At 38.9% G+C, this 71,298-nt stretch overlaps 9 protein-coding genes and 1 pseudogene across 9 annotated transcripts; all 10 read right to left on the bottom strand.

Annotated features, from left to right (window-relative positions):
* Positions 1-1,394: 1,394 nt before the first annotated feature.
* Positions 1,395-15,095, bottom strand: LOC143595346 (pectinesterase-like). Its single transcript, XM_077074380.1, has 2 exons — positions 14,875-15,095; positions 1,395-2,086 (listed from the first exon to the last, which is right to left on the bottom strand). The coding sequence occupies exons 1-2, from the start codon at positions 14,963-14,965 to the stop codon at positions 1,395-1,397; spliced, it is 783 nt and encodes a 260-aa protein (XP_076930495.1). The 5' UTR covers positions 14,966-15,095.
* Positions 15,096-15,257: 162 nt separating this feature from the next.
* Positions 15,258-18,082, bottom strand: LOC143595359 (pectinesterase-like). The gene is made up of 2 exons (XM_077074392.1): positions 17,683-18,082; positions 15,258-15,949 (listed from the first exon to the last, which is right to left on the bottom strand). Exons 1-2 carry the CDS (start codon positions 18,071-18,073, stop codon positions 15,258-15,260), a joined length of 1,083 nt encoding a protein of 360 aa, XP_076930507.1. The 5' UTR covers positions 18,074-18,082.
* A 322-nt stretch (positions 18,083-18,404) lies between these two features.
* On the bottom strand, positions 18,405-21,815 carry LOC143595358 (pectinesterase-like). The gene is made up of 3 exons (XM_077074390.1): positions 21,270-21,815; positions 20,221-20,722; positions 18,405-19,096 (listed from the first exon to the last, which is right to left on the bottom strand). Exons 1-3 carry the CDS (start codon positions 21,813-21,815, stop codon positions 18,405-18,407), a joined length of 1,740 nt encoding a protein of 579 aa, XP_076930505.1.
* A 1,578-nt stretch (positions 21,816-23,393) lies between these two features.
* LOC143595347 (pectinesterase-like) lies at positions 23,394-26,041 on the bottom strand. Its single transcript, XM_077074381.1, has 2 exons — positions 25,821-26,041; positions 23,394-24,085 (listed from the first exon to the last, which is right to left on the bottom strand). Exons 1-2 carry the CDS (start codon positions 25,909-25,911, stop codon positions 23,394-23,396), a joined length of 783 nt encoding a protein of 260 aa, XP_076930496.1. The 5' UTR covers positions 25,912-26,041.
* A 597-nt stretch (positions 26,042-26,638) lies between these two features.
* Positions 26,639-27,224, bottom strand: LOC143595348 (pectinesterase/pectinesterase inhibitor U1 pseudogene; annotated as a pseudogene).
* A 1,898-nt stretch (positions 27,225-29,122) lies between these two features.
* On the bottom strand, positions 29,123-32,534 carry LOC143595349 (pectinesterase-like). Its single transcript, XM_077074383.1, has 3 exons — positions 31,989-32,534; positions 30,939-31,440; positions 29,123-29,814 (listed from the first exon to the last, which is right to left on the bottom strand). Exons 1-3 carry the CDS (start codon positions 32,532-32,534, stop codon positions 29,123-29,125), a joined length of 1,740 nt encoding a protein of 579 aa, XP_076930498.1.
* A 1,578-nt stretch (positions 32,535-34,112) lies between these two features.
* Positions 34,113-36,759, bottom strand: LOC143595350 (pectinesterase-like). The gene is made up of 2 exons (XM_077074384.1): positions 36,539-36,759; positions 34,113-34,804 (listed from the first exon to the last, which is right to left on the bottom strand). The coding sequence occupies exons 1-2, from the start codon at positions 36,627-36,629 to the stop codon at positions 34,113-34,115; spliced, it is 783 nt and encodes a 260-aa protein (XP_076930499.1). The 5' UTR covers positions 36,630-36,759.
* Positions 36,760-39,287: 2,528 nt separating this feature from the next.
* On the bottom strand, positions 39,288-40,148 carry LOC143595357 (F-box protein CPR1-like). Its single transcript, XM_077074389.1, has one exon. It carries the CDS (start codon positions 40,146-40,148, stop codon positions 39,288-39,290), a length of 861 nt encoding a protein of 286 aa, XP_076930504.1.
* A 10,166-nt stretch (positions 40,149-50,314) lies between these two features.
* On the bottom strand, positions 50,315-50,628 carry LOC143595339 (BAG family molecular chaperone regulator 5, mitochondrial-like). Its single transcript, XM_077074377.1, has 2 exons — positions 50,482-50,628; positions 50,315-50,416 (listed from the first exon to the last, which is right to left on the bottom strand). Exons 1-2 carry the CDS (start codon positions 50,626-50,628, stop codon positions 50,315-50,317), a joined length of 249 nt encoding a protein of 82 aa, XP_076930492.1.
* A 6,413-nt stretch (positions 50,629-57,041) lies between these two features.
* LOC143595341 (RING-H2 finger protein ATL2-like) lies at positions 57,042-57,560 on the bottom strand. The gene has a single exon (XM_077074378.1). It carries the CDS (start codon positions 57,558-57,560, stop codon positions 57,042-57,044), a length of 519 nt encoding a protein of 172 aa, XP_076930493.1.
* Between the last annotated feature and the right edge of the window lie 13,738 nt (positions 57,561-71,298).

Here is a 71,298-nt window from a genome sequence, read left to right on the forward strand (position 1 = left end):
CGTGTTCCTGACACTATGTGAGGGGACATGAAAGGCAACTGTAGCACCTCGAGCACACGAAAGGTCTGACACGTCTCCATCACTGACGCATGTCAGCAACAACCAACCACGTACAGGGACGATTCGTTTTCAGCCAAAAGGATAGAATTTCGCGCAACGATGAGTAATAAGAAGAAAAGACAAACCCTATTAAAAAGAGCAACCTATTAAGTCTAATATCTATCTTACCTCGCTCGCGCGAGACAAGACACACATTAGACTGGGGGGGCTTGAAGAGGTATGTACCCGCCTCAACACCGAGCGAGGCGGGTCAACCCACAAGATATAATCAAGAAGGCACAAAGCCAAAACCTATGCGCATGGCGCATATCGCACATGCTCACGCATATCACATATGCTCAGGCATCACACATGCTCAGGCATCACATGCTCACGCATCACATATGCTCACGCATCACATATGCTCACGCATATCACATATGCGCGTGGCGCATCCGCGCGTGGCGCATATCACATGCTTGTGCATATCACATCTGCGCATGAAATATCTGCGCGTGAGAATAAAGAGAAGACCTCGCGCATCCTCAGGATAGGCGCATATCACACATGCACATAATCAACCTCGTCCTTATCCAAATCAGGATTAGGGCAACCTTGATTGTGCACGTCAGACAACCTTCCAGAAGGTATCTTTTTAAGGAATAAGAATATGCTGATGTTGACAGCTGCCAATGAAAGGTGGACAACTCAACATAACCCATGTGCTACCACGTGATTACAACCAATGAAAAAGCACCAGGTGTCCCCAAGGACACGTGGCGCAAAGCAATTGGAGGAGGCCAACAAGGCTGAGCCCAATCAGTGGAAACCCTAGCACTATAAATACCACATCAACTCCACAAGGAAGACAGACAATCACATCCAATTACAGAGTATTCAGCTATATTAAGCAATACACTCCTATTTCCTTACTCTCATATTATTATCTTCTCCTACAAACACTTATTCTCACACCGGAGGGTTACCCCAAAGAGGACCCCTCTGTCCCTTTCTGAGGGGTAAGTTGACGGTGTTGTTCATTTTGTAGGTGGAAGAACCCAGATTCCAGAGAACCATCGGTGGAATAGCATAATCACACCCGATGAAAGTAGATCGTCTACCAGTGAGTCGATCCACGTTTCTTCAGAGTGAAACTTATTATTCTATGAATGAAGTTTATATATCTTATTACAAACATATTGTTATATACTTATTGCACATTTGATAACACAAGATGGGGGCAAAAAACATTTTCCTACACACACAACACACTTTAAATACTTAACAATAATCCATGAATTAATGTCAAATGTTTATTATCACAATGTAACAACAATTATTTGACATACACAACATCACAACCCAAGAGTGAAAGGAAAACCTGTACTCCCTAACCAATCACCACCGAAAATAAAATTCCCAACGGTAAATCCTTGAGCTTCTGAAACATTCGTAATCACCCGGTACCCGGGCCACGTCACTCTGCTAGTCGTATTCGCCCCCACCCCAGTATTTTGATACTCACCATAATACAATGTAGCAAGCGCAAAATCCCCATCCCATGGGAACCATCCCGCGGGGTTTATTACATCACTTATATCCGTTTGCATCACAACAGTTCTCGAAAAGTTACGCCAAGGACGCCCTAGGTACGACGAAAAGTTTGCTTGCACCGCTTGTAAATCGGAAGTGGCTCCAATTGTTGATCTTTGAATCACAATCCCCGTGTTTTGGTTTGGGTCGCTTCGGCCTTGGGCCGTGACCATGTTCCTTTGCCTTGGGTTTGGTCTACGGGCACGGATGTCACAATTTTGCAAAACGGCTGCAGCATTGCCGAAAATGAAGTCAACTGTGCCAGCTATGTAACAGTTGACATAAAACTGACGGTTTGAGTGGACATAAAGAGTGTCTTGGTATGCTATCATACCACATCGGTAGAATGCTGAGAGATCTGATCCGACTCGTAGGGCCACTACTTGTTGCCCGTTCGGTCCTGCTGTGTTTTGAAAGGTTATATCGCGGGCTAGGAATCCAGAGCCCACCGCGGCTACATATAGACATGATTAGGTGTGAGATTAGTGTCAATAACGATGTTTTAACAATATGAGTAAAATATTTATAGAGAAAATGAAATCTTTGTCAAGGTTTAAATGCATAATGAAAAAAAACATTTTTATATAATAGATTTGCTTCATTCAAATTGACTACTTTGGAATTTTGGATTTTCATAGGTGGTTTAGAGTTATGCTAACTTACTATGTAACTAGTTAGTTTGCGACTAATAGGAGTGAAGTCGAAGAATATGTTTGTGTGGCTAGTATAAGCTGGCTACGTATTACGGGAGGTGTGGAATGACCACGTAAACGCTACGTATACATCACATAAGCAATCGTGGGCTTAGCATTTCACATCAAAACATGTGATGTAGTGAGATAAAATGTGAAATGTAATGGAAAAATTGTTAGTCATGTTATTAATTAATAATAAATAAAAATTAAATAACAACCACCGACACCCACTACCAGCCTCACATCTGCTCCTTTCATGTCATGTTTTGTGTCCCAGCTGTTGGAGTGACAGGGCTTTGCTAAAACACATGTCCTAGTAAGCAAACTTATTTGATGACGTGTCAAACAACTTGGATAAAGAAATGAAATCTTGCAAAATCACATCAACTTAAACATAACATATGCAATTTATTCATTTAACTATCAATAAATAATATATCTAAGTTACTTTATATTACGAATTATTTAATGTTTATATTAAGGGGAAATCTTTAAAATAAACATTTTAACAACCGTCTTTCAACTTTACTCATGATTTTAACATAATACCTAAAATAGTCATTCTAATCCGTCGGATTTGATGGAAGCACCATAACTGCTGACAAATATCTACTTTGCAATATTAATCGAGAACGATTTATTATGCAAAACTTGATGTGATTTGTTAGTCAAAGTAGCAAACATTTTCAAAGATTCGATGTATCCATCCAACTGTCCAAGTTCACTAGCGTAGCAAACCAATCCAAAAAAAATTCCAAATTACTTTTAATCATTGATATAAAAAATATCAACCGGCTGAATTGGTAATACTGGATTTCACATATCAAGCTGATATTTTTAACCAGGTATGGTATTTTTGGACTGTTTGTTAGAATATCGAACTAACGGTTTTTTTTTCCACCCTAAAATATCGGTGTTAAGCCCAAAAGATTTTTTATATTTTGCGACCCATAATTTTCAAAAATTACCTTTAACCCATAACTTTCAAAAATTACCGGTTCACCTGCTGAACCATTTTTTAGCCCAATCCAATATAATAAGTTAATTAAACCCTGGTTCTTAAAACATTGCTATTAATTATATTTTGTAAACATAACTAGAGGCGGGCAAATAAATCGGTTAACCGAATTGACCCGGAATTCGAACCGAAACGATTAGCAGAAACCAGTTTGGAACCGAGTAAAACCGTAGGTTCGGAACCGGTTTGTAATTTTCTCCCCCAAAACCTGTTCCAACCCGGTTAACCGAACCGATACCAGCAAAAACCGGTCAAATCCCGAACCGAAACTGATCAAAACCCGAACCAAAACCGATCGTACATAGTCAAGAAACCAGTTTCAAGTTTCAACCCGAACCGAAACCGGCCATAAACCGGTTTTGACTTTTATTAACCAAATAGAACCGGTTTCAACCTGAACCGAATTTGAGTTTTAAACCGATTTGTACCCCTCTAAACATAACTATTTAACCATAATTAGTTAAATACCACTCACCGACAGTGGCAGAATTAAACGTAGTACTGTTGGCGGCAACACTTCTATTAGCAGTAATAAACGTTGTACTTCTTCCAGCACCCAAAAACATCAAGTTCTGTTTATTACTTGCAACATCCACATTTTCCCTATACACTCCTGCCGCTATTCCAATCACATATCTACTAGAACTTCGATTCGGAGCGGCCGCAACGGCTGCAGACACCGTTGTAAAGTCCCCACTGCCGCTATTCCAATCACATAGCTACACTACCCCCATCTGATTTCACGTCGTCAAATGACACTATTCCACAAAACACTCAATCGGCCATTTTGGGAAAAAAAATTGAAAATTATTTGCCAGAATAATTCAAATGACAATATTCTACAAAACACTCAAACGGCCATTTTGACAAAAAAAAAATAAATTAAAAATTGAAAATCATTGGCCATGTCATTTGAACAATATTCGAACGACTGCTTTGATTATAGAGGTCAATTTTTAAAAATTATTGGTCAGAACGACCGTTAGGCCAGAATCTGGACCTGACTGTAGACGATCAAACTTGAGAATTGAAAACCTTTGGTCAATACGACCGTTTGACCTCTACCCAGACGGTCAAATTTTAAAAATTATTGGTCAGAACGACCGATTGGTCAGATTCTGGACCTGACTGTAGACGGTCAAGCTTGAAAAATGAAAACCTTTGGTCAAAACGACCGTTTTGACCTCTATCCAGACGGTCAAATTTTAAAAATTATTGGTCAGAACAACCGTTTGGTTAGAATCTGGATCTGACTATAGACGGTCAAGCTTGAAAACTGAAAACCTTTGGTCAAAACGACCGTTTGACCTCTATCCAGACGGCCATTTGAACGATGTGGGATTAGATGTCTGACGGTATGTTAGTAGCTAACCCTTTGGGTATTTACCTGGTTGGTTATAGTAGTGCTCATAAGAGTAATTATGTCATCAACAAGCCGATGATTTCCATTTTTCCTATGATATGTTTTCAGGTGACCTATGACTTCGTCGAGCTCTTCCAATGTATCAGCTACCATCTCCAAACAATCCTGCAGAGCGATTTTCCCACGTGTCGTGAGATTCGTCCTAGCCGTAAGATTCTTTATGATCAAATGATTCTTTTGGATCCTATCTTTCGTTTGATTAATAGCCAGTTCGACCACATCTTTAGACGTTTTAAGTTTTCCAGTAATATCAGGGACGCTGGAAAGCGTGGAGTAGCATAATTCCGGATGGAGGGTGACACTACACGATGATTTCACGATGTCGTGAGTCGCTGATTCTCTTATGTTATCGGATGTAGCAGCCGCAATAAGCAGGATTGAAGCCAAAACTATGAAGAATATATATTTTTTCGTGACGGAATCCGGCATTACTCCAAGGAAGAGTTGCTTGATCATTGCTTGAATGGATTTGTAGGAGATATTGTGATCAATAGTTGGTGTTTGGCTGTTTGCATTTTTTATGTATATATGTAGTTGTACATGTTTTATTATATGTGGATCATCTTGTACCTACTATAGTTAGAATCATTGAAAAATATCCATAACAACAATAATGCTTTTAACTTATTATCATAAGCTTACAACTTTTCATTGTCACAATAATTCCTACAGATTTTTGTATTAAGCCTGCAAATAATTTTCAAATTATGAATATTATTTGAGGAGTAAAACATTAATTATATGTATGTCCTTGTAATAAATACTTTGAATTTTTATTCTACAAGGATATCGGATTTTAATAATTCAAACTTTGTCTTATTGACAGTGTTAAGCCAAACTTTAAAAATGTACCACAATAGTTCTACGTTTCAACCTATTGGCCGCCAACGAGCTTTTCATTAACTGGGTTGGGTCTCGTTAGTTTTTTTATGGCGTGGATGATGATGTGTACGATGATGTGACAAAAATAGTGATATGAACTGCTTATGTGGTAAAAAAATAATTTTAAATTAAAATTAAAATATTCTAACCAAAATAAATGAACGGAACTACTTTTCTAACAAAAATAAACGAGCAGAACAACTTTTTTTTAACAGAAATCAACAAACCGAACCACTCTTCTTTTGATCTCATAGATATGATACCTTACTTACCTTAACTATCTAAGTTATTGCATGAATCAAGGAAGATTATAAAAATATACTTGCATTTTTGTGCTGGTGTGCTTAATATTATATGTTTTTGTTTTACTTTTCCGACAATATTTGATTTCAATTTTAAAATCCTATAGCGTTCTCTTTGTTCATCTATTTTGTTTGCTCAGTTTTACCTCGGATATACATATACTCTTTTGTTGCGAAGCTTCTTGCATTACACGGATATTGAAATTACGAGTCTTTGATCGCATCATCGATAGATCTGACGTTATTCGTATACGTATTGCTGTCTTCCATAACATTCGTTATAGTACTGAAACTAAAAAAACAAAATTGACATTCGGTCAATTTACGTCGTATTCCTTGCTGTACAATAGCTAAACAAAGAAACCAAAAAAAAAATGTCTGCAACCACTAAAGTGCTGTCAAGTGACCCAATATAAGGCCCTGTGACTTCAAAGTTATCTTTTATACTATACAATATATATAATAAAATGAACCGAACTGGTCCGATATTTATTGTGGGAGTGAATGACATAAAAAACAAATGTGTGTTAGGTCGCATTTACTAATATTTATTCGGGGCTGATGTGATACAAAGTTACGGGCTTCAATAAATTGGCAGGAGCCCACAAGAAAGGAGCATGGCCATCCGAGAATTGTTAAAATATTTCGAATCAAAGGCCAGTAAAAATATAAACCTTAAGTATAAAATATAAATTCGATAACTTAAATTAAAATATAAACGGCCGTGAACGACACAATGGCCCTGTACCTCGCACAAGCAAAATCCCTTATGCGCGATTTCAACGACTGCAAAGTCATACACGTCAAGCGAAGTGAAAACAAATCTGCGGATGCGTTAAGCAAGCTTGCATCATTAGCCTTCACCCACTTAGGAAAAGATATCCGCATTGAACTCCTCGAGGCACCTTCGGTCCCGCACAAGGAAATTTGTGTCATCCAAACCGGCACAGAAACGTGGATGACACCAATAATAAAATACCTTGCGGCAGGCACACTACCAGAGTCAAAAGCACAGGCAAGAAAACTACGCTGTAAAGCGCCGAATTATCAACTCATTGATGACATCCTTTACAGACGTAACTTTCTTGGCCCACTCTTGAGATGCGTGGACAACCAAGATGCTGACTACCTCCTAAGGGAAGTACACGAAGGCATCTGTGGAGTACACGCAGGTCCCCGCGCTGTTGTAGCTAAGCTAAACAACGCGGGATACTTTTGGCCGGGGATGCATACGGACGCGCTGGCATACATCAGAAAATGCAGGTCTTGCCAGCTCTACGCACCCAACACGCACCGCCCGAAGAATGAACTTGTTCCAGTCACCTCTTCATGGCCATTTCAGAATTGGGCCATCGATGTGACAGGCCCATTTCCTACAGCAGCAGGAAATGTTCAGTTCTTAGTGGTAGCCATCGACTACTTCACCAAGTGGATAGAAGCAAAACCCTTAGCCCAAACAACCGTAAAACATATCAAAAAATTTATTTGGGAATTTATTATTTGTCGTTTTGGACTTCCACAGAATTTGGTGAGCGATAACGGCACCAACTTTGCTGACAAGAAGCTACAACAGTGGCTGAAAGAACTTCAAATCACCCACACCTTTACCTCAGTGGCACACCCGCAAGGTAATGGTGAGGTGGAAAGAGTAAATAAGAGCATCGTCGAAGGCATAAAGAAAAGACTATTGGAACACAGATTCGGCTGGGTGGACGAGCTTCCGCACGTCCTTTGGGCAAACAGAACGTTGAAGAAGGCCAGTACGGGAGAAACCCCGTTCAGTCTCACTTATGGCACTGAAGCCATGGTCCCGGTCGAAATTGGTTTACCCTCACCAAGGGTCTTGATTCAGCCAGAAGACAATGATACGGAAAGACGGTTGGACCTTATGCTAACCGAGGAACGCAGAGACTTAGCCGCAGTGCGTGAAGAGAACTACAAGCGACAAATGCAAAAGTACTACAACACGCGGGTAAAACTCTACAACTTCAATGTAGGAGACTACATACTGCGTAACAACGAGGCTTCGAACCAAGAAATCCCAGGAAAGCTGGCCCCGGTCTGGGAAGGGCCATACATTATCAAAGAAGTCCTGGGAAAGGGCGCATACCGGCTCGAAAGGCTCGATGGCACTCCCATCCCAAGAACATGGAATGGAGCTCAATTACGCAAATGTTATATGTAGATCAATTCCAAACTTGTAAAGAAAATGCCTAGAGCCACTTCTAATGGAAATGATTCTCCTTTCACAATGTGTTGATAGCCTTACCTTTATACTTATGAACTTCCCACACTGATGTGCCGGTATTCACCGCATAAATGGGGGAAGAAGTAAATCGTTACGTGTGGAAGGCGGCAAAACCCGCATAAACACAACGCTAAAAATAAGGAAAACCTACACGCAGGTTAGATGTAAGTAAAGTTTAGCCATCCTTGTAAGTGCAAGTGACGGTCTTACCCGCACAATCACGAACAAGGAAGCAAAATTTCAACCTATCATCTACCACGTTCAAAGGTTAACTTATTCTGAACACTTGGAAAATTTCAAAGGAAAAGATGAGGAAAACTTCCACGCAGGTCAGATATAAGTAAAGTTAAGCCATCCTACTAAGTTTAAGTGACGGTCATACCCGCACAATCATGAAAGAGGAAGCTAAACAAACTTATAATTTACCACGTTAAAAAGTTAACTTATCTAAGTACTAAAGAAATTGCTAAGTTAGATCAAAACATGCGTAAAATAAACAAGGCAAAGAACTAACACAATCTTTATTTCATCAAATTCAAATATTACAAAGATAGCTATACAAAAGCAAAAATCTACGCTAATGGTGGAAAGGGATCTTCAGAATCAAGCTTCAGGACCACTTCCACTTGGACCCGCTCCATCAGTAGAGCGTGGTGGTTCAAGGAAAGCTTTAAGAATAGCTAGCCCATCATCAGTAGCAGCGACTTCGTTCACCTTCTCCACCATCGGATGCGGGAAGGCGGCATACTGGTTCACTGCTTGGTCGTAAATAGCTTCAGTATCCACATCATACAAAGGGAAGTTGGAAGGCGGGATGCCTTTCTCAACGAACCCTAGACCAAGCAGGAAGCCGGCCTTTTCCCCATCCTCATGAGAAGCGTTGAGGGCTGCGCTCATAGCATCGTCGTAAGACGTCTCTGAGAAGACCCGATGCACAACCTACAAAGAAAAAATACAAGTATCAGAACCTTTTCTATTTACAAAGAAAAGCGTAAAGACATGAAAAGCTTACCTGAGACAACGCTTCTCGAAGAAGCCATTCCTTGGCAACCAGAGCTTCTTGGAGGGCGGCTTGAGCTTGGGTACAGGCGCGTTCGGCTTCACTTTTATTAAGGTTGGCAAGCAACACTTCCTTTGCAGCAGCCTCTTCGACGCCCTTTAGCTTCCGCTCAGTGTGGTCAAGCACGCCCCTCTGGTCCAGGATTTCTTGGAGCTTCTTCGCGTCCTCCATCGCCAAGGCATCATGAGCCTGCTGGAGAGCCTCTAATTTGGCTTTAAGCTCTTTATTCTCCAGGCGTAAAGGCTCAGCAACAGCTTCAGCCTTGGTGGCCCTTTCAGTTGCGTTCCTAGCAGTTTCCTTAGCTAGCCGAAGCTGTTCATTAACAGCTTGGGCAGCCTTGGAACGGGCCTCGAGACGGGCCTGAACCTCAACTTCAAGGGCCTTGAACGCCTTCTCCTTCTCCGCCGCCGCGGCGGAGAGCCTCCTATTCTCCTCCCGGACAGCCCGCGCCTGAGCTACTTCCTGAAGGCGAGCTGCTTTTAACTTGTCGTTTTCACGACAAAGCTGCTCGACGCGCGGCTGCATCCGGGCCAGGAGAACCCGAAGCTCATTGCTTAGCCTACCCTCTTGGTAGCTAGCCATGGCTTCCCCCAACGCACCACTAGGAGCAGCGTGACGAGCCCACTCCACGCACTCCATAGGGGTGCGAAGGGTTGTTCCTCGGCGAATGTTCCATCGTGGAACATACACTTCATTGGAATCCGACACTGCAAAAAACAAAGAGCAGTTAGGAAAAGATGATTGAAAAATATAAAATAGGCCAAAAGAACCCTACGCACCTGTAGGGTCAATAACAGGCCGATAGCCGCCGAACCCATCACCTGAACCCAAGGGAAATCCATCCAAGAGGTCAGGCAGATGGGAAGGTGGCAGAGTTTGGCGATACGCCCCATGCATACCTGAAGGATCGGCCGTCGTTGCCGATGACGGAGGAGGCATGGTAGCGGCCGCCGCGGCGGAATCCGCAGCAATAGTAACCGCCGGCTCGGTGAAAGATGCTGTAAAAATAGCACTCACAGCCGGCGGTGACGTCATCACAGCTGGAACAGTCGGCTCAAAGGAGTGAGCAACTGAACCAGCGGAAGCAGGCGCAGGCGCCTGGGTCGTCGCCTCAGGTAGGCTGACCAAGCCTACCGTCATTGGCGGAGAGGTACTCCTCTGCGCTCCACCCTGGAATGCGTCAACATCCACGCCTGCGTAAAGAAGACAAGTGTTAATGATATTAAGCTATGAAGTTAAAGATAAAGGAAGTTTGTACTTACGGGTTTTCTTGAGCCTAAAGGTACGGAGAGGCGGGGACGAACCCGATGGAGCCGGCCTCTTTGCGCCGCTCACCGTCGTCTTCTTGGGCTCTCCGGAGGTGACAGTCGCAGCCTCCGGAGCGGTGGTCTTATCACCACCGGGATTCCCCGCCACCTCTTCGCTCTCGGTCTACGAATCAGACCGAGGCACCGGATCGGCAGTGGAGGCCACCTTCTCCTTCCCCTTCCCGCCGGCAGCCTTCTTCTTCCGCACCAACGGAGGACCATCTGCGGATTCCTCATCAGAACATACGATTAGAGGAATTCCAGCAGAGGTTTCAACATTGAGGGGTCGAGGGTTGAATAGCGCCTTACCTGGCCGCCTGGCGCTCAGGATCTCATGGCCTAGCGGGTAGACCTCCACGAACCGATCCGCCGTTTGTTCTAGGATGGGCAACTCGTTCTCGTCTAGAGCGCGAGTACCCATCCGAGCGGGACCGTCAGCCTCCCGCGGGTTCAGGAGCGACTGCAAGTCGTTCCCCTCTGAAATAAACAGGAAAAAAGTTAGAAGAAATTCAGAATCAACAAAAAGAAACAAAGCATACCGTAAGGAACAGAGTTCGAACTTTATTCGAGGACGATCGGAATCTTTCGCGCATCCGCCTCCTTCCACACTCGGCTCATCCCCAGCATCACCATCCCGGACTCCGCAAACCGGTAAACCGGAGATTGGACTCGGGATATCTTCGAAAACCATTCCGCCTCCTCGTAGTTGGAGGCGTGAAGGCTGGGAAGTGCTTGCCCGTTCTTGAATTTCATGGCAAGGGGGATGGCGCGAGCGGATATGTAGAAGAACTCCCGCTTCCACGAGCGAAGACTGCGCTCGGTTGCGCAGATTTTCAAACCCTTAATCCGGGTTATCAATGTATACCACCCCTGGATGCACCTCCAAGTGTAGAAGGTCATCAGGCGGTCAACATAGGGCTCAATGCCCAGAATCCGGCACACCCACTCGAAGTGCCGAATCTTGGCAATCGCCATCGGGTGCACCTCGGTCAGGTGCACACCGTGCCTCTCCAGGACACGGTAAACAAACTTTGTCAATGGGAACCTAAGATTCCCATAAACAAAGAATGCAGCATATACCCCGATCTTGCCTCTGGGGGCATCGTACACCGTTTGATTGGGTTCAGGAAACTCAGGCTCGAGAGACTCGAGCATGAACTTCCTGACGACGTACTGGTACAGATCGACAGGCAGAGCACACTGGCACTCACCAGCAGTACTCTTGTCATCGGTTGTAGATTCGAGATCACGAGACGACATCTTGCAAAAGAAAGAAGAAAACGATTTCAAGAGAATGCTCGGCTGAAAGATGAGTATTCGCCGGAAATCGTTCTGAAGATGAAGAGAAGAGTGAAAGTATGAATTACAAAGAACCTTCTCCCCCTTTATATACTAATCGCAATTAATGCGATGAATTTAATGCGGAGGAGAGAGAAATCAAAGGTGCAATGAAACTATGACACGTGGCAAAAAGCAAGCTGGCAACAGCTGTTGAAAGGACGCATACCATTAATTTCGCGGCCACGCGCCCGAAAAATCGGGCCCACGCGCCTGAAAAAGCATCTGGAATGACCAAGTACTGTCACGTCACCATAACTTCCTGCACGTCCTGACACGGTCAGAAGAAACCGTCGCACGACGTTTCAGAGGTTTAGACTGTTCTTATCCTTTCACCAACTCTTCGAATTTCAAAAAAAAAAAAAAAAAAAAAAAAAATTCAAAAAGATTCAAAAGTAAGCGGGAAAATACCCCTTACCTTGGCAAACAAGTAACCATAAGACGGGTGCGGGTACAGTGTCAAGGCAAAACCCTTCACATACTTAGCACCCGCAGGGAATTGACGCCAGGAATACCTTGGAAGTAAAGTAACCGTAAGACGAGTGCGGGTACAGTGTCAAGGCAAAACCCTTCACATACTTAGCACTCTGCAGGGAATTCAAACCAAGAAGGATCTTCTGGGCCATGCTTGCGGAAACAGGAGTAACATCCCCGCATGACGGGAACGTCGAGAACTATATTGTTTGAAACTCCATGATGGGATTGGTGGTTTTAGCATAATTGATCAATATGTTGAAAACTACCAGAACTCCATGGAAAATCCACAAGTGGGACTCAACGCTCCTGACGTGCGAGGAGGTTACAAACCTACCCGCTTCACACCCAAAGATCAAGCAGAAAAGTCGGGAATTTCTGCGTGACATCAGGAAAACCGCGGGAAGAATCACCACGGAAAACCTAAAAACTAAACCCTTTTCAAAACCCCTTGCTAAGTCCAAAAGTTCACCTCACTTATTAATAATTCATGAGAAGAACATTGGACTGGGGGGACTTGAAGAGGTAAGTCCCAGCAGAGCCCAGTTGGACCCGCAAGACTCACCTTGAACAGGGACGTCTGCGCAATGACCAACTGCTCCAGCAGGACCCACCATGCTCAGAGAACCTTACGCGCAGTACGCCAGCTGTACCCGCAGGGAAAGCCTCCCAATGGTGAAGTACCCCGCCTGTTCCCGCAGCTGCGGATACAAGCCATTAGGGAAGGCTACCCGCACTAACAGCAAGGCTACACGCACAAGGCATTAGCTACTTCAGTAGTCACATGAAGGAATGAGCAAGGCGGGAATACTCCCGCCTAAATGAGCCAGTCCGTATGCTTCTGGAAGGTCTTTCGTACTATACCTACTAAGGTATGGGCAGAATAGACGATTTGACCAGAACAGCCCGTGAACCAATCACAGGGTGACAGCTCACCGACAACAGTACGAGGAGGAGCACCCTCTAGTACTGTTTGTCACTATTAGCCGCTGCCTACTCACCAACCCTTACAATAGGACGTGCGCAGCCTACAGTTGGTGGAACAGTGCATAGCCGGCAGTAAAGGAACAGTATACAGCCGACCTTGTTACTGTTGGCCGTAGCCTATCCACCAACCAGCATGGCCTGTGCGTAGTCCACTGTTGGTAGAACAGGAATACTATTCAGCCGGCTGTACCTTCTAGGAAACCTACCTTCGGCTATAAATACTCCAACACCTTGGAATGGTAAGGACATCATCTGATATCTCAATCTTATCTAGCAAACTCTTAATATACACTTATATTCAGAGCAATCTAGTCTGATTCTCATGCCGGAGGGTGGTCACAAGGAGGAACCCCCCCTTCTCAGTGACGAGCTCACGGTGTCTGTTTTGCAGGTCCCCTGAAGAACAACCTTCTCTGCCAGACCTCATCCTCGTGGGAAACATTACTTAACCCCCAGATTATCTATAATCTGCCCCGGGTCAATTAGTGTTTCTTCAAGGGGAAATCTTTAAAATAAACATTTTAACAACCGTCTTTCAACTTTACTCATGATTTTAACATAATACCTAAAATAGTCATTCTAATCCGTCGGATTTGATGGAAGCACCATAACTGCTGACAAATATCTACTTTGCAATATTAATCGAGAACGATTTATTATGCAAAACTTGATGTGATTTGTTAGTCAAAGTAGCAAACATTTTCAAAGATTCGATGTATCCATCCAACTGTCCAAGTTCACTAGCGTAGCAAACCAATCCAAAAAAAATTCCAAATTACTCTTAATCATTGATATAAAAAATATCAACCGGCTGAATTGGTAATACTGGATTTCACATATCAAGCTGATATTTTAACCAGGTATGGTATTTTTGGACTGTTTGTTACAATATCGAACTAACGGTTTTTTTTCCACCTTAAAATATCAGTGTTAAGCCCAAAAGATTTTTTATATTTTGCGACCCATAATTTTCAAAAATTACCTTTAACCCATAACTTTCAAAAATTACCGGTTCACCTGCTGAACCATTTTTTAGCCCAATCCAATATAATAAGTTAATTAAACCCTGGTTCTTAAAACATTGCTATTAATTATATTTTGTAAACATAACTAGAGGCGGGCAAATAAATCGGTTAACCGAATCGACCCGGAATTCGAACCGAAACCGATTAGCAGAAACCAGTTTGGAACCGAGTAAAACCGTAGGTTCGGAACCGGTTTGTAATTTTCTCCCCCAAAACCTGTTCCAACCCGGTTAACCGAACCGATACCAGCAAAAACCGGTCAAATCCCGAACCGAAACTGATCAAAACCCGAACCAAAACCGATCGTACATAGTCAAGAAACCAGTTTCAAGTTTCAACCCGAACTGAAACCGGCCATAAACCGGTTTTGACTTTTATTAACCAAATAGAACCGGTTTCAACCTGAACCGAATTTGAGTTTTAAACCGATTTGTACCCCTCTAAACATAACTATTTAACCATAATTAGTTAAATACCACTCACCGACAGTAGCAGAATTAAACGTAGTACTGTTGGCGGCAACACTTCTATTAGCAGTAATAAACGTTGTACTTCTTCCAGCACCCAAAAACATCAAGTTCTGTTTATTACTTGCAACATCCACATTTTCCCTATACACTCCTGCCGCTATTCCAATCACATATCTACTAGAACTTCGATTCGGAGCGGCCGCAACGGCTGCAGACACCGTTGTAAAGTCCCCACTGCCGCTATTCCAATCACATAGCTACACTACCCCCATCTGATGGGGGCAAAAAACATTTTCCTACACACACAACACACTTTAAATACTTAACAATAATCCATGAATTAATGTCAAATGTTTATTATCACAATGTAACAACAATTATTTGACGTACACAACATCACAACCCAAGAGTGAAAGGAAAACCTGTACTCCCTAACCAATCACCACCGAAAATAAAATTCCCAACGGTAAATCCTTGAGCTTCTGAAACATTCGTAATCACCCGGTACCCGGGCCACGTCACTCTGCTAGTCGTATTCGCCCCCACCCCAGTATTTTGATACTCACCATAATACAATGTAGCAAGCGCAAAATCCCCATCCCATGGGAACCATCCCGCGGGGTTTATTACATCACTTATATCCGTTTGCATCACAACAGTTCTCGAAAAGTTACGCCAAGGACGCCCTAGGTACGACGAAAAGTTTGCTTGCACCGCTTGTAAATCGGAAGTGGCTCCAATTGTTGATCTTTGAATCACAATCCCCGTGTTTTGGTTTGGGTCGCTTCGGCCTTGGGCCGTGACCATGTTCCTTTGCCTTGGGTTTGGTCTACGGGCACGGATGTCACAATTTTGCAAAACGGCTGCAGCATTGCCGAAAATGAAGTCAACTGTGCCAGCTATGTAACAGTTGACATAAAACTGACGGTTTGAGTGGACATAAAGAGTGTCTTGGTATGCTATCATACCACATCGGTAGAATGCTGAGAGATCTGATCCGACTCGTAGGGCCACTGCTTGTTGCCCGTTCGGTCCTGCTGTGTTTTGAAAGGTTATATCGCGGGCTAGGAATCCAGAGCCCACCGCGGCTACATATAGACATGATTAGGTGTGAGATTAGTGTCAATAACGATGTTTTAACAATATGAGTAAAATATTTATAGAGAAAATGAAATCTTTGTCAAGGTTTAAATGCATAATGAAAAAAAACATTTTTATATAATAGATTTGCTTCATTCAAATTGACTACTTTGGAATTTTGGATTTTCATAGGTGGTTTAGAGTTATGCTAACTTACTATGTAACTAGTTAGTTTGCGACTAATAGGAGTGAAGTCGAAGAATATGTTTGTGTGGCTAGTATAAGCTGGCTACGTATTACGGGAGGTGTGGAATGACCACGTAAACGCTACGTATACATCACATAAGCAATCGTGGGCTTAGCATTTCACATCAAAACATGTGATGTAGTGAGATAAAATGTGAAATGTAATGGAAAAATTGTTAGTCATGTTATTAATTAATAATAAATAAAAATTAAATAACAACCACCGACACCCACTACCAGCCTCACATCTGCTCCTTTCATGTCATGTTTTGTGTCCCAGCTGTTGGAGTGACAGGGCTTTGCTAAAACACATGTCCTAGTAAGCAAACTTATTTGATGACGTGTCAAACAACTTGGATAAAGAAATGAAATCTTGCAAAATCACATCAACTTAAACATAACATATGCAATTTATTCATTTAACTATCAATAAATAATATATCTAAGTTACTTTATATTACGAATTATTTAATGTTTATATTAAGGGGAAATCTTTAAAATAAACATTTTAACAACCGTCTTTCAACTTTACTCATGATTTTAACATAATACCTAAAATAGTCATTCTAATCCGTCGGATTTGATGGAAGCACCATAACTGCTGACAAATATCTACTTTGCAATATTAATCGAGAACGATTTATTATGCAAAACTTGATGTGATTTGTTAGTCAAAGTAGCAAACATTTTCAAAGATTCGATGTATCCATCCAACTGTCCAAGTTCACTAGCGTAGCAAACCAATCCAAAAAAAATTCCAAATTACTCTTATCATTGATATAAAAAATATCAACCGGCTGAATTGGTAATACTGGATTTCACATATCAAGCTGATATTTTTAACCAGGTATGGTATTTTTGGACTGTTTGTTAGAATATCGAACTAACGGTTTTTTTTCCACCCTAAAATATCGGTGTTAAGCCCAAAAGATTTTTTATATTTTGCGACCCATAATTTTCAAAAATTACCTTTAACCCATAACTTTCAAAAATTACCGGTTCACCTGCTGAACCATTTTTTGGCCCAATCCAATATAATAAGTTAATTAAACCCTGGTTCTTAAAACATTGCTATTAATTATATTTTGTAAACATAACTAGAGGCGGGCAAATAAATCGGTTAACCGAATCGACCCGGAATTCGAACCGAAACCGATTAGCAGAAACCAGTTTGGAACCGAGTAAAACCGTAGGTTCGGAACCGGTTTGTAATTTTCTCCCCCAAAACCTGTTCCAACCCGGTTAACCGAACCGATACCAGCAAAAACCGGTCAAATCCCGAACCGAAACTGATCAAAACCCGAACCAAAACCGATCGTACATAGTCAAGAAACCAGTTTCAAGTTTCAACCCGAACCGAAACCGGCCATAAACCGGTTTTGACTTTTATTAACCAAATAGAACCGGTTTCAACCTGAACCGAATTTGAGTTTTAAACCGATTTGTACCCCTCTAAACATAACTATTTAACCATAATTAGTTAAATACCACTCACCGACAGTAGCAGAATTAAACGTAGTACTGTTGGCGGCAACACTTCTATTAGCAGTAATAAACGTTGTACTTCTTCCAGCACCCAAAAACATCAAGTTCTGTTTATTACTTGCAACATCCACATTTTCCCTATACACTCCTGCCGCTATTCCAATCACATATCTACTAGAACTTCGATTCGGAGCGGCCGCAACGGCTGCAGACACCGTTGTAAAGTCCCCACTCCCGTCCGCAGCCACTACCACGTCAGGTGTCACGGTTCCTGACTGTAGGAGCCTTCGGTCTCCAGCCGACAACCACTCGGGCCAGTTTTCGTCGTTGTTGTTGTTTTCGCTCATTAGTTTTCTTGTGTTTGTGTTTTTTGATTCGTTTGTTGTGTTTGTGCTGGTCATGTTCTTGATCAAGGCTAATAGTAATTTTGATTTCTTTTATTAAAAATGGGTTGGTGTTGTTTCTTTTATTAAAAATACAGTTTTTTTTAAATATACATATATATATAAATATATAGTTTTTCTTTTTTACGATTTTCGGGCCTATCTAGGAGATCGGACCTGGGACCATCAACCCCCCACCCCCACCCCACCCAAATCAGAAACGCCCCTGGAAAAGAGTCTATATACATACTGCACTCAACAATAAACCATGAATTAACGTCAAATGCTTATTAGCAGAATGTCACAATAATTCAAACAATTTATTCGACACCAACGAAAACGTTACACGCTACAACCCGAGAGAGTAAGGAAAACCCGTGTTCTTTAACCAACTACCACCGTCAATAAAGCTTCCGGGGGTAAAACCTCGAGCTTCCGAAGCACTAGTAATCACCTTGAACCCCTTCCACTTCACTCTTTTTGACGTATCTGCCCCAGCCCCGTTGTTCTGATACTCGCCATAATACAATGTATTAATCGCAAAGTTCCCGTCCCAAGGAAACCATCCTTCCGGATGTATCACATCACTTATTGTCGTTTGCATTACAACCGTTCTCGAATATTCCTTCCACGGCCGCCCTAGGTACGTTGGAAAGTCTTTTTGTACCGGTTTTAAATCCGACGTGGCTCCAATTCTTGATTTTTGAATCACAATCCCAGTGTTTTGGTTTGGGTCGGTTCGGCCTTGGGCTGTGACCATGTTCTTTTGTTTTGGCCCGGGTTTGCGGGCATGGATGTCGCAATCTTGCAAAACGGCTGCAGCATTGCCGAAAATGAAGTCAACTGTGCCGGCTATGTAACAGTTGACATAAAACTGACGGTTGGTGTGGACATAAAGGGTGTCTTGGTATGCTATCATGCCACATCGGTAGAATGATGACTTGTCTGACCCGACCCGTAGGGCCACCGCTTGTTGGCCCGATGGTCCTGCTTTGTTTTCAAAGGTTATGTCACGTGCTAGGAATCCCTCACCCACAACAGCTGCTTGTACATATAAATAAGTGTGACATTAGTATGACAATGATGCTTCATCAATCAAGATATAAATGTAGAATAGAAAAATCATTGCTAACTAAATTAGAAATCATTTTATTTGGTTTCAATGTTTCATTTCTTATTATGGTTGATAAAAAATATAAAATGTTCAAGCATAAGGTTGCTTTAAAAATTAAAAAAATCAAACTTAAACGATCATTATAACAAAAAAAATGCTGGACATTCCACAAAACACTCAAACGAGCGTTTTGACACAAAACAAAAAAAAAAAATTTGAAACTTATCTAATTTCATATAAAAAAATTCAGACCATCGTTTTGACAAAAAAAAAAAAAAGAAAGAAAAGAAAAGAAAAGAAAAAGTCAAACTTTGAAAATTATTGGTTAGAATAACCATCTAAAAAATGTCCGGATGACCTTTCTGACCATAATCGATCATTTTAACAAAAAAATGTTGGACGTTCCACAAAACACCCAGACGAGCGTTTTGACAAAACAACATCATACTTTGAAAATTATCTAATTTCATGTAAAAAATGCAGACGATCGTTTTGACCAAAAAAACTAGAAAAGAAAAAAGAAGTCAAACATTGAAAATTATTGGTTAGAGTAACCGTCTGAAAAATGTCTGGATGACGTTTCTGGCCATATGGGAGTTAGACTTTGAAAATTATGATTAATAAATAACGTTTAAGCATATGGGTTGTGTTATAGCTGCATGTCTACATCATCCACAGACGGTTGTTTTGACCATAAAAGTCAGGCAATCTACAAAACAATCAGATAGTCATTTCGAAAGAAAAAAAAAGTCAAACTTTGAAAATTATTTGATTTCACATCGTAAAGTTAGACGGTTGTGTTGCCAAAAAATAATAAAAAAAAAATCAAACTTTGAAAATTATTGGTCAGAACAACCATCTAAACAATATCCGGACTGCCGTTCTGACATAAAAGGAGTCAAACTTTGAATATTATAGTTTAAAACGGCATTTGGCCAGAATCTGAAGTTCTGAATCACCATTCTAACCTAGACAGTCAAACTTGATAAACTTTTGTTTTAAACAGTGTAGGATTAAATGCCAGATGGCTATACGCTAAGCAACTACTGACCAACAGTAGCCGAATTGAAGGTGGTACTACCGCCCGCAACGCTTCTGCTTGCCGTGACAATCGTTCTACTTTGTCCAGCACCCAAAAACATCAAGTTCCACTTATTACTCGGGACCTCAACGTTTTCTCGGTACACCCCTGCCGCTATTCCAATAACATGTCGTTTTGAGCTTCTAGTTGGAGCAGCCGCAACGGCTGCAGAAATCGTTCTAAAGTTGCCACTACCGTCCGCAGCCACAGTCACATCAGGTTTCACAGTCCCAGACTGCAACAATCTTCTATCGCCTGCGGACAACCACTCGGGCCAGTTTTCAGCATTGTTTTCATTCATTAATTTTCTTGTTTTTGTCTTGAATTGGTCTGCATTGTCTGTATCAGTCAAGTTTTTTATCAAGGCCAAAGAATTGCTGCACATCTTCCCGGCATTGGTCTCACCGTCAATTATTGATTCGCGCAGGGTCCTTTCGTGTTTGTCATGGGAGAATCCATCAATGCATGTTTCCTGATAATAGAATTGGTTAGCAAAGAATGGAAAAAAAATAATTATGATATTATTTATTTTTTTTGTTTTTTTTACTAACAGCAAATTTTTCGCCCCGAAATCCCATAACCTTGCTAGGATTGGAACCGCCGTTTAAGGGTGTGCACAGTTCAGTTTGGGTCAGTTTTCGATTAATACAAAACCAAAATTTTAAAACCGTTCGGTTTTGGTTTGAGTTCAGTTCAGTTTTGATTTTTCTGGTTTTGTCATTTGAGCTTGAAAATTTTGCACTGGAAATAAAGAATTTGTGTCTAAATCATTTTGTTATTAGTTTAATAACTAATTTATTATTTTACATGTGGAATAAAATATTTGACTTGCACGTTTATTAAATTCTTATAAATTATTTAAAAAAAGTAAAAATGAAAATTTATAAATCAGGTTCGGTTCCGTTTTTTGGTTTTTTATTACACGCAAAACTAAAACCGAACCATAAGTTTAGTTTTTTACAAAAAAATAAAACCAAATTGCTAGACCAATAGGTCATGGGTATTATTTTTGTACTTACCTGGTTGGTTATAGTGGTGCTCATAAGAGTAATTATGTCCTCAACATGTCGGCGAGTTCCTTTTTTCGTAGGATATGCCTTAAGGTAACCTATGACTTCGTCGAGCTCTTCCAATGTTTCGGACACCATCTCCAGACAATCATGAAGAGCGATTTTCCCACGTTTCGTGAGATTCGTCCTAGCTGTAAGACCCTTTATTATCAAGTGGTTTGTTTGGATTCTCTCTTTTGTTTTATTAATAGCCAGTTCAATGAAATCTTTCGACGTTTTGACCTTTTCAGTAATATCAGGGTCGCTAGAAAGCGTGGTGTAGCATAATTCGGGGTGGAGAGTGACACTACATGATGATTTCACAATGGTGTGAGCAGTTGATGCTCTTAAGTTGTCGTACGTAGAGCTAGAGGACTTGGAGTTATTAACTCCAGCCACAATGCTGATAACAGCCGCGATAAGTGCGATAAGTAGGAATGTAGCAAAAACTGTTAAGAAGATCTTTTTCTTCTTGCTGGAATCCGGCATTACTCCGGAGAAGAGTTGCTTGAACATTGCTAATTTTGTGTGTGGTGGAGCCTAAGGAGTGAATGAATTTGTGTGGGTACTCGTGAATAGTAATAGGAGCTAATGGTTTTTGGTTGTTTGCATTGATGGATATTTGCATTTGGGCATGTTTTTTGTGTGGCTTCTCATTGCCACAATAATTTGAGTCATTGAAAAATATGAAAATGTTATGAACACCGACACTTTTGTGTGTATGACACATTTTCATTATTGTCACCAACACCGACACTTTTTTGTGTATGACACATTTTCATTATTGTCATCAATTATTAACTCTTGTCCCCTCCTCCCAATAGTATATAGAACAGTTCTTTTGATATTATAAATACCATGTATCTTGATAGATTTAATGCATTAGTAAAAGTTTATATTCTTATATTTTCCTTATTCCATTGTTTCTTGTTAACTCCAAGTCTCATATATTACTCTTATAAGCTTGTTATAGTTAGGGCTAATATTATAACAGAAAACCCTTTTTTATCGTATTATCAAAAGCTTACAAGTTTTCATTTTCGCTATAATTGCTACAAATTTTGTATTGTATTTATTTGAGGTGAGAAACTGTTACACCTAATTCATAAGGTTCCATATGAGTCGTATAGGAGCATCTGCCACATTTTAAACACGGGCTGTATGAGTAACCTTGGTTTTTACCACCTTTAATGTTATGCAAGTTGTACAAAGGAACCTATTTCGTGATTTTGTCCAACTTGTAACTACGATATATGCTAGTCAACCTAGAAAATCGTGGTTTACTTGTGCATACAACTACAGTGAGAATTTGTTATGCGTGCACTTATTGCTTGAATGCTGTTTAGTTAAACTACTATATGCATCAAGTTTTTTCACGTCAAAAAGAGTTTTAAGTGGCATGTATCTCGGTTTTGAAAATAGTTCATTTGTGTTCGCATGTTTCGAGTCTCAAAGCCTCGTTTTAGGGTCTTTTTCCTTGGTAACGCCTACCAAAAATCTAAGTCTATCATTTTATAACAAGTTCGTGTCTACAATCAGTTCGTAAACCTTAAGAAGTTTAATTATTTACTTTTATTTTAACGAGCCGTTTACCTCGAGCTTCGAATGTACCAAGCTTATCAATATGGGTTTTACCGCCAAAACCAATCTTTTCCAATTTCTTCAATCAGTAGCTTTGTTTAAAGAGAGGTTCGGTCATGCGCTTTTGAAGACAACTAAAAATCAATGTCTAATTTGTAGCAGGTGTCGCTCTCTGGTTGTTTGGATGGTGGGCACACCATAATGTTCATGATTTTTTGAGCCAAAAGGCGGCGTCTAAGCCTTAGCCATCTCAATTGACGGAGCTAATGTGGCGTCTTAAAGTTGGCTGAAATTAAAAGAACTAGTATTTGGTAGGCTCATGGGTTGTTTCGAACCCACCATCTAAGCCATTAAGAGGCTGGCTGATTAAGAGGCTCCATTCAACACACAAGATGGGGGCAAAAAACATTTTCCTACACACACAACACACTTTAAATACTTAACAATAATCCATGAATTAATGTCAAATGTTTATTATCACAATGTAACAACAATTATTTGACATACACAACATCACAACCCAAGAGTGAAAGGAAAACCTGTACTCCCTAACCAATCACCACCGAAAATAAAATTCCCAACGGTAAATCCTTGAGCTTCTGAAACATTCGTAATCACCCGGTACCCGGGCCACGTCACTCTGCTAGTCGTATTCGCCCCCACCCCAGTATTTTGATACTCACCATAATACAATGTAGCAAGCGCAAAATCCCCATCCCATGGGAACCATCCCGCGGGGTTTATTACATCACTTATATCCGTTTGCATCACAACAGTTCTCGAAAAGTTACGCCAAGGACGCCCTAGGTACGACGAAAAGTTTGCTTGCACCGCTTGTAAATCGGAAGTGGCTCCAATTGTTGATCTTTGAATCACAATCCCCGTGTTTTGGTTTGGGTCGCTTCGGCCTTGGGCCGTGACCATGTTCCTTTGCCTTGGGTTTGGTCTACGGGCACGGATGTCACAATTTTGCAAAACGGCTGCAGCATTGCCGAAAATGAAGTCAACTGTGCCAGCTATGTAACAGTTGACATAAAACTGACGGTTTGAGTGGACATAAAGAGTGTCTTGGTATGCTATCATACCACATCGGTAGAATGCTGAGAGATCTGATCCGACTCGTAGGGCCACTGCTTGTTGCCCGTTCGGTCCTGCTGTGTTTTGAAAGGTTATATCGCGGGCTAGGAATCCAGAGCCCACCGCGGCTACATATAGACATGATTAGGTGTGAGATTAGTGTCAATAACGATGTTTTAACAATATGAGTAAAATATTTATAGAGAAAATGAAATCTTTGTCAAGGTTTAAATGCATAATGAAAAAAAAACATTTTTATATAATAGATTTGCTTCATTCAAATTGACTACTTTGGAATTTTGGATTTTCATAGGTGGTTTAGAGTTATGCTAACTTACTATGTAACTAGTTAGTTTGCGACTAATAGGAGTGAAGTCGAAGAATATGTTTGTGTGGCTAGTATAAGCTGGCTACGTATTACGGGAGGTGTGGAATGACCACGTAAACGCTACGTATACATCACATAAGCAATCGTGGGCTTAGCATTTCACATCAAAACATGTGATGTAGTGAGATAAAATGTGAAATGTAATGGAAAAATTGTTAGTCATGTTATTAATTAATAATAAATAAAAATTAAATAACAACCACCGACACCCACTACCAGCCTCACATCTGCTCCTTTCATGTCATGTTTTGTGTCCCAGCTGTTGGAGTGACAGGGCTTTGCTAAAACACATGTCCTAGTAAGCAAACTTATTTGATGACGTGTCAAACAACTTGGATAAAGAAATGAAATCTTGCAAAATCACATCAACTTAAACATAACATATGCAATTTATTCATTTAACTATCAATAAATAATATATCTAAGTTACTTTATATTACGAATTATTTAATGTTTATATTAAGGGGAAATCTTTAAAATAAACATTTTAACAACCGTCTTTCAACTTTACTCATGATTTTAACATAATACCTAAAATAGTCATTCTAATCCGTCGGATTTGATGGAAGCACCATAACTGCTGACAAATATCTACTTTGCAATATTAATCGAGAACGATTTATTATGCAAAACTTGATGTGATTTGTTAGTCAAAGTAGCAAACATTTTCAAAGATTCGATGTATCCATCCAACTGTCCAAGTTCACTAGCGTAGCAAACCAATCCAAAAAAAATTCCAAATTACTCTTAATCATTGATATAAAAAATATCAACCGGCTGAATTGGTAATACTGGATTTCACATATCAAGCTGATATTTTTAACCAGGTATGGTATTTTTGGACTGTTTGTTAGAATATCGAACTAACGGTTTTTTTTCCACCCTAAAATATCGGTGTTAAGCCCAAAAGATTTTTTATATTTTGCGACCCATAATTTTCAAAAATTACCTTTAACCCATAACTTTCAAAAATTACCGGTTCACCTGCTGAACCATTTTTTGGCCCAATCCAATATAATAAGTTAATTAAACCCTGGTTCTTAAAACATTGCTATTAATTATATTTTGTAAACATAACTAGAGGCGGGCAAATAAATCGGTTAACCGAATCGACCCGGAATTCGAACCGAAACCGATTAGCAGAAACCAGTTTGGAACCGAGTAAAACCGTAGGTTCGGAACCGGTTTGTAATTTTCTCCCCCAAAACCTGTTCCAACCCGGTTAACCGAACCGATACCAGCAAAAACCGGTCAAATCCCGAACCGAAACTGATCAAAACCCGAACCAAAACCGATCGTACATAGTCAAGAAACCAGTTTCAAGTTTCAACCTGAACCGAAACCGGCCATAAACCGGTTTTGACTTTTATTAACCAAATAGAACCGGTTTCAACCTGAACCGAATTTGAGTTTTAAACCGATTTGTACCCCTCTAAACATAACTATTTAACCATAATTAGTTAAATACCACTCACCGACAGTAGCAGAATTAAACGTAGTACTGTTGGCGGCAACACTTCTATTAGCAGTAATAAACGTTGTACTTCTTCCAGCACCCAAAAACATCAAGTTCTGTTTATTACTTGCAACATCCACATTTTCCCTATACACTCCTGCCGCTATTCCAATCACATATCTACTAGAACTTCGATTCGGAGCGGCCGCAACGGCTGCAGACACCGTTGTAAAGTCCCCACTGCCGCTATTCCAATCACATAGCTACACTACCCCATCTGATTTCACGTCGTCAAATGACACTATTCCACAAAACACTCAATCGGCCATTTTGGGAAAAAAAATTGAAAATTATTTGCCAGAATAATTCAAATGACAATATTCTACAAAACACTCAAACGGCCATTTTGACAAAAAAAAAAATAAATTAAAAATTGAAAATCATTGGCCATGTCATTTGAACAATATTCGAACGACTGCTTTGATTATAGAGGTCAATTTTTAAAAATTATTGGTCAGAACGACCGTTAGGCCAGAATCTGGACCTGACTGTAGACGATCAAACTTGAGAATTGAAAACCTTTGGTCAATACGACCGTTTGACCTCTACCCAGACGGTCAAATTTTAAAAATTATTGGTCAGAACGACCGATTGGTCAGATTCTGGACCTGACTGTAGACGGTCAAGCTTGAAAAATGAAAACCTTTGGTCAAAACGACCGTTTTGACCTCTATCCAGACGGTCAAATTTTAAAAATTATTGGTCAGAACAACCGTTTGGTTAGAATCTGGATCTGACTATAGACGGTCAAGCTTGAAAACTGAAAACCTTTGGTCAAAACGACCGTTTGACCTCTATCCAGACGGCCATTTGAACGATGTGGGATTAGATGTCTGACGGTATGTTAGTAGCTAACCCTTTGGGTATTTACCTGGTTGGTTATAGTAGTGCTCATAAGAGTAATTATGTCATCAACAAGCCGACGATTTCCATTTTTCCTATGATATGTTTTCAGGTGACCTATGACTTCGTCGAGCTCTTCCAATGTATCAGCTACCATCTCCAAACAATCCTGCAGAGCGATTTTCCCACGTGTCGTGAGATTCGTCCTAGCCGTAAGATTCTTTATGATCAAATGATTCTTTTGGATCCTATCTTTCGTTTGATTAATAGCCAGTTCGACCACATCTTTAGACGTTTTAAGTTTTCCAGTAATATCAGGGACGCTGGAAAGCGTGGAGTAGCATAATTCCGGATGGAGGGTGACACTACACGATGATTTCACGATGTCGTGAGTCGCTGATTCTCTTATGTTATCGGATGTAGCAGCCGCAATAAGCAGGATTGAAGCCAAAACTATGAAGAATATATATTTTTTCGTGACGGAATCCGGCATTACTCCAAGGAAGAGTTGCTTGATCATTGCTTGAATGGATTTGTAGGAGATATTGTGATCAATAGTTGGTGTTTGGCTGTTTGCATTTTTTATGTATATATGTAGTTGTACATGTTTTATTATATGTGGATCATCTTGTACCTACTATAGTTAGAATCATTGAAAAATATCCATAACAACAATAATGCTTTTAACTTATTATCATAAGCTTACAACTTTTCATTGTCACAATAATTCCTACAGATTTTTGTATTAAGCCTGCAAATAATTTTCAAATTATGAATATTATTTGAGGAGTAAAACATTAATTATATGTATGTCCTTGTAATAAATACTTTGAATTTTTATTCTACAAGGATATCGGATTTTAATAATTCAAACTTTGTCTTATTGACAGTGTTAAGCCAAACTTTAAAAATGTACCACAATAGTTCTACGTTTCAACCTATTGGCCGCCAACGAGCTTTTCATTAACTGGGTTGGGTCTCGTTAGTTTTTTTATGGCGTGGATGATGATGTGTACGATGATGTGACAAAAATAGTGATATGAACTGCTTATGTGGTAAAAAAATAATTTTAAATTAAAATTAAAATATTCTAACCAAAATAAATGAACGGAACTACTTTTCTAACAAAAATAAACGAATCGAACCACTTTTTTTTAACAAAAAGAAAGCGAATTGAACCAATTTTTTTAACAAAAATTAACGAACCAAGCAAATTTTTTTAACAAAACTAAACGAACTGAACAACTTTTTTAACAAAAATAAACGAGCAGAACAACTTTTTTTTAACAGAAATCAACAAACCGAACCACTCTTCTTTTGATCTCATAGATATGATACCTTACTTACCTTAACTATCTAAGTCATTGCATGAATCGAGGAAGATTATAAAAATATACTTGCATTTTTGTGCTGGTGTGCTTAATATTATATGTTTTTGTTTTACTTTTCCGACAATATTTGATTTCAATTTTAAAATCCTATAGCGTTCTCTTTGTTCATCTATTTTGTTTGCTCAGTTTTACCTCGGATATACATATACTCTTTTGTTGCGAAGCTTCTTGCATTACACGGATATTGAAATTACGAGTCTTTGATCGCATCATCGATAGATCTGACGTTATTCGTATACGTATTGCTGTCTTCCATAACATTCGTTATAGTACTGAAACTAAAAAAACAAAATTGACATTCGGTCAATTTACGTCGTATTCCTTGCTGTACAATAGCTAAACAAAGAAACCAAAAAAAAAAATGTCTGCAACCACTAAAGTGCTGTCAAGTGACCCAATATAAGGCCCTGAGACTTCAAAGTTATCTTTTATACTATACAATATATATAATAAAATGAACCGAACTGGTCCGATATTTATTGTGGGAGTGGATGACATAAAAAACAAATGTGTGTTAGGTCGCATTTACTAATATTTATTCGGGGCTGATGTGATACAAAGTTACGGGCTTCAATAAATTGGCAGGAGCCCACAAGAAAGGAGCATGGCCATCCGAGAATTGTTAAAATATTTCGAATCAAAGGCCAGTAAAAATATAAACCTTAAGTATAAAATATAAATTCGATAACCTAAATTAAAAAAAAAATAATATAATAGTAATTTTGATTTCTTTTATTAAAAATGGGTTGGTGTTGTTTCTTTTATTAAAAATACAGTTTTTTTTAAATATACATATATATATAAATATATAGTTTTTCTTTTTTACGATTTTCGGGCCTATCTAGGAGATCGGACCTGGGACCATCAACCCCCCACCCCCACCCCACCCAAATCAGAAACGCCCCTGGAAAAGAGTCTATATACATACTGCACTCAACAATAAACCATCAATTAATGTCAAATGCTTATTAGCAGAATGTCACAATAATTCAAACAATTTATTCGACACCAACGAAAATGTTACACGCTACAACCCGAGAGAGTAAGGAAAACCCGTGTTCTTTAACCAACTACCACCGTCAATAAAGCTTCCGGGGGTAAAACCTCGAGCTTCCGAAGCACTAGTAATCACCTTGAACCCCTTCCACTTCACTCTTTTTGACGTATCTGCCCCAGCCCCGTTGTTCTGATACTCGCCATAATACAATGTATTAATCGCAAAGTTCCCGTCCCAAGGAAACCATCCTTCCGGATGTATCACATCACTTATTGTCGTTTGCATTACAACCGTTCTCGAATATTCCTTCCACGGCCGCCCTAGGTACGTTGGAAAGTCTTTTTGTACCGGTTTTAAATCCGACGTGGCTCCAATTCTTGATTTTTGAATCACAATCCCAGTGTTTTGGTTTGGGTCGGTTCGGCCTTGGGCTGTGACCATGTTCTTTTGTTTTGGCCCGGGTTTGCGGGCATGGATGTCGCAATCTTGCAAAACGGCTGCAGCATTGCCGAAAATGAAGTCAACTGTGCCGGCTATGTAACAGTTGACATAAAACTGACGGTTGGTGTGGACATAAAGGGTGTCTTGGTATGCTATCATGCCACATCGGTAGAATGATGACTTGTCTGACCCGACCCGTAGGGCCACCGCTTGTTGGCCCGATGGTCCTGCTTTGTTTTCAAAGGTTATGTCACGTGCTAGGAATCCCTCACCCACAACAGCTGCTTGTACATATAAATAAGTGTGACATTAGTATGACAATGATGCTTCATCAATCAAGATATAAATGTAGAATAGAAAAATCATTGCTAACTAAATTAGAAATCATTTTATTTGGTTTCAATGTTTCATTTCTTATTATGGTTGATAAAAAATATAAAATGTTCAAGCATAAGGTTGCTTTAAAAATTAAAAAAATCAAACTTAAACGATCATTATAACAAAAAAAATGCTGGACATTCCACAAAACACTCAAACGAGCGTTTTGACACAAAACAAAAAAAAAAAATTTGAAACTTATCTAATTTCATATAAAAAAATTCAGACCATCGTTTTGACAAAAAAAAAAAAAAGAAAGAAAAGAAAAGAAAAGAAAAAGTCAAACTTTGAAAATTATTGGTTAGAATAACCATCTAAAAAATGTCCGGATGACCTTTCTGACCATAATCGATCATTTTAACAAAAAAATGTTGGACGTTCCACAAAACACCCAGACGAGCGTTTTGACAAAACAACATCATACTTTGAAAATTATCTAATTTCATGTAAAAAATGCAGACGATCGTTTTGACCAAAAAAACTAGAAAAGAAAAAAGAAGTCAAACATTGAAAATTATTGGTTAGAGTAACCGTCTGAAAAATGTCTGGATGACGTTTCTGGCCATATGGGAGTTAGACTTTGAAAATTATGATTAATAAATAACGTTTAAGCATATGGGTTGTGTTATAGCTGCATGTCTACATCATCCACAGACGGTTGTTTTGACCATAAAAGTCAGGCAATCTACAAAACAATCAGATAGTCATTTCGAAAGAAAAAAAAAGTCAAACTTTGAAAATTATTTGATTTCACATCGTAAAGTTAGACGGTTGTGTTGCCAAAAAATAATAAAAAAAAAATCAAACTTTGAAAATTATTGGTCAGAACAACCATCTAAACAATATCCGGACTGCCGTTCTGACATAAAAGGAGTCAAACTTTGAATATTATAGTTTAAAACGGCATTTGGCCAGAATCTGAAGTTCTGAATCACCATTCTAACCTAGACAGTCAAACTTGATAAACTTTTGTTTTAAACAGTGTAGGATTAAATGCCAGATGGCTATACGCTAAGCAACTACTGACCAACAGTAGCCGAATTGAAGGTGGTACTACCGCCCGCAACGCTTCTGCTTGCCGTGACAATCGTTCTACTTTGTCCAGCACCCAAAAACATCAAGTTCCACTTATTACTCGGGACCTCAACGTTTTCTCGGTACACCCCTGCCGCTATTCCAATAACATGTCGTTTTGAGCTTCTAGTTGGAGCAGCCGCAACGGCTGCAGAAATCGTTCTAAAGTTGCCACTACCGTCCGCAGCCACAGTCACATCAGGTTTCACAGTCCCAGACTGCAACAATCTTCTATCGCCTGCGGACAACCACTCGGGCCAGTTTTCAGCATTGTTTTCATTCATTAATTTTCTTGTTTTTGTCTTGAATTGGTCTGCATTGTCTGTATCAGTCAAGTTTTTTATCAAGGCCAAAGAATTGCTGCACATCTTCCCGGCATTGGTCTCACCGTCAATTATTGATTCGCGCAGGGTCCTTTCGTGTTTGTCATGGGAGAATCCATCAATGCATGTTTCCTGATAATAGAATTGGTTAGCAAAGAATGGAAAAAAAATAATTATGATATTATTTATTTTTTTTTGTTTTTTTTACTAACAGCAAATTTTTCGCCCCGAAATCCCATAACCTTGCTAGGATTGGAACCGCCGTTTAAGGGTGTGCACAGTTCAGTTTGGGTCAGTTTTCGATTAATACAAAACCAAAATTTTAAAACCGTTCGGTTTTGGTTTGAGTTCAGTTCAGTTTTGATTTTTCTGGTTTTGTCATTTGAGCTTGAAAATTTTGCACTGGAAATAAAGAATTTGTGTCTAAATCATTTTGTTATTAGTTTAATAACTAATTTATTATTTTACATGTGGAATAAAATATTTGACTTGCACGTTTATTAAATTCTTATAAATTATTTAAAAAAAGTAAAAATGAAAATTTATAAATCAGGTTCGGTTCCGTTTTTTGGTTTTTTATTACATGCAAAACTAAAACCGAACCATAAGTTTAGTTTTTTACAAAAAAATAAAACCAAATTGCTAGACCAATAGGTCATGGGTATTATTTTTGTACTTACCTGGTTGGTTATAGTGGTGCTCATAAGAGTAATTATGTCCTCAACATGTCGGCGAGTTCCTTTTTTCGTAGGATATGCCTTAAGGTAACCTATGACTTCGTCGAGCTCTTCCAATGTTTCGGACACCATCTCCAGACAATCATGAAGAGCGATTTTCCCACGTTTCGTGAGATTCGTCCTAGCTGTAAGACCCTTTATTATCAAGTGGTTTGTTTGGACTCTCTCTTTTGTTTTATTAATAGCTAGTTCAATGAAATCTTTCGACGTTTTGACCTTTTCAGTAATATCAGGGTCGCTAGAAAGCGTGGTGTAGCATAATTCGGGGTGGAGAGTGACACTACATGATGATTTCACAATGGTGTGAGCAGTTGATGCTCTTAAGTTGTCGTACGTAGAGCTAGAGGACTTGGAGTTATTAACTCCAGCCACAATGCTGATAACAGCCGCGATAAGTGCGATAAGTAGGAATGTAGCAAAAACTGTTAAGAAGATCTTTTTCTTCTTGCTGGAATCCGGCATTACTCCGGAGAAGAGTTGCTTGAACATTGCTAATTTTGTGTGTGGTGGAGCCTAAGGAGTGAATGAATTTGTGTGGGTACTCGTGAATAGTAATAGGAGCTAATGGTTTTTGGTTGTTTGCATTGATGGATATTTGCATTTGGGCATGTTTTTTGTGTGGCTTCTCATTGCCACAATAATTTGAGTCATTGAAAAATATGAAAATGTTATGAACACCGACACTTTTGTGTGTATGACACATTTTCATTATTGTCACCAACACCGACACTTTTTTGTGTATGACACATTTTCATTATTGTCATCAATTATTAACTCTTGTCCCCTCCTCCCAATAGTATATAGAACAGTTCTTTTGATATTATAAATACCATGTATCTTGATAGATTTAATGCATTAGTAAAAGTTTATATTCTTATATTTTCCTTATTCCATTGTTTCTTGTTAACTCCAAGTCTCATATATTACTCTTATAAGCTTGTTATAGTTAGGGCTAATATTATAACAGAAAACCCTTTTTTATCGTATTATCAAAAGCTTACAAGTTTTCATTTTCGCTATAATTGCTACAAATTTTGTATTGTATTTATTTGAGGTGAGAAACTGTTACACCTAATTCATAAGGTTCCATATGAGTCGTATAGGAGCATCTGCCACATTTTAAACACGGGCTGTATGAGTAACCTTGGTTTTTACCACCTTTAATGTTATGCAAGTTGTACAAAGGAACCTATTTCGTGATTTTGTCCAACTTGTAACTACGATATATGCTAGTCAACCTAGAAAATCGTGGTTTACTTGTGCATACAACTACAGTGAGAATTTGTTATGCGTGCACTTATTGCTTGAATGCTGTTTAGTTAAACTACTATATGCATCAAGTTTTTTCACGTCAAAAAGAGTTTTAAGTGGCATGTATCTCGGTTTTGAAAATAGTTCATTTGTGTTCGCATGTTTCGAGTCTCAAAGCCTCGTTTTAGGGTCTTTTTCCTTGGTAACGCCTACCAAAAATCTAAGTCTATCATTTTATAACAAGTTCGTGTCTACAATCAGTTCGTAAACCTTAAGAAGTTTAATTATTTACTTTTATTTTAACGAGCCGTTTACCTCGAGCTTCGAATGTACCAAGCTTATCAATATGGGTTTTACCGCCAAAACCAATCTTTTCCAATTTCTTCAATCAGTAGCTTTGTTTAAAGAGAGGTTCGGTCATGCGCTTTTGAAGACAACTAAAAATCAATGTCTAATTTGTAGCAGGTGTCGCTCTCTGGTTGTTTGGATGGTGGGCACACCATAATGTTCATGATTTTTTGAGCCAAAAGGCGGCGTCTAAGCCTTAGCCATCTCAATTGACGGAGCTAATGTGGCGTCTTAAAGTTGGCTGAAATTAAAAGAACTAGTATTTGGTAGGCTCATGGGTTGTTTCGAACCCACCATCTAAGCCATTAAGAGGCTGGCTGATTAAGAGGCTCCATTCAACACACAAGATGGGGGCAAAAAACATTTTCCTACACACACAACACACTTTAAATACTTAACAATAATCCATGAATTAATGTCAAATGTTTATTATCACAATGTAACAACAATTATTTGACATACACAACATCACAACCCAAGAGTGAAAGGAAAACCTGTACTCCCTAACCAATCACCACCGAAAATAAAATTCCCAACGGTAAATCCTTGAGCTTCTGAAACATTCGTAATCACCCGGTACCCGGGCCACGTCACTCTGCTAGTCGTATTCGCCCCCACCCCAGTATTTTGATACTCACCATAATACAATGTAGCAAGCGCAAAATCCCCATCCCATGGGAACCATCCCGCGGGGTTTATTACATCACTTATATCCGTTTGCATCACAACAGTTCTCGAAAAGTTACGCCAAGGACGCCCTAGGTACGACGAAAAGTTTGCTTGCACCGCTTGTAAATCGGAAGTGGCTCCAATTGTTGATCTTTGAATCACAATCCCCGTGTTTTGGTTTGGGTCGCTTCGGCCTTGGGCCGTGACCATGTTCCTTTGCCTTGGGTTTGGTCTACGGGCACGGATGTCACAATTTTGCAAAACGGCTGCAGCATTGCCGAAAATGAAGTCAACTGTGCCAGCTATGTAACAGTTGACATAAAACTGACGGTTTGAGTGGACATAAAGAGTGTCTTGGTATGCTATCATACCACATCGGTAGAATGCTGAGAGATCTGATCCGACTCGTAGGGCCACTGCTTGTTGCCCGTTCGGTCCTGCTGTGTTTTGAAAGGTTATATCGCGGGCTAGGAATCCAGAGCCCACCGCGGCTACATATAGACATGATTAGGTGTGAGATTAGTGTCAATAACGATGTTTTAACAATATGAGTAAAATATTTATAGAGAAAATGAAATCTTTGTCAAGGTTTAAATGCATAATGAAAAAAAACATTTTTATATAATAGATTTGCTTCATTCAAATTGACTACTTTGGAATTTTGGATTTTCATAGGTGGTTTAGAGTTATGCTAACTTACTATGTAACTAGTTAGTTTGCGACTAATAGGAGTGAAGTCGAAGAATATGTTTGTGTGGCTAGTATAAGCTGGCTACGTATTACGGGAGGTGTGGAATGACCACGTAAACGCTACGTATACATCACATAAGCAATCGTGGGCTTAGCATTTCACATCAAAACATGTGATGTAGTGAGATAAAATGTGAAATGTAATGGAAAAATTGTTAGTCATGTTATTAATTAATAATAAATAAAAATTAAATAACAACCACCGACACCCACTACCAGCCTCACATCTGCTCCTTTCATGTCATGTTTTGTGTCCCAGCTGTTGGAGTGACAGGGCTTTGCTAAAACACATGTCCTAGTAAGCAAACTTATTTGATGACGTGTCAAACAACTTGGATAAAGAAATGAAATCTTGCAAAATCACATCAACTTAAACATAACATATGCAATTTATTCATTTAACTATCAATAAATAATATATCTAAGTTACTTTATATTACGAATTATTTAATGTTTATATTAAGGGGAAATCTTTAAAATAAACATTTTAACAACCGTCTTTCAACTTTACTCATGATTTTAACATAATACCTAAAATAGTCATTCTAATCCGTCGGATTTGATGGAAGCACCATAACTGCTGACAAATATCTACTTTGCAATATTAATCGAGAACGATTTATTATGCAAAACTTGATGTGATTTGTTAGTCAAAGTAGCAAACATTTTCAAAGATTCGATGTATCCATCCAACTGTCCAAGTTCACTAGCGTAGCAAACCAATCCAAAAAAAATTCCAAATTACTCTTAATCATTGATATAAAAAATATCAACCGGCTGAATTGGTAATACTGGATTTCACATATCAAGCTGATATTTTTAACCAGGTATGGTATTTTTGGACTGTTTGTTAGAATATCGAACTAACGGTTTTTTTTCCACCCTAAAATATCGGTGTTAAGCCCAAAAGATTTTTTATATTTTGCGACCCATAATTTTCAAAAATTACCTTTAACCCATAACTTTCAAAAATTACCGGTTCACCTGCTGAACCATTTTTTGGCCCAATCCAATATAATAAGTTAATTAAACCCTGGTTCTTAAAACATTGCTATTAATTATATTTTGTAAACATAACTAGAGGCGGGCAAATAAATCGGTTAACCGAATCGACCCGGAATTCGAACCGAAACCGATTAGCAGAAACCAGTTTGGAACCGAGTAAAACCGTAGGTTCGGAACCGGTTTGTAATTTTCTCCCCCAAAACCTGTTCCAACCCGGTTAACCGAACCGATACCAGCAAAAACCGGTCAAATCCCGAACCGAAACTGATCAAAACCCGAACCAAAACCGATCGTACATAGTCAAGAAACCAGTTTCAAGTTTCAACCTGAACCGAAACCGGCCATAAACCGGTTTTGACTTTTATTAACCAAATAGAACCGGTTTCAACCTGAACCGAATTTGAGTTTTAAACCGATTTGTACCCCTCTAAACATAACTATTTAACCATAATTAGTTAAATACCACTCACCGACAGTAGCAGAATTAAACGTAGTACTGTTGGCGGCAACACTTCTATTAGCAGTAATAAACGTTGTACTTCTTCCAGCACCCAAAAACATCAAGTTCTGTTTATTACTTGCAACATCCACATTTTCCCTATACACTCCTGCCGCTATTCCAATCACATATCTACTAGAACTTCGATTCGGAGCGGCCGCAACGGCTGCAGACACCGTTGTAAAGTCCCCACTGCCGCTATTCCAATCACATAGCTACACTACCCCATCTGATTTCACGTCGTCAAATGACACTATTCCACAAAACACTCAATCGGCCATTTTGGGAAAAAAAATTGAAAATTATTTGCCAGAATAATTCAAATGACAATATTCTACAAAACACTCAAACGGCCATTTTGACAAAAAAAAAAATAAATTAAAAATTGAAAATCATTGGCCATGTCATTTGAACAATATTCGAACGACTGCTTTGATTATAGAGGTCAATTTTTAAAAATTATTGGTCAGAACGACCGTTAGGCCAGAATCTGGACCTGACTGTATATTACTCTTATAAGCTTGTTATAGTTAGGGCTAATATTATAACAGAAAACCCTTTTTTAGCGTATTATCAAAAGCTTACAAGTTTTCATTTTCGCTATAATTGCTACAAATTTTGTATTGTATTTATTTGAGGTGAGAAACTGTTACACCTAATTCATAAGGTTCCATATGAGTCGTATAGGAGCATCTGCCACATTTTAAACACGGGCTGTATGAGTAACCTTGGTTTTTACCACCTTTATTGTTATGCAAGTTGTACAAAGGAACCTATTTCGTGATTTTGTCCAACTTGTAACTACGATATATGCTAGTCAACCTAGAAAATCGTGGTTTACTTGTGCATACAACTACAGTGAGAATTTGTTATACGTGCACTTATTGCTTGAATGCTGTTTAGTTAAACTACTATATGCATCAAGTTTTTTCACGTCAAAAAGAGTTTTAAGTGGCATGTATCTCGGTTTTGAAAATAGTTCATTTGTGTTCGCATGTTTCGAGTCTCAAAGCCTCGTTTTAGGGTCTTTTTCCTTGGTAACGCCTACCAAAAATCTAAGTCTATCATTTTATAACAAGTTCGTGTCTACAATCAGTTCGTAAACTTTAAGAAGTTTAATTATTTACTTTTATTTTAACGAGCCGTTTACCTCGAGCTTCGAATGTACCAAGCTTATCAATATGGGTTTTACCGCCAAAACCAATCTTTTCCAATTTCTTCAATCAGTAGCTTTGTTTAAAGAGAGGTTCGGTCATGCGCTTTTGAAGACAACTAAAAATCAATGTCTAATTTGTAGCAGGTGTCGCTCTCTGGTTGTTTGGATGGTGGGCACACCATAATGTTCATGATTTTTTGAGCCAAAAGGCGGCGTCTAAGCCTTAGCCATCTCAATTGACGGAGCTAATGTGGCGTCTTATAGTTGGCTGAAATTAAAAGAACTAGTATTTGGTAGGCTCATGGGTTGTTTCGAACCCACCATCTAAGCCATTAAGAGGCTGGCTGATTAAGAGGCTCCATTCAACACGTATGTAAATCTAACCAGATAAGAGGCTCCGAAACTGATTTAGAGAAGGTTTCCTTTTAGTGAACTAAACACACTTTGGTTTGACCGATTCAACGGTAAACAGTCCCTGAAAAGGAAGGACTATTTTGATTTTGATTTTTTTTTTATTAAAGTGACTATTTTGTTTGGTTATTTTGCATAAAATGTTGCTTTTGCTGGGTCCTAAGCCCAATGGGCCGCTGCAGTTTATTTCAGCTTGCCTAATTTTATTCTTTACTTCATATATATTGGTTTTGAACTTACAAGAGCATCGTCATGTTAGTCATATTTTATATTCCTTTATCCATTCCTTCTAACTAAGTTATTTTAGGGGCCGTTTGGCAGCCACTTAACAGTCATTAAGAGACTACCTCTTGGCTCATAATCTCTTAATGGTTAAAATGTTACCTCTTAACCATTCAGACTTAAGGCTATCTCTTAACCATTAAGAGATAGGCTCTTAGTAACTATGAGAACCTCTTTTCAGAAAACGTACGAGTCTTCACCACTGGTCTTCAAGTTGGCTAAAGCCAGAAATACAACAAAGACTAAATTCGAACATGCAATCTTTGCTAGAGGAACTCAAATATTTATGTCAACTTACTTTACCAAGTTATGTTAAATTGATAATTGAAAGGCCTAATAAACTCTTCACATTTCTAAACTGCTAGTTACATTCAAATTGAAAACGAACCACTTCAAGGTCAACAAAGCTAGAATCTTTTTAACCAAATATACAAAACTAAAAATCTGATGTGCTACTTAAATCAAAGCTGCACATAACTGCATTGATCCAAAACTTTTATGACTCTGCTTGTTCTGGATTGGATTAAATAATAATAATAATAATAATAAAATCATCAAGAATCCATTCAAACTTCCAAATAGTAGCAAAGTAGCTGACAGATTTAAAATCAAGTTCATGGAAATTTTCTTCCAAGAAAGACAAGCATTAATCTGTTTAAAGCAACAGGAAATTGCAATTCAAAATCAAAACTTAAAAAACATAAATTTAGTTCTGAAAACGCGGGGTGATGAAGGGCATACCAAATATAAAGTGATGAACGTTATGAAACCAGATCAGCTTGAAACTTGAGGGTGATCTTATATTGCACCTCAAACTTTATACTTTGCTTGTATCAATCCAAGGCCTTTTGTTCTTAACATTCCACTTAATTTAAAACACTGTTATAAACCTTAAGATCTTGCTGATCAAGCAAAAGTAGTGTTTCCGTGTAGGGATACGTTGAAAAAACCATACATCAAGATTATCTATGCGTTTTGAGTTGGGCTTGTAAACAGCAAGTTGTTCACAGCCATATGGCCCATATCTATTTGAAGTTTCAATTACAGGTTCACCACTCCTCCGAAATCCCACTACTATAGCATCTATTTCTGGTGTAATAGTGAATAGCTTTGTAAACGATTTTAAATCACCACCCCCCATCATCCATACATCGAGACCTGAATTTTCAAAATCATCTTCTTTTCCCATAACAAGAGACTCTCCTAGCTTATACATGGTCAGAGACCAAACAATATTTGTTAAACTATCTGGAAAGGTTATTTCTCTAAATTCTTCGCTCGTCATATCAAATGAAATCATCATATTATAATGAAACACTCCATCATCGGGACCCCTATCGGCAGCAGGCCAATAAAAAACTCCACCCACAATTACCTCATTATGGAGGACAAAATGAATTGATTTACGAGGGAGATTGCCATACGACCTTCTCCAAACCTCAGTGCTTAATGTAAAAATCTCAACCTCGGGAGGGTTGGAAGCTACGGTTTCCATACCCTTCGTCATGTAACGATCAACATATGTAACCTTGACAATCTTAAGGTCATTAGTCTTACGACAAACCCCAAAACCTATAGCACTTCCATAAATACGTCCTATGACATCAGGCACAACAATAGCAATAGCCTTTCTAATTGAAATATTCCAAAGAACAACTGTACCACCCTTCAGATAGCCATAGGAGTTAGTGCGGCAGTACAAACAGATCAAGCCGTCAGAGCAGCCGACCATCTCAGGCCTTGCAGCCTCTTAACCAACGTGGGAAGAGTCAGGGAAACTAATGTCTGTTGGTGTAAAGTGTCATCATCAATAAGTGAAACATATTTTTTCTTATAATCATAATCAGGGTAGTCATACTTTACTAGTAGATGATGCACCTGAGCGTGGTGGCCGTTGTAATGCTTAATAATAAAATCTGTGCTGCCGATGAGAGACTTCCATGTTTTGGAGACCGACCGGAATTGAATCAACGATTTGACAGGAAGCCTTTTGATGATTTCCTCTTCGATTTCGAGTGGTATGTTGTCTGACATTTTGATTTGTGATTATGGGATTTCTAGGGTTTACTTGTGTGTTGTGGCCGCTATATAAAATCAGATTTCCATTGAGGGCATCAACGAAAAAATAATCATATTTAATATCTTGTTAATTTTATATTTTTATTTAAGACAGTATTTGGAAAAAAAAAAACAAATTAAACTATTGTGCCATATTTTGCATGAGAATCAACACTCGGATTAGGCATTGTTAACATCACACCCTCATCTTGTTATCTTATGTGCTGATCCTGTGCGATACCAATTTGAAGGACTGGAATGACGAACAGTGGCGAAGCTTGGAATAAGACAACCGGGGGGGGCTCAGAATGTATACAAAATTTCATAAACGAAGAGGGCCATGCGCAAATATTCGGCCGAAAACGACTAAATTTACACTATGTATAAAAAATTTCTGCCAAAAAAGACTAAATTTTACCCTACGTATTAAAATTTTCAGCCGAAAACAGTTAAATTTACACTGCGTATAAAAAATTTCAGACGAAAACGGATAAATTTACTCTATCGCGTAAAAAAACAGGGGGGCCGGGTCTAAGCAACCTTCGCCATTGATGACGAATACGAAAAGTATAACAGTAGTACGAAAATTCTCAATGGGCAATTTGGTAAAGATCTAAACTTCAAGGGGTAATTTAGATTTCTTGTAGTCTTTCGTCTTATGTATAGAGAAATCTTTGAAAAGAAAAAGGTATATGCATGACCGAATTTGATAGCATTTCGTACTAATAAGGACGTGAGTGTTCTAGAATCTACATATTAAAATATGAGCATCATAGTTCAAATTTAGGATAAAACTTATCACTATTGGGCCTTGTATAACCCGGTTTATACGAATGAACCTGATCCTACTTTATATTTTTTAATTATTTGAATAGTTTTTATTTACTTAAATAACTAGTTTCTATATTTTTCACTCCTTTCGATATTATTCTCGAATATGTTTTTTAAAATGGCTATGTTTTTCATGTTTTTAATAAAATAACTAACGGGTAATCATCTGTGTTTTGCGGTGGGTCAATTTCACACAACATGTATACAAAAGCACATTAAAATAAAAGATAAAAAAAAAGCAAGTGTAAAGTCCATTGGGAATCGAAAACAAATACGGATGATTAAAAAACAAATGTTGTGCGAAAGGAGTGAAAAAACAAAAATTAGTAATCAAAAAGCGAGCGAAAACTACAAGTATTATGCGAAAACTTGGAGTTCACCGTGAGAAAACAAAAACTACACAAGTTGTTGGAAAGCGAAAAATACTAAGCGGAAGGCCGAAAACTGTCTACACAACGTAAAAACTCAAAGTTAGTTTTGTATATATTGGTCTTTTGTTCACTTTGCTCACTTATTGTAATCCCACATTGTCAAATATTCTCTGTAATAATGTTTGGTTATGAAATGAAGGAAACAATGTTTATTTAGCAGAAATTTAAAATTTGTTTCTTAATTTTATTTTTGCTTTATACTGGTTTTGAAGACTAAAAGGGCATTGTCGTCATATTTCAAAATTTCGCTATATTCCTTCTTAGACTATACATATTTGGTATGTTAGTTTTTATTAATTTCAGCTGACATCTTTTGGTCACTACCGGTCCAAACTAACGAATTGGCTGCTGCGGTCCCAACTTTTAACGCATTTGTTCCTAATGGTCTGCGATTAACAGAATTCTAGCGTCGTTAGTTTCAGGTCGTCGGAAAAACGTTTTTGGATTGAAAACTCAATTTTTCCCAAAAACTCAACATTTTCGTCCCAAACATCTTGGTAACTTTGTATCGGACCTTTAAGAACTTTTTTCTAGTAAAAGCCCCAATTATTGAGGTCGCAGGAAACCCTAAAACCATCATCGGAATCGGTTGATGGTGCTCAAGCAGTGGTAGCTGGTTGGTGGTGAGTCAATTGTCGGTGGTTGCGGTGTTCAAATAGCGTTTTCCGGCAACAAATTTGACTTTTCCGGCCAAAAACGTTTTTCCGACGACCTGAAACTAACGGCATTAGGATTCTATTAGTCGCGGACCGTTAGGAACAAATATGTTAAAAGTTGGGACCGTCAGTAGCCAATTAGTTAGTTAATACCGGCAGTGACCAAAAGACAACAGTTGAGATTAATAAAAACCAATATACCTACATATATTTTGGAAATCATGAGAACCTGTTATCAGAAAAATCCACTGGGACCTCTAGTAGAGGGACTCAACACTAATGAATTTATGTTAACTTACTTTACTAAGTTATACTATATGAAATTGTAACAGACTATTCACATTCTAAACTGCCCGTCACATTCATATCGAAACGAACTACTTCAAGATCAACAAAGCTAGAATCTTTAAAAATTTTAACCAAACATACAAAACTGAAAATCTAGGTGCGTCACTCGAGTCCAAGACTTCTTCTATGATTCTACCTGTTCTGGATTGGATTAAATTTGCTTGGAGGTATTCTTCTAAAGCTTGGTTTCAGCTTCTCAGTAGACTCATTTGCTCCATCTTGCAAACCTTTTAATGTTTGTGATTTTAAAGAACCTGAACTTGCACTTTTTGGCATTAGTCTTCCTTCAACTCCAATCAAGCATAAACCAATAATCATTAGCAGCATCATGACAACAAAAATGAGAGAAACCATGTTTGATTTAAGGTTCATGATTGAAGATTTTGTTTGTTTTTTAAGTTTTAACACATGAAGTAATGAAGTACATCCATGTTTATTTATATGGTTCATGTGTTGTTGTGGATGGGATCTTTGACTGTGTTGATACTCAATATTCAACATTAGTTGTTGGAGTTTTAAAAGGTTGTCATGTGAGTAGTGTTCTAATAATATTATTATTATTATATAGGATTCAGACTTTGGGAATGGTGGTGTGCCTTTGCGGCCTCTATTTTCTTCATTTGTTAAGATATTATCATGTGTTTTTTTATTTTTTTATAATTTTTTTAAATGGTAATGTGGAGATGCATTGAGAAGTGAGTCTGTTTGATCCCAATGCTTTTCTTTTTTACTTTGTTATCTACTGTCAGCAATTCAGCAACATAAGCGTTGGTTTATTTGTTAATTGTTATTAGTTATTTAATATTAACTAGGATAATAACCCGTGTTACACACGGGTGGAAAAGATATCAACAAGCAATATAAAATATAAACAACATATTTAATCTACACTAATATTTGATATAAGTTTTTTATCATTAGATATTACAAAAGATGTTAAACTATGCCTATAATATAAAAAGAAAATACTTTATCAATAAACAATGTAGTAAATAAAAATAATATAACATAAATGAACCATTATACCAGAAAAAAATAAAAAACACATATTAGTAACAGATTTTGTAATATTAATTGAAAAAAATAAAAACCTATAAATACAGCATATAATTTCTAATCAAAATCCATAAATTGATTTTTGGAACTACTAAAAATTAGACATGGAGAAAAAACAGCTTATAAATAAATAAAAGAAGACCCTATAAATACAACATTTAATTTCTAATCAAAATCTAGAGCTTGACTTTTGAAAATACCAAAAATTAGACATGCAGAAAAACGAAACATCCTAGTTATACTTAATTCTAAATATAATGAATTTATAGTTAAACAAACTATATATGATAAGGTGAATTTCTAACGGGTCATAATCATAGACAAATCAAAATCCTAATTATCAATGATTTGGTGAATTTCTATTCAATATATAACTAATTGATCAGCGTATTACCAAAAATTACAAAAGATTTTAATTTCCAAATCTACTTGAATATCAAACGCTACATTTGAATTTGGAAAATTAAAATTACTAAATTTGAAGCCCGAAAATCGATCCACAAGCGAGAATCCGAAGTGGCCAGAAACTTAAGCAGATCTTGTTCAAATCGTAACATCTGAGATGAAATATGAGAATTCAAATCTTAAATCAAGTACAGATGAAATAACCCTAAATAAAGATAATAAAATCTATTAAACAATAATGTTGAAAAACAAAACTTCATAGCAATATTTGCATTAAAAAACAAAACATGAGGAAAATTGATTACCTATATTTAATCTTCAAGGAGAAGTTACACAATGAAGGAAATAGTAGATGACCACATGAAAAAGAAAACTGTCAATTAAGAAACTAAATTGATAAATACAAAGCATATATAGCTAATTTGGATCGATTGTAACCTGCAGTTGCTTTTAGCTGTAATGATAAGTTGGTCATCGTTGATGAATCAATTGGCCGGAGGAACAGATTAGGGCTGAGAAGATGAAAACAAACGGCCGGAGAAACAGATTAGGGTTGAAGAAGACGCTCATGGTAGATGAATATTCTGGCAGGAGAAAAATATTAGGGTTCAAAGAATGAAAACAAACAACTGGTGAGTTAAACTGGGAATCGGGTTATACAAAATAAAAAAGGGTCGCGTGGTTTTTATTTTTGCTGATTAAAATTAATTGTGAGTGTGGAAATTAATTATATAGAAATGTGATGACATGGAGTTCTATGTGGACATCCTAGACAAATGACATGTAGAGAAAATTAAGTTGCTTTAATATATTAGTTAGATACTTGTGTTAAACAACTGAGTTAAAGGTGAAAGCGACATCTAACAAAACAATTACAAACTACTGACGAACAAAAAGTAAATAACTGACTATAAGAGGAATGATATACCAACTACTGATCTTTGTTCAAACAACTGATGTTTGTGTTATCAGTTGTTAATATTCAACTACTTAGATCTTCTATAGTTTGTTGATAAGTTGTTGAGTATTCCTTTCTTTCTCATCAGCAGTTTTGTAATATCAAATGTTTGGAACAGCACTTTGTCAAAACACAATGAAAAACAAGTTATCAGTTATTTGGTATTTGATCCATCAGTTCTTTGCTAGTTTCAATAATCTCTCTCGTGAACTGATGATCCCAAAAACCATTTATTCTTAGTTTCATTGTTTATCTTGGTAGTCTCTTTTTGGCTGAGTCTTTGATGAATTTTATAAACCCAACTCTCAAACTATCATCCTCTTCCATATGTAATGGAAGGTCTATCAAGTTCCTTAGCAAGTTTTCATTCAGCATAGGCACATTTTGAAAATCTATCCTTTATGAAGTACCGAAATGAAACTCCAAAGCGTTTTAATAAATGACTTTCTTTCCGGCCATATAACATTTCTCGCATGTAACACAAACGCATATATGATATGTGAAAAATACTATAACCTGTCATATAGCATGTGAATAATGTGTGGATAGTTTGTAAATGACTTTCAAATAGTTGCCTTCCTTTTTATTGTAAAAAAGATTAAAAAATAAAAAAGTTTCTTCAACCCATAAATTATGTGTGTCTTACAAGAAAAATGATTTTTACTCTGGTCTTTCTACTTTTCATTAACCATATATTAACTATGAAATATTATTTGCCTCGAAGCATTTCAATTTTACCTATCAAATTTCAATTTTACCCATCAAATTTTTGTGAATGTTGTTTTTATAATTTATGGAGTAGTTAATGGTGATGTGAGTGGATGACATTGAGAAAAATACAGTGATTTTTTTATATGTTTGAAAAAAAAAACATGTAACACCATATATATTATTTCTGAAAGTGATTGCGAGCAGAATAGTTAGAAAAGGTAATAATAAATGATAAAAAATATTATTTAATTGAAATGAAAGAAAAAATGATAGTAATTTTTAATGTGACTTTAGGTTTAGAAATAAAAGAGCAGAAGATGTGAATCTTCCTTGCTTTATTATCTAATAAAGCAATGGATTTTTCACCAAACCTTTTAAAATTGCCTAATGGCATTTTCTAAGTATTTCATTTTATATTTATATAATTCACAAAAACTCGTGGGTCATTTAAACAACCCGACTTGAACAATTTGTTATTATTGGAGCCTTTTCATCTCAAAACTTCACTCCAACCCTCTCAAGACTTAACCTAGAAATCTCTCAATCTCAAAACGGCCGCATATGATCAATCGTCCGTCGTCTTCAATGATTCTGGTATTAATCATCTGCATATGTAATCGTTTTCAACTTTTGATCTCTATAATACTAACCCTAATTTTGATTACAGATTGAATTATACACAAAGTGCAATATCGATCATCGTCTTCCAACTGTAAAGGTTTCAGCAATATCATTTTCGATTATAATATTGAAGAAGTAGTTTAATTTTGAAAGACGATTTGATTTTTAAATTGTTTTGCGTTTCATGATGTTGACAGAAATCCATTCAGACTTTTAATTATGTTGTTTCAGTCTAGACGTAGTTTTTTTGTTCTTAGTTATGTAAAGTCATTTTGATTTTCTTCGGTTATTACAAAGAAAATAAAATTGATTGTTTACTTTGAGAATGTTGGATACATTTTGTTACGGGACTTTTGGATTGGTTAATTGGTTTATGTTTGGGAATCAATTTAAACAAATTGCAGATTTATTTAGATCTAGGGGTAATTAAAGAATTAAAATTTTGAAGTCAAGTTGTTGCAGGCTTGGAGCTATTAGTCTTGAATTAGGTTTGTTGCATCAAGACCATTGGCTTTTTGATGTTTTATTATTTTTTTTTATCTTAATTGCGTGTCTGTTTTGAAACAATGTCGGTTTCATGTACACCCCTACCTGCTATTAAGATGAAATGTATTTGTAAAGAAGTTATTATTAGCTTTATTTGTAAAGAAGCTATTATTAGATGTGTCACTTGTGTATTACTTTTTATCTTCGATCTAACAGCGTTATTTATATTAGAAATCATTCTTGCAATTAATGTTACTAGAAGAGTAAAGTAGAACATGCCAGAAGGAAACATGAGCATGTGGTTCAGATGCTTTTAGCTCATTTTCAGGTTTTCTTACCTATTCTAATCAGTGCTGGCCATAGTAAATAACCATGAAAATGCTATGGTTTATGATAGATCATATCAGCTAAACTGTTGGTGGTGCAAGGAACCAATTATAAGTTTCAGAATTTACCCTTTAATTATCTTTACTCTTGACCTAAATAACTATGTTGCACTTTACCCTGGTTTATAACTAGCTGTTTGTTTATTTGGTTATCTTGCAGATCAAGAACTGCTATTACGCCTTTAGAACGACTTAAACTTTTGCTTCAGGTAAATCATCTATCTTAATTACATGAGTTAATCCAAGGCATTAGCAGGGTAAAGAAACATAAAATCAACAAATATTATTACATAAATCTAAATTGGTCTGTTTGGATTACAGTAAACATGGTGACGCTATAGTTGATATGTAATGGGGTCGTGATTGCAGCTTATAATGGGCTCGTGATTGCAGCTGAAAATAAGCTTCCATTAGCTTTAGTCGCGACCACACATTGGTAAGTACTCTTTGTATGCTTAAAACTTTATTTAGGTGTTAATACTAGCAACCCCTCATTTTACAGCCAAAATTAAATTGTTAGAGGATCACTATTTGGCTAAATGTTTATAATTTTTACTATAATTAAGTAAATAACTATATTCAAAAACGTTAATGTAATTAATTTCTTATTGATTTTATTGGTTACTTTCTATAATTAACAAAGTTATAATAAGCAAATTCAAATTTGTCATTAAACTCATTACGTTTATTTGATATAATTTGTAAATTTTTTTGTTTACATACCATTTATTGTGGAAATGTTGATGCGATATTTTTCCTGGTATTTCAAATTAAATCTACAATTACTATTTATGGATTGCCTATCATTCTCAATTTATGTATGCAGTATTATGAGACCACTTAATGCAGCTACTAAGGCGATTATGTCTTCTTCAAATCCTATTGTTACTTCGTCTCATAATACAACTACAAAGCCTTATATGGATTCTTCAAAGACCATTATTACTTCATTTCAAAATACAAGGTAATATGTTTTTTTCGTTAACCTTATTGTCAATTATATATCAACTGAATATTTAAGTTCAAAACATTATCACATTATGAATATTTATGTTATATAATATTATTATGAACATCAAATTTTATTTTTTTATTTTTTGTGATTTTCCTTTTGCAGTGATTTGCTTTTCTTGCTATGTTTGACAGTTTGCTACACATAAATTATGCCTTTAAGATTGATATCAAGGAATACAATGTTTTGAAAAAAACAATGAATTTTAGTACTGCTAGGTTTTCTGATAATTCATTGATACTAGAGTGTTTGGATTAATTTTATTATAAAACTTATCACATTTATTTTATTTGAATTTCAATTCTATCTTTTTTTTTTCTTACTTGAAAGTTTGAGATATCTAAATCACCGGGGTTGACATCTTATTATTATTATTTTTTTCAAAAAGTAGATCTTATTTTTAAATTATAAATGGTTGTTTTATTTATATTTGTTTTTTTAATTAACCCGTGTATCACACGGGTTCTAACCTAGTACTCTCATATAGTTAATCTTCCATTTCGTTTGTGTTTTTATGAGTTTATCCTATGCTATGCTGTGATGTTGGCTACCATCTACTACACATAATTGATTGAGCCACTTAATATTCCATATGAGGAGGGCGTGTAGTGGGCTGGTATGTTTATTCAGGGCTTAGAATGTAAAATAAAGAAAAAAAGATACGTAAGATTAAGACTATTTAAAGGGTAAGACCCGACTCTTTTATCTAAGACCTTATCCAGACCCTTTACCGTTTTAGGAAGAAACATGGACTCGAGACCCTACCCTCTAATCAATAAAAGGGTCGGGGTAAAAATAAGGGTTTTAAGGGTCTAACCCTTTACCCTTTAAGACAATAATCACGTCTTCTTTTCAGCACTTATTAGTTGCATATCTTATACATTACTTTAATATATGAATTCTAAAACAACTACACTTTCATTTAATAATATGGTAAAGTCTAACTTTGACCGTTTGAACTGATGTATTTAATATTCACATTTAGAGAAAAATTCAATGGTTCTAATTTATATGTTTCCGGTCAGTAGTATGGACACTTATTTTTATTTTTCTTAGTAGTTGAGAAATTTCGAATGAATCGTATATGAACTACAAATCTCTCCTAAATTTTAGATGAATTACGAATATGATATATATCTAGAAAGTAGAAAACGGGTCAAGGGTTTGAATAAGGGTCGAACTCTTTTAAAACCCTTGTACCCTTTAGGGTGAAATTTAAAGACCTTGAATCCGACCCACATTATATAACCATGTCTAATTAAGTGTATTATGAGTCGGGTAATTGGGTTTCGAGGGTCCGACCCTTATCTTGCTCACCCCTACATAATATATAGGGAATTTTCACTTCCAACCCTTCTATTATGCAATAAACACACTTTGCTCTTCCATATGCTTTTATTTGTGTTAAAAATGTTTTTTTTCTATTTTATACACCGCAACGTGTGAATTTTATCGTTCTATAAATCTGGGATGCGATGCGCCTCGCGTTTAAAACTTTTATAAACACCTTCAATTTTGTTGTAAATGGCATTTCAACTGACAAAGAGAAAAGAACGAGAACCAGGTTTGATGATCGACGACGATTTTAGTTTTGTCGTAACATGCTATGCATGTAATGTCATGGTGGACGTTTAAAAATATCTAAGATGAACCTAGAAATGCTTATTTTTGTATCTGTACATCTAACATATTTAATACATTTCAATTTCAATTTAGTAATTTACAACTAAACTTTCTAAAAAAAAAGTTTATCATTAAATCTTCCAAATTAATCACAAATTACCCTAAAACAAAATATAAGATGTGTAAATGATCCCATTAAAGGTTGTAAAAATCCCGACCAAAAGTCCATTAATCGTCAATTAATCACTTACTCTTCACCCAATCGTCCGATCAAACAGACCAATGACTCACGATTTCTACAACACCGAGTATAATATTAAGCAATTGAGTCCACCTTCTCCTGTACCGCAATCACTCTCCTAGTGACCACCTTCCTCAACTCCTTAACTCCACAATCAACACCACGAACCGAATCCAGCTTCAAAAGCAAAGACATTAACGTTTCATTAACCCGCAACCTCTCCTACGTATCAACTCAACAACCTCGGTGTCCTCAAGCCTACGTTCGACTTCACAAACCTCGGTTCTAATTGAAACGATCTTCTTCACGCTTTTTCTCACCGTATACCCTCTGAACACCTTTTGGATCTTGACTGCTGCTGAATGTTGTATTTGTTGCTCGTGTGACATGAAATGGACCGGTACGTGCTTTGGTGGGGGTCTTTGCTGACGTGGAATGGATCGGGATGGTTGGTGTTTGCAGTAGTTTCTGAAAAACAAATCGTTCATCATGGATAAGTGATAATGTGTAGAATCTTGATGGTTTGAATGGATTTGTGTGTGTTTGTTTGTTTTTATATATGAAAGATTAAAGTTTGAAGAGTATGTTCTGGATGAGCCGGGCATACTTCTAGACTGGTGTAGAAGAATGGAGGCACCATTCTATAGTATCTTTTAATTTTATTCAAGGAATATGGTTTTTTCTTTTTTTTAAGCGCAATTGTAACCTGGGCAAATTAACCGGTTAACCGAACCGATTCGAAAATTGAACCGGTTTGAAACCGATTATGTAAAAATCAGTTTGGAACCGAAAACCATAGGTTCGGAACCGGTTTGTAATTTTCTCCACCAAAACTGGTTCCAAACCAGTTAACCAAACAGAAACCGGCCAAAACCGGGCAAAAACCGGTCAAAATCCGAACCGAAACCGATCAAAACCCAAACCAAAACCGATCGTAACATTGTAAGAAACCGGTTTCAACCCGAACCGACACCGATCATAAACCGATTTTTACTTTTGTTGACCAAACTGGTTTTGAGTTTTAAGCTGGTTTGTACACCTCTATTGTAACCACCACCAATATCTGGATAAGTCCTTTTAAGATGGGAAATCAACCGTTCATACTGATTTTGACGTTCAAAGCTTTAACTCAACCAAGAACACTATCAAAAAGGAAGCCATCACTGTTGAAAAACCCTCATATTTCGAACTTAGGACCTTAATATTGTTGGCTCAATTGTTGTTTGGGCTAAGTGTAAATCACAGCTCAAGAATTAAAGGGTTTTATTATATTTGGTAATGTCTTAGCTAGCAAGTTAGATTGGTCTATATAAACCGAGTTATGGTTAGACATTATAGATTAAGAAGTTGGTGCAACCAAGTTAGGGTTTGAGAGTTGTAACCAGTTTTTTGTGTAATATTTTCTGATTAATATAAACAAAAGGTATTTGTTTAGTTCGTGTTTGATTATCGATCTGGAACTTAAAATATCCCAAACCTTAACCATAACCACCATGTCATTGAAAGCCAACAGCAGTATAGAACGTGATTAAAAAAAAGATCATAATGAGTATTTGATTTTTAGTGGTCCAACACCTTGTGTGGACTTGATACTCTTGATTAATCGACTTCGGCTCTGGTTTATTATTTATCAACCAATTTATATACAACTTTTATTATTTTTATGTATTTGGATAAAAGCCTTAAACGAACCTTAGCACAACTCGAGCTTGTTTAGTACCTTAAACGAGCCAAAGCGCAACTCAAGCTTGGTTCTGAGGTGCTAACTTATTAACTTATAATACATAGAAGTTTAAACGATGTCAAACTTAAACATATATAATGGTCGAGCTCAGACTCGATAATTAAACGAGCTTCATCTGAGGCTCAGGCTCGGCACGAGCTCATAAAAGCTCCATTTGAATTGCCGTAGATAAAATTATATCACTCGACTTGTATCATTCTTCCGTTCAAAAGCTCTAAAACATCGGTTTGAAGCTTGAAAAAAACTTAACGACGTTAAGTGTTTTTTAATGGAGGACCATTGAGATAAAAATGACTCGTATCATTCTTCTGTTCAAAAGCTCTAAAACATCGGCTTGAAACTCGAAAAAAACTTAACGACGTTGAGTGTTTTTTAACGGAAAACCATTGAGACAAAAATATATGAAAGGTTGGACCGTTGGTAGTAATTTTTAAATTTATGATTATTATCGACCAATACACAAAAATTGAGATCATTTGCTTTCAATTTTCCTAAATTTCTTGACCCGAATAAATTAAATAATCAAAGGGGATATACAAGAAATGTTAAAACTTAAAGTATAATGTTGGGCTGGGAAATGGCCCAAAAGCCTAAACACACTTATTCACCTCACCAGCAAATCCTAAACACAACGACTACACTTTTTTTTTCTAGTTCTTTCACTTTTTTAACTGGGTTCGCTTGCCCAAAAAGAATGGGTTCGCTCGTTAATTTGATATATAGATTATATATAAAAGCGAAAAAGACCGGATTCGGACAATCGACGAACCCGGTGGCCAAGCTGTAGCTCCACCATTTTTACCATCCAGTATTCTTAAGATGACGATGAAGCTAGTTCAGAAGTCAAACCCTTATGTCGATAATTGTTCGCTTCATCTCCTTTCTGATCAACCATGGGGTTTCTACACACGGGACAAGTCGAGTGCGAATTAAACCACATATCAATACATTCCATGTGAAACCCATGCTCACATTCCGGCAACACTCGAGTTTTCTCCCCTTCCTTCACCTCACACAAACAAACCGCGCATTCTAACCCGTCTTTAAACCTTTCAGGATCGAACCGTTCGACTTTAATGGTTTTCAAGAATGTATGGTCCGGTCCCCGTTGCTCACTAACATTGTTGGAGTCTTGGCGCGCATGTGGCCGACAGTGTTTGGAAGCGACATAGACCAACAAAAGGAAGATTATTATGATGAATATCGAGATGAACAAACGCCCTGCTTGCGGTGCGCACATATAATGTATATATGTGTGAACCCTTGGGTGGGCAAAAGTAAAATTGCACTAATTTTGACGTTATTTTACTAATCACGTGAAAATAACGTTAAAAGTGGCGGAAGGTTAATCAGGCATCATGTGGTGGCGTTGATAGCCGAAAGACAAGGGCACATGCACCAATCAGCCGGTGTCCCGATGATTGAGTGTTATGTGTCTTGTGTCCAAGGCTTGATTCAAAACTACTATCGAGCCGGGGGTCTCACCGGAAGCAGCCTCTCTATCCCTATGGGATAGAGGTAAGGCTGTCTACATCTTACCCTCCTCAGACCCTACCATAGCATTGCTATTGGTGGGATATACTGAGTACGATGATGATGATGATGATGAATATCGAGATGAACAACAGTTGAGCCATACTTGATTTGGTAGAACTAGAAGATTACTTAAAGCTGGCTGGTGGACTTGAATCATATATAGTCGTGTTTGGTCTTCACTTTGTTACATTTTTTTCTTTTGGCATGGGTAGACTTTTTGTAGTTTGAGTGGTATACTTTGTTTGACCCATTCGTTGGTCCAAATTGCATGGTTGATGCTAAGTTCGTATACCCTATTACAACTAGACTTGTATGTCACCGTTAGAACATTCACAACAATAAACTTATACAAACCGACACATTATCGCCACATCAGATTCCAAACTTTTCTTAAAAACCCTAACTTTCTTTCACAACAAGAAACCTTCACAAACCTTATTAAAAAAATATTAAATCTGTATGTATATGCATATATAGTATGTGTGTATATATAAGAGGGGAGGGACCCACTGTGCAAGTTTGCAGCCATGGACTTTAGTTCATGGACTTGGCACCACAACGGTGGATTATTTCCACATCACGTGTGCTTCTTTGCCACATCACCCAGACCTTGGGGTGTGGCTTGTTGTAGATGCTCTTATAGTGGGATGATAATGGGTCAGGTTTGGACGAGTTTAGGTAATTCCAAGCCCATTCCTAATATTTAAATCTTGTCTGTCCTATACTCGGTTTAAATCCTGTTGGGTTTCAATCACGTAATCATATGCCTGGTATTGGGCAAATCCGTAGGTTTTAGGTATACTTGTTTGCTTAGTAAAAGTACATGTTAGATATCTATAAGGTTTTGATAAATTATAGCTAATCAATTAAATAGGGCAACTATTAGTTAACTACAATAAAATGATTATCATAAAATGTTTTTATAATCAAATAACACATGACAAGGCGAGACTAGTTGGTTGTTAGGGGATGTTTCAGATTCCTTATAACTTTTTATTAAGTTAATAAGTTATAAAAGTATAGCTTATGAAACTTTTCCTCTCACAATATAAGCAATCCCAAACACCTTATTACTTTTCAAAAAGTTAATAAGTTGATGAAAATAAGCAGTCCCAAACACCCCCTTAATTTAGAGCAAAGTAAAACAAATACCTCCCGCTAAACCATTGGTAAAAACCGATAGTATTCTTAAGCCGTTGGCAATTGCCTACAGAATTAAGAGGGATCTAATGATCACATTTTGGTACGTAACCAATGGATTGATCGACTGTAAGTACATGCGTAGTAGGGCGTTGCCCACTCTCCCAATAACCAATCATAAAAATTCAAGTTTGTTTTTTTATTTTTATTTGACTTATAACAATTTACTTTATTTTTTTTAATTATCTAATTAGTATAATTAAAAACTTTAGTGCCACAAAGTGTGTTATTTCTGTTTTGTATATATAGTAATGGCTTTGTCTCGCTTGATGTTGGCTGAATGGTTGTCTTGATAAGGTTAAATGTTTGGTCCATTTGAGACCAAGTTCGAATCTCTGATGGTGCAAACATTGGTCTCTCCGTTTTTTTTAAGTTTCTCTAATGGTGCAAACATTTTTGTTTTAGTTATTTATGTTTTTTTATGTGAGAAAGATTGTCTTTCAACATTAATTTTGATGTGGGCCCGATGGATGTGTTGTTAAGTGAAACCGACGGAATTCGATCGCCTGATTTTGTTTTAGTTTTGGTGCCGTAATAAAAACCTACTGAATTCCAATTTTGTTTTTGTTTTTTATCCTTTTGTTTTACTTTCGGTACCGTAACAAACATGACACATACTGACCAAATTTGCTTAGACTCACCACCTCAACACCCGACCGGATCGAAAATGCTCGGGTTCTACCAACGCCCGTGTTTTAGTGACCGGCGCCACCTCGTTAGCCCACCTTAGTTTTTATATTGCCTTTTTCCTTATTTTCGGCTTTAGTTCTGATACCATAACGCACGTAACCAAAACCGACCGAATTCGTGTCGACTTACTGTCTCAAAACAAGGACTGACAATGCTTGAGTTTACTACTGCCCGGGTTTTACTAACCTGCCCCGACACAACATCCCAGGTAATACACTAGCTTATAATAAACAAGTTTTTTTACACAATAATTTACCAAGCATTCTATTATCTTACTCTCTTACTACTTTTTATCATATTTTGATCTAGCAAGCGTTTCAATGAATCACAACAATCCGAGTAACACATTCTATAACCCGCAAAACAGCCAACCCTCCAAATATTTTCAACCCGTATCTTATTTATGTTTCCTTTGTATTTTCGTTTTAATAATTTTATTTTAATGTTATTTATTACTTTAATTTCTATATTAAAAAAGATAGTGTTAAAACAATAATAATTATGTAATAATTACAAAGGCTTCTACCACTACTACGAGATAAAATGGAAAAAACTTTACTGTCTATGTGGCAGTGAGATGACATGAAAAAAAGGGTGTTTTAAGCTCTCTGCTATGAGAAACTAGAAAATAAATTAAAAATATGGTGGAGGGTGTGATACAGAGACGTGTGAGGGAGAAGTAATGTAAGGGATGGGGGCTAGATAGTTGAGTTTTTATATTTTCGATTCTTTTTAAGTAGCAAACTTGCACGATTCTAAATCTACTCTAAAATTCACATATACAATTTTGTTCACAATGAAACTTGAACCCTCATAAATTGCTTGAACCCTCATAAGTTGCAAGGGAATGACTCAACTTACTCATCCTCCTTATATCTTTTGACCTACATGTTCTTTGGTATTTATATTATAGTAAATTTTGTGTTTTTAAACTTAATGGAAGAGTAATCATTTTATGAAAAACACACTTTTAACATAAATTGATAAAATATACATAGATGTTACCGCTAACTGGTAAACACATGAATATATCCTTAGAGTTAACATCACTAGGGGTGCAAACGAGCCGAGCTACTCGAGATCGGCTCGTTAAAAAGCTCGATTGACCCAAGCTTAATCGAGCCCAAGCCGAGCTCGAGTTCGAGCTTAAAAATAAGCTCGTTTAATAAACGAGCCCAAGCCCGAACTTCACTTATCAAGATCGAACCAGCTCGCGAGCCTAAATGAGCCTGTCATTTATATATATATATATATATATTAAATACATATATAATAATGAGTAATTATATATAATGTTATGAAAAAATAAATAAAAATAACTAAATAATATATATTATTTTATACATAAAATTATAATATATATATATAATTATTATATAAAAAATAATTGATAAATAGTAAACGAGCCCGAGCTCGAGCTCTGAGTAAGTTAAACGAGCCGAGCTCAAGCCTAGTAGAGCTCGGGCTCGGCTCGGCTTGTTTGCACCCCTAAAAATGACACTCTGACAGCTATTAGCAACTAATTGGTATTCCATTAAACTATCTTTCAATTTTGAGATAACATGATAATAAAAAGATAAATTAACAATTTGGAGCTATTTAATGCCTTAACTCAAGGGATTAAACTTTCAACTAGGCATCTAGTTCAGAAGTTGAGCCCTTATGATGAACATTATCACCTTCATCTCCTTCCAACTGATCAACCATGGGGTTCCTACACACGGGACAAGTCGAGTGCGAATAAAACCACATATCAACACATTCCATGTGAAACCCATGCTCACATTCGGGCAACACTCGAGTTTTCTCTCCTTCCTTCACCTCACACAAACAAACCGCACATTGTAGCCCGTCTTGAAACCTTTCAGGGTCGAACCTTACCACCCTTATGGTTTGCAAGAATGTACGGTCCATGCCTCGTTGCTCATTGACATGGTCGTTGGATTCTTGGCGCGCATATGGCCGACAGTGTCTAGAGACGAAGTACAGCAATATGAGGAACATTATGACGATGAATATCGAGATAATCCATAGTAAAACCATATTTGATAATTTGGTAGAAGATTGTTGTGAAGCTAGTGCAGGATTTAAGGAAGAAATGCTAACCGTGTTACATTCTTTTTTTTTGGACTTGTAGTTTGAAGTTTCCATGGTATACTTTGTTTGACCCATTCATTGGTCCAAATTGTATGGATTTATGCTAAATTTTAGGATTGAGAACAATCCTCCATCTCTCATATAATGGTTTTGTTAAGTAGTAGTGAAGGAATGTACATAGCAATTAGCAATATAACAAATACGCGTATATTGCACATATTGAATTATACGTGTCATCGATGACGGAGCCAGAAAAAATTTCTTGTGGGTGCGCCGTGATTTACAAAATTGATTTATTACTATCCAGCATTAAAGTTTTCGGGTTGTATTGAGTCAGGTCACATAACATACATTTGCTAGTGAAACCATATATATCCTTTTATTAGCTAAAACTCTAGAAACACAAAAACAAGTGTTAGCTAATAACCATAACCGAGGCATTTTATCAATAACTTGGTTTGTTTATTTTTAGCAAAGTAATTTTCCAATAATATGTCCGTAAATAATAAAAAATACTCTTCAATTATGTATCTTGTTAAAATGATAAAAAAAAACTTTAGAAAAGGTTAAATAAGTTTAACAAATCTAATTATGAAAAGTAAAAGGTATTACACAATTATTTGTGAAAAAGAATAGAAAAAACTGTTCCGAAAATCGCATGATCTAGTAAATATTCTAATTAAATATAGTAACACTTAAATAAAAATATAATAAAAACTACTAAATCAATATATGAAAAATAAAATCCTTGAAAGTTAACCTACTATTATATCTCAAAGTAAAATAAAACAAAATTAAAAAACATTTTCTACATTAATGATGCAGAGTGAATATAGGTATTGAGTACCTTTAAAGCCTACTTGACCTAAAATATTAAATTACCTATTTTGTTTCTTCTTCAGTAAATAGACGCAGCTAGCAATTCCTCCATTGATTTTCCTTTCGTTTACCGGAAAAAAAATTCCGATATGCTTTCTTCGCCTTTTCGTTTCTTAATTAATGGGTTCGGTCACCAAAAATGAATAGGTTCATTAGTTAATACACTACTATACGCTCTAAATAAAATTGAAAATAGAATGGGTTCGGGCAAACCCGGTCTGTAGCTCCGCCATTGTGTGTCACGAATGTCACGCATTATGCTTTGTCTTTGGTTCGGACTAACTTTTGTTAGGGTGCGGGCGGGTTGTTATCAGAACCAATATCATTTTAATCAAAATGATAAGAGTATTTTTTTTTGGAACGAGTGAACGACCAACTAAGTAACACCGGGTACTCCTTACGCGGCCTCCAATGGCTAAAGGTAGCCCAAGCCGGCCACGAGTCCGGACGGACGGAGCCCCTAGCGGTCCACCTATTGAGGGATTCCCTGGATAAAATCAGACCCCCATGTCCGCCAAACGGCACGACAGCGAGGAGCCGGTAAAACCGTGTGAGACCAGGACTCGAACCTTGGCAAGCCAGGGTCATCCCTCATATCTCCCATATAAATTGGTGATAGTGAGGTTTAAACCCCTAACTCTCACCAGTAAATTGATGATAAGAGTAATTAAGTTTTTGTTTTAGAAATCAACTAAAAGTTGTTGTCATGTATAATAATAATAATTTCATTAATGCATGTATATGTTATTATAATATCTTGATATTATTAGATTGTTTTTGTGATTCCTATTAGATGATATGAAACGGGTACCCTGTTTAAATATTGCATGGTCCTAAGTATTACTTAAAATTAAATAGTGTGAAGGTGACATACAAATACAAGTCCGGTTGTAATTAACGAGTTTTATTGTCCATGTGCTACTTGAGATCGATTTATTAAAAGATTACAAGTTTAAACACCACTAATCAAACGAGTGTAACAGTGTTCCCGTTTGTAATTATCTACGAATTACAGACAGAAGTCCTAAAATAATATTTAAAACATTTTTTTTGAATGACGTCTCATTTCAAAAGTTTGTAAGGTTAGTGGAAAACATCGTCTCATTCAACAATCCGTCGGTAATATGTGATTGGAATTCTGGTAAGATCCCCCATTCTTTCTAGACGGGTGTTGAATCACCGTAAAATAACCAAACTACCCTTATTATTATTATTAAGGGTAGTTTGGTCATTTTACACAAACATAACTGAAAAATCTAACGGCGTTAGCATGTAAAGACCACCGTAATTACAAAATTCATACATCTGAATCACCTTAGTAATAAGTTTATCATATTTATAATTAGTTAAGTTTGAGAATCAAACGTGCAATATCTACAAACCATAAGGATCAACGATACGGTTAACTCTTTACAATTTAATGGTATAGAATAATACTCATCTTATAAAAAAAGTTACCTAGGCTATGTTTGTTGGTGAAAAAAGGGCAAATGTGTAAAGCATGACTGCCTAAGTAAAATAAGAATCTTCGTCAAAATTTACTCTTATTAACAACCAAGTATTCTAACAAACTATATTTAAGTGAATGTGGTTTTAAAAGATTAAATTTTGCAATTCAAAGATAGGTAGCGGCGTTGCTTGTTACCCGCTTGTCTTCTGTTTCGATGTAATCATTACCTTGCTTATTACAAAGTTAATTGAAATATTAAAGAAGTTAAAATGATTGTAAAGTGATAAACATAAATAGAACTTTGAAGTAATTAATGATAACTAAAAAAAACAAGGGATTAAACTTTGGATTACCTCTCAGTATTCTCATTAACAATTTCATTTGCTATCAACGACAACGACGACGATGAAGCTAGTTCAGACGTCGAACCCTTTCTACGACTGTTAGCTTCATCTCTCTCCACCAACATAGTATGCGAATCTTGTACTTCCACTAATATTTCCAACGGTTCACCAACGGGGTTCCTACATATAGGACAAGTCGAGTGCGAATGAAACCACATATCAATGCATTCCTTGTGAAACACATGTTCACAATCGGGCAATACTCGAGTTTTCTCTCCTTCCGTCACCTCACATAAACAAACCGCACATTGTAACCCGTCTTTGAACCTTTTAGGGTCGAACGGTATGACCCCTATGGTTTCCAAGAATGTATGGTCGAGGCCTTGTGGTTCAACGACATGATTGTTGGTGTCTTGGATTGCTTGTGGACACGTTTTGGAGAAGAAGTAGACCAATATGAAGAAGAGTACGATGAAGAATATCACTATGATCGACATTATAAAGATGTTCCGGGTTAATTCCATCACACCTTGGTTGTCAAAGTTATTGTTTCCCATATTGATTTGGTAGCTACATGATTAATGAGAAGTAGGTGGTGGATTTAAGGAAGATGAAGACATGGATGTGAATCATAGTCGTGTTATTCACTTTGTTTAGACTTTTTTATGGGATAATGACCGAAATGTCCCTTTGACTAGTCAATGTCGACAAAATGTTAATTTTAGATTTCTATCAACCAATTCTCATCGTCGACCCGATCACCTTGTAATCACTACTCGATGGTATTTTAACCAACCAGATTTGCCACGCGTCATAAAACCTACAGGTCGCTAGTTATTATTCAAAAAAATTGCCGAGGTCAACATGATTATTTAGGTGTCCGATGAGATTATTATGGCTTCCAATGAGATTTATTTTGGCTTCCGACGAGATTTATTTTACTTCCGAGTAGACTTATTTTAGCGTCAGACGAGATTTATTTTGGCTTCCGGCAAGATTTATTTCGCTTCTGGCGAGATTTTTTGGACAAGTGGCGATATCTTGTCGATTAAAAATCCCGTCGAGTAATGATTAAAAAGTGACAGGGTCAACGAGTTTTAAAGTAGACATTACGAGAACTGATTTGTCAAATTAACATTTTGTCGACTTTAACCGATCAAATGGGCATTTTCGTCATTTTTCCCATCCTTTAGACTAAAGTGTAATTGGTACTTATTCTTTGTTTGACTCATTCTTTGATACAAACTACACAGTACATTGACTTAAAATAGTATGATTCATAATTGAGATCAATCATCATCTCTTATTTTGATTCAACTAATTTGCTTTGTCAAGGTATTAATGAAGGGATGTATTATATCAAACACGACTTTAAGTCGTCATCAACGCTATTATAGAGTATAGATGTGTATATGTGCCATGTCTGTCACGTTATCTTTTGTCTTTGGTTCGGACCAATTTTTGTTAGGGTGCGGACGGGTTGTTGCCTGAACCAACGTTGGTCCTGATGGCAAAGCGGGTATTGTTCGGATTTGTGCATTTAATTGTACGAAACTAATGGATTTTTTTGAAGTTGTGACATCAACTATAAGTTTTTGTCAAGTATGATTTTAGTAACGCATGTATATGTTCATATAATATCTTGATATTATTATTGTTTCTATGATTTATATTTGATGATATGAACTGGGTACACGGTTTAGTTATTACACGGTCCCATATTGGTGAAGAGGTAGGTCCCAGCAGGGCTCAGTTGGTCCCGCATGACTCACCTTGAACAGGGATGTCTGCGCAAAGACCATCTACTCCCGCAGGACCCACCATGCTCAGAGAAGCCTACGCGCAGTATGCAAGCTGCATACGCAGGGAAAAGCCTCCCAATGGTAAAGTAACCCGCCTGTTCCCGCAGTTGCGGATACAAGCCATCAGGGAAGGCTACCCGCACAGCATAGCTACACGCATAAGGCTTAACACTTACAAATATTCAGTGTCACCTGAAAGAATGAGCAAAGGCGGGAGGGGGAAAACTCCCGCCAAAATGGGCCAGTCCGTATGATGGAGGATCTTTTGCGTGATACCTGACGAGGTAAAGACAAAAGATCTGACCAAGAATGCGACAGCTCACTGACAGCAGCGTGGCAGACAGCACGCCACAGCACTGTGACCAATAGCCGCCGCCTGCCCACCAACTCCTGCCAGACCACGTGCCTAGCCTGCAGTTGGTAGAAGACGAAGAGTGCACGGCACGCCTGCTCTGTGTCAGCCGCTACCTATCCACCACTCACAGGTAGGGCACGTGCATAGGTTACAGTTGGTAGCGTGTTGGGCCGGCTAAACCCCTTGGAAACCCACCTTCGGCTATAAAAGACAGCAAATGGTATTATCATTTCATCATCTACTATCTCGTATAACTTACTTGATAATTGCTCTAATAGTATTCATATATTTTTATATTTAAAGAGCAATATAGACTGATTCTCACGCCGGAGGGTGGTCACAAGGAGGAACCCCCCCCCTTCTCAGTGACGAGCTCACGGTGTCTGTTTTGCAGGTTCCCTGAAGTACAACTTACTCTGCTGGACCTAACCTTCGAGGGAAACATTACTTAGCCCCCAGATTACCCATAATCTGCCCCGGGTCACTTAGTGTTTCTTCATTGGCGCCATCCGTGCATAAAGCTAGAACTACATCTTTCTCCAGTTTTTCAAAACTTCCAAGATGACTAGAGAAATTCCGGTAACCACAACCCCAGCCACTGGGGTAAACACCGGCAACACAATGTTTACAAACACTACCCCAGCCACCCAAGCTGGGGCAAGTGAAGTACATTTTACGAACACTACCCCAGTCACTCATGTAGGGGCAAGTGGAGTAAATATTCCACTGGGATTCACTGATGCCCAGCTGGAAAAACGAACTCGAGCCCCTCGCCAAACACTTGATCAAGTGAAGGCATGGGCCGAGGCACGTCAAAGAGAATTTCAGGCTGAGTTGGACGAACGCTTGCGTTCAGTCCAACAAGCTGAGGAATTCGGTAGTACTCGCCAGCACCTCAACATGAGTAGTGAGTACGAGTACTCAGACGACGAGAGGGAAGACTCCGACACCGACGCGAACCCTCGCCATAGGGCGAAAGGGAAGCGTAAGGAAACGGATCCCCAGCCAAAAAGGAATTTTGGGGAAGCATTCCAACCAGTCACGGAAAAAAGCTCGCGTGACTTCTCCAAGGCCTTTAGACCTACTGCCACAAACGCAGGAAGGTCAAAATTTGCAAGGGACATTGCAGAAGCAATCGCCCCGAGGAGTGCCAAACAAATGTCCAACATTGGCACATACGATGGTCTATCCGACCCAGATGACCATCTGAACAGGTTCATTGCGGGGGCAACCGTCAGTAACTGGACGGAACCCACGTGGTGCTACATGTTCCAGATGACTCTGGTAGGAGCAGCCAGAGCATGGTTCGACCGTTTACCGGTCCACCACATTTATGACTGGGCAGACTTCCAGAACAAGTTCAGTCAACAGTTTAGTCAACAGAGGAAGCACACTGAGGAGCAGTGGACGATCCTCAACTGTGTGAGAGAAGAGGATGAATCCTTACTGGACTTCATCACCCGCTTCAACTCCAAGAAGCTGAGTCTGGGCAACATCAGCGAAGACCTCGTTCGCGCCGCTTTCATTCAGGGCGCTGAGTACCCAGAACTTATCCGCACTCTGACAGGTAAAGACGGCATGCCATCCACATGGGATGCCATAATGACGGCAGCCAAACGCTTTGCCGAAACGGAGAAACAGCTGGGAAGAGATCTCCCCCAGAATACAAACCTCTACACACAGAGGACAAGGGAGAACAATGTGAGAACCGCCCGGCTAAACAAAAAGAGGCGGCAAGGTATTTGGCAGTCAAGGATAAACTTTGACACCCCCTCAAGCTCTCGCCCTCTGGTTGGCGGAAGGGACAACACGCACCCTTCGAACCGGAAAAACCGTTGGACGCCACTCACCAAGAGCGTCACGGAGATATTTGCCACGGAAAAACTGCCATGGCCAAAAGCCCCAGCGATCCGACAGAAACCCAATGCGGATCAAAGCAAGTCTTGTGACTTCCATGGGACAAAGGGCCATAGCACTGAGGAGTGCACATCCTTGAGGGACATCGTCGAGACATTCGTCAAGGATGGGAGGCTCGCACACCTCGTGGCATCTATCAAGAAGGGAGGAAGGAACGACAACAGGTACAGGGGTAACGGACGAAAGCCCGTCGACATCAGCATCAACATGGTCCATGGTAAGGTCAGAGGAAGAAAGAGACCGATGACCGAACCATGCGCATGGAAGGAAGCAGAAGTGCGCTTCCCGCGAGTGCCGGGAGGCCCAAACAAAGAAGGCCCCATTGTCATTAAAAGCCAGCTGGGGCACTACATCACCTCCCGCACCCTCGTTGACAATGGCGCATCGTCGACAGTAATGTACAGGCAGTTCTTCGACAAGCTAGACGATGAAGACAAGGAACGCCTGGAGACGGTCTACGCTTCAATGGAAGGGTTTGACGGCAGCATGAACACTCCCTTGGGCACCCTATCTTTCCCCGTCACTCTCACCGATGGGAATTATTCACGCACGGAGGATGTGGATTTTGTTGTAATGAAAAAACCACATCATACGTATGACATCCTATTCGGGAGAGACGGGATGGCAAGATTCAACGCCGTGGTATCCTCAGTCCACGGCATGATGGGATGGCCAACAACTGAAGGCGTAGCGATGATCACGGGCATTCCCCAGGTATGCATCGCATCTGTCTCCTCTAAACCCAAACCGAAGATGGCCAAACAAACCATCACTGAACCTGAAAAGTGGGCATTCAATGGGAAATATCCCGATCAGGCCGTTACCATTGGCCCGACAATTGTTGATCCAACACGCACCTTACTCAAGCGCTTACTGCAGCGAAACGCAGACATCTTCGCGTGGACACCAGCCGACATGACTGGTGTACCCCGGAGTAAGGCAGAGCATAAGCTCAAATGCGATCCGGCCGTTACGCCGATCGTACAAAAGCGCAGAGTAATGGGGCCCGAGCAAACCAACGCGTGCAGAACCCAAGTCAAGGAACTCCTTGACGCGGGCATCGTGCGCGTTAGCAAATATCAAACATGGGTTGCAAATCCCGTAATGGTACCGAAGAATAACAAACAATGGCGCATGTGCATAGATTTCAAAGATTTGAATAAAGCATGCCCCAAAGATTGTTATCCGTTGCCAGAAATTGATCTCAAGGTGGATTCGGTGGCACCATTTCGCCTTAAATGCTTCTTGGATGCGTATAAGGGGTACCATCAAATCCACATGGCTGTAGATGACCAGGACAAAACCGCCTTTCGGACGCCCGATGGCACATTTTGTTATAAAATGATGCCATTCGGACTTAAGAACGCGGGGTCCACGTACCAACGACTAATGGACAAAGAGTTTCACGCCCAAATTGGGAGAAACTTGGAAGTCTATATGGATGATTTGGTCATCAAAAGCCCCGAGCCAGAGGCGATGTTGAAAGACATTGACGAAACTTTCAACACGCTCAGAAAGATAAACATGAAGCTCAACCCGAGCAAGTGTTCATTTGGGGTGGAAGAAGGGAAGTTCTTGGGAGTCATTATTACTAAAGATGGCTTCAGAGCGAACCCTGAAAAGGTCGAAGCCATTGTCAAAATGGAATCACCTACCACCATAAAACAGGCTCAAACACTGAATGGACGACTAGTCGCGCTTAACCGCTTTTTGGCAAACCATGCGGATAGGTCGTTCCCTTTTGTGTCAACGCTAAGAAATTGTTTAAAGAAAACGCACTTCCGCTGGACACCAGAAGCGGAAGCAGCTTTTCAGGAGATTCGATCACGCCTGATCGAACTCCCAACACTCACAGCACCACAAGCGGGGGAGGAGTTAATCCTATACCTCTCCGCAACAGATAGAGCAACCGGGGCAGTCCTGCTTGTAGAACGAAAAGGCATCCAGATGCCAATCTATTATGTTAGCCGCGTGCTGGCAGACGCGGAAACCCGGTACTCTACCCTGGAAAAACTAGTCTTGGCACTTATACACGCTTCACGCAGGTTGAGACGATATTTCCAGGGTCACCCAATCACTATTCTCACCAACTTCAAACTCTCAAATGTTCTAGGCAAACCCGAGTTATCGGGACGTCTAGCCAAATGGGCAATTGAATTGGGAGAATATGCGATTCAATACAAGCCGAGACCAGCCATTAAAGGCCAGGTCCTGGCTGATTTTATTGCAGAAGTCCCCGCTTCACGGGAGAGAGTGTCAGGAGGAGGTTCAACCCTCCCCAGCACACGAAATCAATGAGGTCTGGCGACTCTACACTGATGGAGCAGCTAGTAACGAGGGTTCAGGCGCAGGGTTAAAATTAACAAATCCAGCAGGCCAGGAATATACTTATGCTATTCGGCTGGATTTTCCAAGTACGAATAACGAAGCTGAATATGAAGCATTCCTGGCCGGATTGAGGATTGCGCGTAAAATGGGTGTAAAAAATTTGGAAGCCCATGTTGATTCCATGCTAGTGGCAAACCAAATAAACGGGACGTACACGGCTGTGAACGACACAATGGCCCTGTACCTTGCCCAGGCCAAAGCCATCATGCGCGATTTTAATGATTGTAAAGTGATACACGTCAAGCGCAGCGAAAACAAATCTGCGGATGCGTTAAGCAAGCTTGCATCACTGGCCTTCACCCACTTGGGAAAGGACATCCGCGTTGAACTCCTCGAAACACCATCAGTCCCGCACAAGGAAATTTGTGTCATCCAAACCGGTACAGAAACATGGATGACCCCAATAATAAAATACCTTGAAGCAGGAACGTTACCAGAGTCAAAGTCACAGGCAAGAAAACTACGCTGTAAAGCACTGAATTATCAGCTGGTCAATGACACCCTTTACAGACGTAACTTTCTTGGCCCATTGTTAAGATGCGTGGACAACCAAGATGCTGACTACCTCCTAAGGGAGGTTCACGAAGGCATCTGTGGAGTACACGCAGGCCCCCGCGCTGTGGTAGCCAAGCTAAACAACGCGGGATACTTCTGGCCGGGGATGCATATGGACGCGTTGGCATACATCAGAAAATGCAGATCTTGCCAGCTTTACGCACCCAACACGCATCGCCCGAAAAATGAACTTGTTCCTGTCACTTCCTCGTGGCCATTTCAGAAGTGGGCCATTGACGTGACAGGCCCATTTCCTACAGCAGCTGGGAATGTTCAGTTCCTAGTGGTAGCCATTGACTACTTCACCAAATGGATAGAAGCGAAACCTTTAGCCCAAACAACCGCAAAGCATATCAAAAAATTTATTTGGGAATTTATTATTTGTCGTTTTGGACTTCCACAGAATTTGGTAAGCGATAATGGCACCAACTTTGCTGACAAGAAGCTACAGCAGTGGCTGAAAGAACTTCAAATCACCCACACCTTTACCTCAGTGGCACACCCGCAAGGTAACGGTGAGGTGGAAAGAGCAAATAAGAGCATCGTCGAAGGCATAAAGAGAAGACTCTTGGAACATAGATCCGGTTGGGTGGACGAGCTTCCACACGTCCTTTGGGCAAACAGAACGCTGAAGAAGACCAGTACGGGAGAAACCCCGTTCAGTCTCACTTATGGCACTGAAGCCATGATCCCAGTCGAAATCGGTTTACCCTCACCAAGGGTCTTAATCCAACCAGAAGACAATGATGCGGAAAGACGGTTAGACCTTATGCTAACCGAAGAGCGCAGAGACTTAGCCGCCGTGCGTGAAGAAAACTACAAACGACAAATGCAAAAATACTACAACACGCGGGTAAAACTCTGCAATTTCAATGAAGGAGACTACATACTGCGTAACAACGAGGCTTCGAACCAACAACGCCCAGGAAAGTTGGCCCCGATTTGGGAAGGGCCATACGTTATCAAAGAAGTTCTGGGAAAGGGCGCATACCGGCTCGAAAGGCTCGATGGCACTCCCATCCCTAGAACATGGAATGGAGCTCAATTACGCAAATGTTATATGTAGATCAATTCCAACTTGTAAAGAAAAGGCCTAGAGCCACTTCTAATGGAAATGATTCTCCTTTCATGATGTATTGATAGCTTGTAACCTATGAACTTCCCTTACGGGAAGAAGTAGTTGCGTGTGGAAGGCGGCAATACCCGCATAAACACAACGCCAAAATGTTAAAAAGTTCTAAGGAAAACCTACACGCAGGTCAGATGTAGGTAAAGTTTAGCCATCCTTGTAAGTGCAAGTGACGGTCTTACCCGCACAATCACAAACAAGGAAGCCAAACTTAACTTACCATCTACCACGTTAAAAGGTTAACTTATGAACACTTAAAAAAGGATAAGAAAAACCTACACGCGGTCAGATGAAGGCAAAAGTTCAGCCATCCTACCAAGTGCAAGTGACGGTTATACCCGCACAATCACGAAGGAGGAAGCAAAACTCTAACCCATCATCAACCACGTTCACAGGTTAACTTATTCTAAACACTTGGAAAATTGCTAATTTAAACTAAGTATGCAAGTCATAAGTTTATAAAGCAAAGAATCCAATGAAAGGAATAACAATCGTATATTTCAATGATATATTACAACAGTGGCCGGGTAACTACCCGCCTAAAAGAAATCTATACAAAGCTAAGTCTATCCTAGCAGTGGGAAGGGATCTTCAGGATCAGGCTTCAGGACCACCTCCGCTTGGACCAGCACCGTCAGAGCGCGGCTGTCCAAGGAAAGTCTTAAGGATGTTTAGCCCATCATCAGCAGCAGCAGCTTCATTCACCTTCTCCACCACCGGATGCGGGAAGGCAGCGTACTGGTTCACTGCTTGGTCATAAGCAGCTGCAGTGTTAACATTGAATAAAGGGAAGTTGGAGGGCGGAAAGCCTCTCTCAGCAAACCCTAGACCAAGCAGGAAGCCAGTCTTCTCCCCATCCTCATGAGAAGCGTTGAGGGCTGCGCTCATTGCATCGTCGTAAGAGGTCTCTGAAAGGACCCGACGCACAACCTACAAAAGAAAATTACAAGTTAGAACATTTTCTAATTACAAGTAGAAAGAGAAGAAAAAAAAAAGAGGATACCTGAGGCAACGCTTCTCGAAGCAGCCATTGGAGGGTAGCTTGACTTTCTTTGTAAGCACGTTCGGCTCCGCTTTTATCAAGGTTGGCAAGTTGAACTTCCTTGGCGGCAGCTTCTTCGACGCTTTTGAGTTTCCTTTCAGTGCGGTCAAGCACCCCCCTCTGGTCAAGGATCTCCTGCAGCTTCTTGGCATCTTCCATTGCCAAGGCGTCATGAGCATGCTGAAGAGCCTTTAATTTACATTTAAGCTGCTCATTCTCTTCGCGAAGTGGCTCAGCAACAGCTTCAGCCTTGGCAGCCCTCTCAGTTGAGTTTCGCGCAGTCTCCTTGGCCAGCCGAAGCTGTTCATTCACAGCTTGGGCAGCCTTGGAGCGGGCCTCGAGTCGCGCCTGGACTTCAACCTCGAGGGCCTTGAATGCCTTCTCCTTCTCGGCTGCGGCAGCCGCCAACTGCCGGTTCTCCTCCCGAAGAGCCCGCGCTTCAGATACATCTTTGGCGCGCGCTGCTTTTAACTTGTCGTTTTCACGACAAAGCAGCTCGACGCGGGGCTGCGTCCGGGCCTGGAGAACCCGAAGCTCATTGGTTAGCCTACCCTCTTGGTAGCTAGCCATGGCTTCCCCCAACGCACCATGAGGAGCAGCGTGGCGAGCCCAGTCCACGCACTCCACAGGGGTGCGAAGGGTTGTTCCTCGGCGTATGTTCCATCTTGGAACATACACTTCATTGGAATCCGACACTGCAAAAGAAACAAAGGCAGTTAGGAAAAGATGATAAAAATATATAAGGGAAAAAGAACCCTACGTACCTGTAGGGTCAATAACAGGCCGATAGCCGCCAGACCCATCACCTGAACCTAAAGGAAATCCATCCAACAGGTCAGGCAGACGGGAAGGTGGCATAGATCGGCGGGAAGCCCGGCGCATACCTGATGGTTCGGCCGTCGGTGCCGGGGGCGCAGGCATAGTGGCAGCCGCTGTGGTTGCCATTGTTGGCGCCGCCTCCTCAGCAGCAGTAACCGCCGGCTCCGTGAGAGATGCTGTAAAAATTGCACTCACAGCCGGCGGAGACATCTTCTCAGCCGGAACAGCCTCAGGAAGGCTGGAACCAGCGGAAGCAGGCGCAGGCGCCTGGGTCGACGCCTCGGGAAGGCTGACCGAGCCTACCGTCATTGGCGGGGGAATACTCGCTCCAAATCCACCCTGGAATGCGTCAACATCCACACCTGCACAAACAAAAGTGTTAGAAAAATTTATTTGAAATAAATTTAGACAAGAATCATGATGGTACTTACGGGGTCTCTTGAGCTTGAACGTACGGACGAGCGGGGGCGAACCCGAGGGAACCGGCCTCTTGACACCGGTAACCGTCGTCGTCGTTTCCTCCCCGGAGGTAACAGCTATAGCCTCCGGAGCGGTGGTCTCCTCACCACCGGGTTTCCCCGCCACTTCTGCACTATCTGATTCTGAGTCAGATAGGACTACCGGGTCGGCCGTAGAGGCGACCTTCTCCTTGCCTTTCCCGACGGCAGCCTTCTTCTTCCGCACCAGCGGAGGACCTTCTGCGGATTCCTCAGAAGAAGACATGTTAACTCCAGCAGCAGGCACAGCATTGAGGGGTTCAGGATAGAAGATAGGCTTACCTGGCCGTCGGTGGCTCAAGATCTCTTGGCCCGGCGGGTAAACCTCCACGAACCGACCCGCGGTCTGCTCTAAGATGGGCAACTCGTTCTCGTCCAGAGCACGAGTACCCATCCGCGCAGGACCATCTTCCTCCCGCGGATTCAGGAGCGACTGAAGATCGTTACCCTCTGAAATCAACAAGAAAGTTAGAAAAAATCGAAGTCAGCAAAAAGAAACAAGACATACCATAAGGGACAGAGTTCGAACCATATTCGAGGACGATCGGAACCTTATCCGCATTCGCCGCCTTCCACACCCGGCTCATCCCCAGCATCACCATCGCCGACTCAGGA

This window comes from Bidens hawaiensis, unplaced genomic scaffold (assembly GCF_021521415.1).
Source record: "Bidens hawaiensis isolate Kalapana, Puna unplaced genomic scaffold, B.hawaiensis_p1.1 tig00044923_1, whole genome shotgun sequence".
NCBI lineage: Eukaryota > Viridiplantae > Streptophyta > Magnoliopsida > Asterales > Asteraceae > Bidens > Bidens hawaiensis.

Bases quoted from the DNA above. Each gene is read 5' to 3' on its own strand.
- LOC143595358 (XM_077074390.1), bottom strand. From the start codon at position 21,815: ATGTTCAAGCAACTCTTCTCCGGAGTAATGCCGGATTCCAGCAAGAAG. The intron at 20,723-21,269 runs GTAAGTACAAAA...TTCTATTATCAG, and splicing joins GCACCACTATAACCAACCAG to GAAACATGCATTGATGGATT. The intron at 19,097-20,220 runs GTCAGTAGTTGC...ATGTACAAGCAG, and splicing joins CTTCAATTCGGCTACTGTTG to CTGTTGTGGGTGAGGGATTC.
- LOC143595357 (XM_077074389.1), bottom strand. From the start codon at position 40,148: ATGGTCGGCTGCTCTGACGGCTTGATCTGTTTGTACTGCCGCACTAAC.
- LOC143595347 (XM_077074381.1), bottom strand. From the start codon at position 25,911: ATGTTTTTGGGTGCTGGAAGAAGTACAACGTTTATTACTGCTAATAGA. The intron at 24,086-25,820 runs GTGAGTGGTATT...GTCTATATGTAG, and splicing joins GTTTAATTCTGCTACTGTCG to CCGCGGTGGGCTCTGGATTC.
- LOC143595349 (XM_077074383.1), bottom strand. From the start codon at position 32,534: ATGTTCAAGCAACTCTTCTCCGGAGTAATGCCGGATTCCAGCAAGAAG. The intron at 31,441-31,988 runs GTAAGTACAAAA...TTCTATTATCAG, and splicing joins GCACCACTATAACCAACCAG to GAAACATGCATTGATGGATT. The intron at 29,815-30,938 runs GTCAGTAGTTGC...ATGTACAAGCAG, and splicing joins CTTCAATTCGGCTACTGTTG to CTGTTGTGGGTGAGGGATTC.
- LOC143595350 (XM_077074384.1), bottom strand. From the start codon at position 36,629: ATGTTTTTGGGTGCTGGAAGAAGTACAACGTTTATTACTGCTAATAGA. The intron at 34,805-36,538 runs GTGAGTGGTATT...GTCTATATGTAG, and splicing joins GTTTAATTCTGCTACTGTCG to CCGCGGTGGGCTCTGGATTC.
- LOC143595346 (XM_077074380.1), bottom strand. From the start codon at position 14,965: ATGTTTTTGGGTGCTGGAAGAAGTACAACGTTTATTACTGCTAATAGA. The intron at 2,087-14,874 runs GTGAGTGGTATT...GTCTATATGTAG, and splicing joins GTTTAATTCTGCTACTGTCG to CCGCGGTGGGCTCTGGATTC.
- LOC143595339 (XM_077074377.1), bottom strand. From the start codon at position 50,628: ATGTCACACGAGCAACAAATACAACATTCAGCAGCAGTCAAGATCCAA. The intron at 50,417-50,481 runs GTTGTTGAGTTG...TTGCTTTTGAAG, and splicing joins GTAGGCTTGAGGACACCGAG to CTGGATTCGGTTCGTGGTGT.
- LOC143595341 (XM_077074378.1), bottom strand. From the start codon at position 57,560: ATGGAAACTTCAAACTACAAGTCCAAAAAAAAAGAATGTAACACGGTT.
- LOC143595359 (XM_077074392.1), bottom strand. From the start codon at position 18,073: ATGACCAGCACAAACACAACAAACGAATCAAAAAACACAAACACAAGA. The intron at 15,950-17,682 runs GTGAGTGGTATT...GTCTATATGTAG, and splicing joins GTTTAATTCTGCTACTGTCG to CCGCGGTGGGCTCTGGATTC.